At 36.4% G+C, this 69,992-nt stretch overlaps 7 protein-coding genes and 2 pseudogenes across 9 annotated transcripts; 6 read left to right on the top strand and 3 right to left on the bottom strand.

Annotated features, from left to right (window-relative positions):
* The first annotated feature begins 69 nt into the window (after positions 1-69).
* LOC137725541 (protein argonaute 2-like) lies at positions 70-4,370 on the top strand. Its single transcript, XM_068464267.1, has 3 exons — positions 70-554; positions 1,141-2,341; positions 2,750-4,370. The coding sequence occupies exons 1-3, from the start codon at positions 158-160 to the stop codon at positions 4,206-4,208; spliced, it is 3,057 nt and encodes a 1,018-aa protein (XP_068320368.1). The 5' UTR covers positions 70-157; the 3' UTR covers positions 4,209-4,370.
* Positions 4,371-8,158: 3,788 nt separating this feature from the next.
* Positions 8,159-9,830, bottom strand: LOC137724650 (putative E3 ubiquitin-protein ligase LIN-1). Its single transcript, XM_068463394.1, has 3 exons — positions 8,826-9,830; positions 8,605-8,752; positions 8,159-8,431 (listed from the first exon to the last, which is right to left on the bottom strand). The coding sequence occupies exons 1-3, from the start codon at positions 9,443-9,445 to the stop codon at positions 8,159-8,161; spliced, it is 1,041 nt and encodes a 346-aa protein (XP_068319495.1). The 5' UTR covers positions 9,446-9,830.
* A 7,462-nt stretch (positions 9,831-17,292) lies between these two features.
* LOC137725599 (BTB/POZ domain and ankyrin repeat-containing protein NPR1-like) lies at positions 17,293-20,531 on the top strand. Its single transcript, XM_068464339.1, has 4 exons — positions 17,293-18,566; positions 18,765-19,518; positions 19,769-19,966; positions 20,058-20,531. The coding sequence occupies exons 1-4, from the start codon at positions 18,021-18,023 to the stop codon at positions 20,321-20,323; spliced, it is 1,764 nt and encodes a 587-aa protein (XP_068320440.1). The 5' UTR covers positions 17,293-18,020; the 3' UTR covers positions 20,324-20,531.
* Positions 20,532-22,035: 1,504 nt separating this feature from the next.
* On the top strand, positions 22,036-25,072 carry LOC137725410 (BTB/POZ domain and ankyrin repeat-containing protein NPR1-like; annotated as a pseudogene). Its single transcript, XR_011067519.1, has 4 exons — positions 22,036-22,772; positions 23,187-23,940; positions 24,129-24,326; positions 24,669-25,072. The product of XR_011067519.1 is annotated as a BTB/POZ domain and ankyrin repeat-containing protein NPR1-like (transcript).
* Positions 25,073-28,407: 3,335 nt separating this feature from the next.
* LOC137726261 (uncharacterized) lies at positions 28,408-32,755 on the top strand. Of its 2 annotated transcripts, none has more exons than XM_068465161.1 (9): positions 28,408-28,670; positions 29,650-29,859; positions 29,951-30,039; positions 30,129-30,267; positions 30,598-30,672; positions 31,268-31,389; positions 31,463-31,538; positions 31,809-31,868; positions 32,333-32,755. In XM_068465161.1, the coding sequence occupies exons 2-9, from the start codon at positions 29,722-29,724 to the stop codon at positions 32,459-32,461; spliced, it is 828 nt and encodes a 275-aa protein (XP_068321262.1). In that variant the 5' UTR covers positions 28,408-28,670; positions 29,650-29,721; the 3' UTR covers positions 32,462-32,755. The 2 variants fall into 2 exon arrangements, with proteins under 2 accessions (XP_068321262.1, XP_068321263.1); XM_068465162.1 differs by having other exon boundaries at positions 28,408-28,675.
* Positions 32,756-36,692: 3,937 nt separating this feature from the next.
* LOC137724568 (probable aspartyl protease At4g16563) lies at positions 36,693-38,159 on the top strand (annotated as a pseudogene).
* A 1,848-nt stretch (positions 38,160-40,007) lies between these two features.
* Positions 40,008-43,285, bottom strand: LOC137726111 (ras-related protein RABF2b-like). The gene is made up of 7 exons (XM_068464981.1): positions 43,033-43,285; positions 42,041-42,118; positions 41,796-41,963; positions 41,512-41,560; positions 41,340-41,413; positions 40,481-40,574; positions 40,008-40,329 (listed from the first exon to the last, which is right to left on the bottom strand). Exons 1-7 carry the CDS (start codon positions 43,069-43,071, stop codon positions 40,229-40,231), a joined length of 603 nt encoding a protein of 200 aa, XP_068321082.1. The 5' UTR covers positions 43,072-43,285; the 3' UTR covers positions 40,008-40,228.
* A 5,662-nt stretch (positions 43,286-48,947) lies between these two features.
* LOC137724649 (uncharacterized) lies at positions 48,948-50,510 on the bottom strand. The gene is made up of 2 exons (XM_068463393.1): positions 49,718-50,510; positions 48,948-49,318 (listed from the first exon to the last, which is right to left on the bottom strand). Exons 1-2 carry the CDS (start codon positions 50,508-50,510, stop codon positions 48,948-48,950), a joined length of 1,164 nt encoding a protein of 387 aa, XP_068319494.1.
* A 3,837-nt stretch (positions 50,511-54,347) lies between these two features.
* LOC137725318 (protein ROOT HAIR DEFECTIVE 3 homolog 2-like) lies at positions 54,348-60,978 on the top strand. The gene is made up of 23 exons (XM_068463965.1): positions 54,348-54,642; positions 54,723-54,878; positions 54,967-55,033; positions 55,156-55,258; positions 55,393-55,463; positions 55,968-56,031; positions 56,118-56,183; positions 56,296-56,343; positions 56,425-56,487; positions 56,593-56,649; positions 56,853-57,011; positions 57,101-57,169; positions 57,264-57,355; positions 57,605-57,683; positions 58,207-58,372; positions 58,454-58,578; positions 58,686-58,948; positions 59,028-59,124; positions 59,217-59,387; positions 59,471-59,575; positions 60,047-60,141; positions 60,267-60,363; positions 60,562-60,978. Exons 2-23 carry the CDS (start codon positions 54,731-54,733, stop codon positions 60,853-60,855), a joined length of 2,499 nt encoding a protein of 832 aa, XP_068320066.1. The 5' UTR covers positions 54,348-54,642; positions 54,723-54,730; the 3' UTR covers positions 60,856-60,978.
* The last annotated feature ends 9,014 nt before the right edge of the window (positions 60,979-69,992 follow it).

Below are 69,992 nucleotides of genomic sequence, written 5' to 3'. Positions count from 1 at the left end.
TCATTTCGTACGCTCCCCCGGGCATATGAATGGGACCAACTGATCCGCCAAACAGAGGCCCTCATTTGTTGGTTTTTGTGGGTTTTTGAAGAAGAAAGCGAATAGGAAGTTGAGTCGAGTTCTCTCTTTGATTTGTGCGTTTGCTCCCGATTTTCCAATGGAACGAGGCGGCGGCGGTGGATTTAGGGGAAGGGGAAGAGGGAGAGGGAGAGGGAGTGATGGTGCTGGTGGTGGAAGAGGTGATCCTGGCGGCTATGGCAGAGGAACTGGAGGGAGACGTGGAGGAGGAGGAGGAGAGAGAGGAAGAGGCGGTCATGACGGCGGTGTTAATGTTGGCGGGCCACAGTACCACCACCATCATCCGCCGCAACAGCAGCCACAGCCGCCACTGCAACAGCAGCCACAGCAACAGCAACCGCCGAATCAGAATCCGAGTCAACAACCGAGGCCTAATCCATGGAATGCTCCCGCTTCTACCAGAGCATGGGGGCCCAGAGCGCCTGCTCCGCCTGCATCTCCGGTCGAATCGGCCCCGAACATCTCTCCTGATCCTGGTATGATTTTTTCTTTTTCTTTTTTTTTTTTTTTTTTTTTCCATTGTGGTCCTTTTTCAGATACAATTGTAATTAGTAATTGTGACGGTAGACTTGGAAGCATTTTTTTTTCTTTTTTTTTTTAAATGATTGCAAATATTTAATTTGTAGATTTAATTATTGCAATTCTTTCCCTAATTTTGATCTGATTTAGCTTTACTGTTTAGGGTTTCTGAGGTATGGATTATGTGTGTTATGACATATAATGATGTATGATAAATTGTGTGCTTTTTGCTTGATCTTCTTGGTTTCAACTGACCCAGCAGGAAGCGGTTTTGCGGTATGTTTGGTTCGAGCATTTGATTGATTTACTAAGAAATGTTACACGTTTGTTATAATTATTGGATATACAATTCGACTTGGAGTCCAGTTTTCGGAAACAAATTAATTTGTTTGTGTGAGAAAATTGTTTGTCGGAGTTAGACAGCTTTAGGTTTACTGACCTCTGTGTTTTGTTCTGTGGGTCGTTTACTACAGTTAGTCCGGTTATTTGAATTTGCTTAGATAATTGGGGTTGGTGATACCTTTTGCTCTTTCTTCTTCACAGGTACTCTTGTTCCTGCAATGCAATCAATTGCAATTTCAGGACAGACACCCCCTTCATCTTCTTTGGAAAAGGCGAGCAATCATGTGCCAGTGAAGCGGCCTGATCGTGGGGGGATGATAGCTATCCGAACTGCTAGGCTCCGCGCTAATCATTTTAATCTCAAGTTCAATCCTGAGAGTATTATAATGCACTATGATGTTGATGTTAAGCCAGAACACCCTGCTAAGAATGGCCGTCCGGTGAAGATGTCAAAGTCTGAACTTGCTGCAATCAGGAAGCAGTTATCCACGGATGATCCTTTGAATTTTCCGTTGTTAAGTACAGCATATGATGGTGAAAAGAACATATTCAGTGCAGTGTCGTTGCCCACTGGATCATTTAAGGTGGAAGTTCCTGAGGAAGAAGGCACGCGGTTCAGTTCGTACATTTTGACTATAAAGCTTGCGAAGGAGCTGCAGCTTTGCAAGTTGAAGGAGTACCTAAGTGGTCAGCTGTTGGATATCCCTCGTAACATATTGCAGAGTATGGACTTGGTGATGAAAGAGAATCCAACTAGGCGCATGATTGCTTTTGGGCGAAACTTTTACCCCACTGAATCTCATCCAAACGATGACCTTGGATATGGTGTTGCTGCCTTCAGAGGCTTTCAGCATGGCTTGAAGCTCACTTCTCAGGGTCCTACCTTGTGTCTGGATTACTCAGTCTTGGCATTTCATAAGCGCATGTCTGTTATTGATTTTCTCCAACAGCAAATAAGGGGATTTACTTTAAATAATTTCCAGAGTTATAGGAGAGATGTTGAGGATGTATTGAAGGGATTGCAAGTTAACGTTACTCACCGCAGAACCAAGCAGAAGTACCTCATTAAGGGGCTTACTGATAGGAATGCAGGAGATATTACATTTGATGCTGTAGACATGGATGGCCAGAGTCCACCTACGAAAGTTAGACTTCTTGATTATTTCAGGGACAAATACGAGGAGATTCGGTACAAAAACATTCCTTGCTTGGATTTGGGGAAAAATGGTAGAAGGAATGATACCCCAATGGAGTTCTGTGTCTTAGTTGAGGGGCAAAGGTATCCAAAGGAGTATTTGGGCAAAGAAGCAGCCATCATGCTGAAGAACATCTCATTGCCTTCACCAAGAGATAGACAGAATCGTATATACGACATGGTACGATCAAATGATGGACCTTGCGGGTAAGTGAATTTCTGTCCCTCCTTTTTCTAGTAAATTGAACTTCTACTGTTCATTTGAATTTCTTGAATTCAGTATTCTGCTTGCATGGAAAATTGTAAACTAGCGTATATGATTTTAGTTAGTAGGTAGTTGCTTTCTCTGAATTGAGAAGTGAGACCTCTTATTCTGTTATAACACTATTTACGAACATGCTGGTGATAGTGGACTCGTTTGCATATACTGGGCATTAAGATAACGGTTTACACATGAAAATGGGTTGTAGAAAAACATAGTGGTTTTAGGGAAATCTAAGCATTAGAATCATAAGCATACATGAACATGCTTATAATATGGAGATGGTTATTACCATTTGGAGTGACTTTATTCGGCCGTGATTAGCTTTGATCCTGATTTTTTGTTATTGGCAGTGGTGGTATCATTCAGAATTTTGGATTTGAAGTCAACCAGAATATGACACCAGTAACAGGGCGTGTGATAGGCCCTCCTGAGTTGAAGTTGGGTGCTTCTGATGGCAAGGTGGTGACTAAGGTGACTGTTGACAGAGAGAAATGCCAATGGAATCTGGTTGGGAAGAGAGTCGTGGAAGGAAAACCAATCATGCATTGGGCTGTACTAGACTTCAGCAGTCATGATCGTTATGGACTGGACCCTAACCAGTTCATCCCAAAGCTCATTGCTCGGTGCAACAAATTGGGAATCAGAATGGAAGAGCCTCTTTTGTATGAACCCACTTCTATGAGGCCATTCTCTAGTGTTCAGATGCTTCGTCAGCTGCTTGAAAAGGTTAATGAAAAGGCCAAAAAAGAAGGCAAAGGTTACTTGCAACTACTTGTTTGTGTAATGGCAAAGAGAGACCCTGGTTACAAGTATCTGAAGTGGATCGCTGAGACTCAAATTGGTATAGTGACACAGTGCTGCTTGTCAAATATGGCCAACAAAGCAAATGACCAGTACCTTGCTAATCTTGCACTCAAGATCAATGCCAAGCTTGGAGGCAGTAATGTAGAGCTAATTGATCGGCTCCCCCTCTTAGGGGGTGCAGGCCATGTTATGTTTGTGGGGGCTGATGTCAATCATCCTGCTGCGCGAAACACAACAAGTCCATCAATTGCAGCTGTTGTTGCCACTGTAAACTGGCCTGCTGCGAATCGTTATGCTGCACGAGTTCGACCCCAGTACCATCGTAAGGAGAAGATAATAAATTTTGGAGACATGTGTCTCGAGCTTGTTCAAACTTACGAGCGGTTGAATAAAGCCAAGCCAAACCAAATTGTTATCTTCCGTGATGGAGTCAGTGAGGGCCAGTTTGATATGGTTCTCAATGAAGAGTTACTAGATCTGAAGTTGGCTTTAGCAAGTATAAAATACAATCCAACCATCACACTTATTGTTGCCCAGAAGCGGCACCATACTCGTCTGTTTTTGGAGAATCCAAGGGATGGGGGTTCTACAGGCAATATATCACCGGGAACTGTTGTGGACAACACAATCGTGCACCCGTTTGAGTTTGACTTCTATCTCTGCAGTCATTATGGAGCCCTTGGGACAAGCAAACCCACGCACTACCATGTTCTCTGGGACGAGCACCGGTTTACTTCTGACCAATTGCAGAAGCTCATATATGACTTGTGCTTCACTTTTGCAAGGTGTACCAAACCTGTATCATTGGTCCCACCGGTTTACTATGCTGACCTTGTGGCATATAGGGGGCGATTATACTTTGAGAGTACGGAGGGACAGTCTCCAGCGTCAGTATCCTCCGCCTCCTCCTCATCCTCGACATATTCACGGCTGTCAGTGTCTTCTCTCGATGAAAGGTTTTGCAAGTTGCACGTTGAACTGGAGAACATAATGTTTTTCGTATGAAGGCCAAAGCATGATTCCACCGATTTCTTTTTGTGGAACAGGACGGAATTCCAACCTCCTGAAAAGGAGTTTGTGCGTGAATCTAATGGGTTGTTGTGTCGTAATGTTATGTAATAGTCAGTTCAATCTGAAACAGCAGTAAATCCTTTGTGGTTTTAGGTATCTCTGTGTTTCTTTCTTGTGTGTTGTATGAAATATTGTGGGTTTGATATGGGTTACAATGTTTATGAATGTAAGAATATTGAATGATATTTATGGGAATGGAACGTGAATCTGTTTGTTAACCTCCTGCTTTGGATAATTGAATTTCCTTCTAATCTGTGTTACTTTAATTTACATTAGTACTCTCTGATATTTTAATCTCGTGTTACTTTAACTACAAGATTGTTTTGTACAATGGTGAATTAAGGTACATAAACAAGTAGAGGAGAGTACGAGGAGAAAAAGGGTGTGAACGATGTTAATTTGAATGAAATGCAAGACTTCCTCCAACTAAAGTAAAAACGAGGAGCGTGCAAGGAGAGAAGGGGAGTGTGGATGATATTGATGTGAATGAAACACGAGACTTCTCCAACTAGAGTAAAAACGAGGAGAGAAAGGGAGTGTGAATGAAATTGATTTGAATGAAACACGAGATTTCTTCCCGCTAAAATAAAAACTGAGTGTTGCTAGATCACCTGGTCACCTAATGTAAGATTAATATAATATTGATATCACTGTGGTGATAGTAAATTGATACAATATTGACACTATTAATAAAATATTAAGTGTTTTCGTTGTCACTTAGCATTACAATCTAGTAGTATTTGTCTTCATTGCCTTAGGTTCTTAGATTTAATTCACGTCAAAGGTGAATTTGAACTAAATTATCATGACTTGGCTATTATGAGGTTCAACCCACTTTAGACCCCTTAGGTTAGATAATATATCAATTCCTCAAACCCTAAATTTCTTAATCCCAATCCTATATTTCAATTCTACCCCAATCTCATACCTCAATTTTGTTTTAAAATTCTCCACACCACCACAATTTGTTTCAAAGTTTAAGGAAGTTTTTTGGTGTTTTAAACTCAATTTGTCACCGGTCAGTTTGATTGCTTGTTGAATTGTTGATGATTAATTTGTTTTACAAAGTTCCATATACATATATATATATATATATATATATATATATATATATATGTTATATGTTAAAATATTTAAGTCTCGTAAGGTTTTGCTTCTCAAAATTTTTGCTCAAGTGGGGCTATCCAATAAACGCCATGCCTTCATTGTTTCCTTTTAAAATATTGGCGTTCTTTAGGAATGAGGATCCTCTTTGTGGGGATCCTGGAGATTCATAAATCGTGTCCGTTTATCGTACATCGTGTGATCAGAAATTATTTTAAATTATTTTATTTAAAATTAAATACAAATAGTACATGACGGAAAACTAACCGCATGATATACAATAAACGGATACGATTTATGAATCTCTGAGATCCTCACAAATCGTTTTGAGGACTTTGTGTTTGGTTCGTGTGGGTGATATTTGAATCGATTCGAAATGGTACAAAACATGGAAGGTTTAAATTAGAAGTAGGCTGCAGGCACTGTTGTCTTTACTGTCGTTCTTTGTGGTCAGAAAAACCGATTAGCTTGCTTGTTTCAGTTGCATTACCGATGCTACTCAGAAAATGAATGTTGCGAGTTCCAGGTTTGTGCAGAGTTTATAAATAGGAAAGACACTTTTTTAGGCCAATTTTTTTATTATTAATAATTTCCGTACATTCATGTTTATTTTTGTTTCTTAATTTTTCTTTAGTTAAAGGGCCATAAATGTACAGGATTGTGTAGAGAGAGGGAGAAAAAAGGTCTACGGAAATCATTTCTCTATATGTTTTGATTATTTTTGTTGGAAAATATTAGTATTTAGGTTTTACTTGATAGGTTAGGATTTGGGCGTAAGTCATCCGAGTTAAGGTTTCTTAGTTTAATTCTCTAGAAATAGAGCTTGTAGTTTGGTATGAAAAGCAAATTAGTCACGATGTAGCATCTTGAAATTTTGTAACCATCTCAACGTTCAAATTTATTTAATAATATTCTTATTGTTTTGTATTCTTATTTAGTTATTTTCATATTCAACTATTTTTGGATCTAATCATAATTTATCTAGAAGTTTTGGTTATTTTCATGGCTCTCCCCCTGTATTATTGCATGCATGTATGCTGGAAGTGTTTGACTTGTGGTCCTTACCCTAGATTCCAAAGAGCTGAAGGATCATCTCATTTGTGGTGCATATTTTTACTTGTTTTTTGTTAATAGACTAATCTAGGGGAGGCATGCGAGGGGTTGGCAAATGGGTGAATGTAAAGTCCTCTTGGGGCTCTACCGGGACCACAAAATGTGCAGGTTGTCTGCAGACGTACAAGCTTGAAAGGTTGGTTGTTTCTGCTGGAGATTCCCCTTTTCTGTAAGGACAATGGCAGAGAAACATGTCATGAATTCAGAGACTAAAGGTTGGATATATTTGTTGATTGGGTTGGTGCGGGTGGGGGGGGAGTTGCTGTCTGCAAACTTATCAAGAAGTGCAGAAGTGTGGGGGTTCTTTATTGGCGGGGTTGCCCTGTAAAATGGAGCAACTTGTTATTTGGATGGTGAGTGAAAAGCTTTTGGGTAAATGTGGAGATGGCAGGTTGAAACTTGAGATTGGGGTGTTAGTTGTTTTGGTACTTGCATTTGGTGATGATTGAGGAGAAATTCTTGGGTTTAGACGTTTGTATGTAAGTGGATTGATGGTGCATGCGTCTGGTGATGGTTTAGGAGAAATTCTTGCGTCCGGATGTCTGTATATAAGTGGATTGAACAAATTTCGCAACTTCACCACCTAGATTCATTAGGGTTAGGTCAGGTTTATGAAACTACTTTAATGTGATTTAGTTAATAGTGTTGTGAGAACAACTAACCATTGGATTTATATCTTTCAAACCTAACTGTTCATCTTAGGTAGTACTAACCACTACTTAGTATTGAAGCAAAATTGCAGGCTTTGATGTACCAAATAAAGTACTCATCACACTTTGGTTGGATAGATAATAATTTTACACTCTAATATTCTGCACTATACAAAAATAGCCATTGATGGAAGAAATAAAGGGAGCACATACTCAAAAAGGAATAAACAAAAAGACCCAACAGAGACACCCCAATCCCATCACCACTCGACTGCTTTCAAGGATCATAGGTATTTCATAAATTCGGAACAGCGTCTGGCGGTGGAGAAAGACTAGGGTGTCATTGTAAATATCCTGATACGCGCGAGTATAACACTCATCACGTAACCTCTGCTAACATGTAAGAAGCCTCTCCCTCACAGTGATGCCTTTAGTTGCTTGTGATGATTGAGATAAGTTCATTGGCTGTCCATGTCACAAAGGAGAGGTTCTGAAGTTTCCTGAGCAAATCTTTGTCCGCTGATGATAGCATGGGGACATATTCATGAGCTGAGAATTGTTCACAAACACAAAAATAATTAAAAAAATAAATAAATACTTGATTTTTCACAACACAAATAAACAAATAAATACCTGAACTTTTTGCTAATTTGAGCAGTGTGTATGAAGCAAGCACTCTTTCCTCCACATCTCTGTCATAATTCAGATATTCTAGCAGCTGAGGCACAAGAACTGACCATGTCATTGACCTCAAATCTTCACCTCCGACTGCATCGAGAAATCTACTCATCCATGACACCGTCACAAGGCTCGATCGTGCTAAACTTGGGATGCCATTCGCCATGGAATCCGAAAGGGCCACGAGTAGTTCCTTGTTGCCACTTTTGAACAAAACAGTGGCTGTTTTTCTTTGCCAATTTTCCGTTGCTGCTTCGTCTTCGTTCTGATTTTTCGGATCACATAAAAATGGTGTCATTATTTGCTTTTTTTTTTTTTTTTTTTTTAATCTCGGCCGTTTTAGGGTAATCGAAAGCTTACCGAGTGTGCAAAACCATCCACAATGTTTTCTTTAAAGAGAAAAGAATTTCCTGGCCAATGACTGTAACCTGCTTCTTGTAAAAGCCAATGTTCTGTTGTTGCCTCGCCGGCATCAGAAAACCGGCCTCCCAACATTGAGAGAGCTCTTGCTGATCGTTGCTGGACTTTTACGTGGCACGTTCGACAGTTTATAGCTTCTATGATTGCTTCAATGGCTTCTTCTCTGTATACACTTCTCCTGAAAGGGTCTCCCTGCAACAAAACTGCTACTCCATATGGGAACTATTCAAGATATATATCAAAAGTCTAGAGCAAATGTTGATTTTCTTTTCTGTGAACAGTTTGGTAGCCAGAAGTTGAAATAAGTTTAGAAAGATTTTACAATTTCTACCAGAAAGTTGCATAAACACGAACGATGGATTTACCATAAGATCAAGCTGTAGCAATACTGATGCAATTAACGGGCGTTCTTCAAGTGGAGCTCTCTGCAGATAGACCAATAAAATCTGCATTGTGTTAAAGCCGCCCGATCCTTCTTTCAGCCCATCTAGGATTTCAGTGATCTTTGTTCGTCTGCAAAGAATCATTTTGTTGAGCAGAAAAACATAAACGAAAGACTGAAAAGAGGTAAACAAGAATTTCTTACCTACTAAGGCAGAGCATTTCGATCAATAAGGTGAATGCGGAGCCAGTAGAGTTCTTGCCATTTCCAAGTACAACGAGTTCAAGAAGAGAAGCCTTGTTGAGAAAATCAGCCAAGTAGTTTCGACACCTACCATCAGCACGAACACAACACACAATGATCGAAGTAATGTTGTTCCTCTCATGAGTCTCCCCTCTCTCGATTTGTGCCACCAGAAGGCTCAGCCCTCCTAGAGAAATTACCTCTCCAGCATTCTCCAAGTTTCGATCTTCATCAAAACCGGTAAGAAGCTGATCTAAAAGGTACAATGCCGCCACTTGAGGACTGCAACGAACTGTGAATAGCATCTGCAACTGATCTCCAAACTCTAGTACTCGAAGGACTAGCGCTGCCCATTCGACTGATATCATCTGTTTTGCCTTTGGCTTCAACAAGTAAAGCAGAATTGCAGCTTTCAAAAATAGACCATTACTTCTTAGAAGTCTCATAAAAATTTCAAGCTGTGGATCTGAGTTCAGTATGATCTGTCTAATCATCTCGTTTCTCGTTGTGAGTTCAGCTAAAACTGAGATTACTAATTCCAAAATTTCTTCATCACTAGAAGCAAACAACACCTCCAACATTCCCTGAATAACGGGTGGCCTTGATAGCTCAGCCTCAACGACAGGATCACCATGTGAGTCCAACCAAGCCTTGGTAATCACACGAATTGCAGTTTCGCAATCACTTGGATTATCGGAGGAGCAGATAGTGCTAATAGCACGGCTTAAGTTGCTTGAAGGTCGAAGATGGGAGTTATCTTCTTTTCGGATTGAATTGTTCTTGACTATGAGATTCTTGCTCACCAAGCATACTGTTGGTGCATTCTGGCATCTAAAGAATCCAAAATGGTCTGACTTCTGTGTCTCTGACTCAGGCCATGGCGCAATTATCGGATTTCTATGACTTTCGCTTGATGACCTTCGCCAACTAGACCTTTCTCCCCTCTGCCAAAATTAGAAAATTGTGATTATGTGAATTCTCCACTGCAATATGTATTCAATCATTTACAAAATAAAATGAATTTAGTAAATAATTGAGATGAAGACAGATTCACCCACATGAACATAATCTGCACAAAGATTTTCCTCCTCTTCATCCAAACCCCAAGTATCATTTAAAACTCCTTTTTCATCATCGAGGTTCACAGATCTTCGCTCAAGCGTGGAGCCAAACACAGATCGGTATCTTCAGTGATTTTTGAAACCATCAAATAAGATACACGATGACAATACAAACTACAAGTCATATATACGTACTAAATATTTTGCTAAAAAATGAAATAATTCCATGTATTAATACTACTTACAAATTTTTGTTGAGTGAGGAATGTGAAGTGTAAGAATCTGATGATCTCCTTCTCGATGATCTGCAACTGCTTATCGAAGAAGGTAAAGGTATAGTAGGAGGAATGGGAGGAGCCTCAGCCCCAACTTGAAGCCACTCCTTGTAGTACAAAGCAAACTTTTTTGTTCCCATATCCATTTGTTCATCATACACTCTCGTCATGGCTTTCATTTTCTTCTCCTTCTCACCGTCCTCTGAGCTCGAAAGAGCATCCATTTCCTTGGCATACCAAACCTTCACATGTAAAAGATGTGGAAGAAACAAATGCTCCCAAAGATCAGGGAGCAAATGTGTGCGTGCCAAACCCGGTGAATCACAGAACACTTGAAGCAAGTGCCGTGACGAAAGCTGGTCATTTTTCTCAAGCTTGTGAACAATTGACAAGTAAAGCTGAGCACAAGCAGAAATATGAGAATTGCTAGAATTTGAGGAACCAACAACGTTAAAAACCTGAATCAAATTCTTCACTGTTTTCGCCCTAACTTCCTTCTTCGTCGACCATTGATCTTCCACCAACTTCTCAACACTTTCAATACCCGATTCCAAGTTTCCCAACATCCCATTATCCAAATCCTTTTTCTTCCTCACCAAGCAAGACCTGCACTTTTCGCGGATTGTTTCCTGAAAAGCCTCATCCTTCACGTACCTCCCTACGTAACCACTAAGTATAGAAACCACAGCTCCAGTGGCAACTTCATCAATGGCAGCAGGCTCACTAGTCCTCAAACTCTCCGAAACCAATGACTTGGAATTCGACCTCTCCGAAGTAGTACTAACCCTTCTCGACAACCCTTTTCGCGTCGGAGCCTTGTGGTCCGAAAAATCGCCACTTTTCCGATCATGGCAGATGTGTATAGGCAGCAAAAGAGCCATAGATTCATATATTTCTCTGTACTTGAGTGGTTTCTGGCCTTTCGGGTACCTTTTGCTTTCGAGTTCGAGTCTTTCTTCAGTGAGCATTTCCTTCAAGGAAGCCATTTTTCGGGGGATGATTGGATTCGGGATTGGAGGAAAGAAGTGCTTTTGAAAAGCTTCTCCTTCACTGACATTCCTTCAAGACCAGAAAATACAAAAAAGACAGCTATGTTCAGCAATTACAAGAGAAACAATTGAGAGATGGATACAGAAACGACGACAAAAACTGGACTCTAGTGTTGCCCGGTCCCTTTCTAACGTTTTAACCGTTTCTTGTAACGGTCGGGATCTGAACCGGTTTGGGTTTGGACCGGGGTTATTTTTAACTTTTTTCTTTTTAGGAAAATGAAAGAGTTTTTTTTTTGTTTTTTTTTTCACTTCGTTCTGCCCTGACGGCTATTAAAAAATTCAACAGCAAGTCCCTCGGAATAGCAAAAAAGTAAGAGTAACAAAGATGCAAACTATACAATAAAAATATTCTAATCTATTCGGATTGAGATTTAAACTTAGGTACAAAGAGGGGGTAGTGTTTTAACTAATTGACTTAACCCAAGAGGACAGTGTTTTAACTAACTGACTTAATCTACATTAACAATTTTTGATATTTTATTTTATTAACTTTGATATTAAACAAAAAAAAGTAGCATATCTTTTGGTATTCGGTTCAAGATGTGAGCTGCTAATTAAGAGCATTCATAATGGAAAATACATTTGTTTTTTACTGGAAAGCTCTCGAATGATGGAATGTAAATTTTTCATCTTTGCTGGAAGATGTAAATAAATGAGATCCGAAATTTGCATTTTTCTTTGTAGTTGACATTTTACATCTCCCAAAAATTTAAAGTGAGATGAAGTAAATTACCTTTTTATTAGTTATATTTTGTTGGCGTGAATGGGTCATATGTGTCTATGAGGAAAACTGTCTTAATTTTATTCATTATGAATCTCACATGCATCAACAATAAAATATCACTTGTGCATGTGTAGGTGACTTAGAATGAGGATCCTTACCTGATCTTCTAATCACATCCGTTCATCGTATATCGTGCGATCAGAAATCATTGTAAACTTTTTATTCAAAATTGAATAAAATCAATACCTAACAAAAACTGTCCTCACGATATATGAATGTAATTAGAGGATTCTCAGGATCCTCACAAAGAGAATCCTCTCTTGGCGACTTACTGCAGCATTCAAGAAATTGGAACTTATAATTGTCACGTCATCATTTAGCGATTAAATTGACAAAAAAATTTACGAAAACTTGACATTGTAATGAATTTATAAGTTGATGTATGATATTGAAATTAAAATGATGAAAAAAATGAGGTATGTCCTGAATAATAAGGTACGTCCACCTACCATCCTGTACACCTCCCCCTTTCCCTGCGTCACCCCCCTCACAATCCCAGCCACAGCCACGCCCTTGCTATACTTTCCGACAACCTCAGCCGCCGGAAATTCCCCGCCGTTTGCCTCTCCAGTGACCCAATTACCCGCCGAACAACTTATACCGCCAACTTCTTCCTTGTAGCCGCCCAAGCTTCATCGTCGAGCTTTTCTTCGACCATTAAAGCCTCCAAAAGCACGAAATCGAAGGACCAAACACCATCTGGGTAATCTTCGATTATGCAATTTTTTTATTGAAATTTGAAATCGAAGCAAAAGTATTAAATATGAATTGTGGGTTTTGGTTAGAACTGGAAATGCAGAAGGAGCCGCGGGGCTGTGGTTTTGGTGGTGAAGGAAGGGGAGAGGGTGGATTGATGGAGGTGGAAGAGGGAGGCAGATTGTCTGCCCTCCTTTTTATCTGCACTTCTCATCTCTTCTTATTTTGTGCGGTCATAGTTACGCTACATTAATATTTTATATTAATTTTTTTTATAAAGATAATAAGATAAAAAACAATGAAAATATAAAATATTAACGTAGTTTAACTGTGACTGCATAAATAGGAGGGGATGAAAAATGTACCCAAACAGAATAGCAGACAATCTTCGGGGAAGAGTGGTGAGATGGATGGTTGGTAGGGTGCGGGGCCCACTCTTTCTTATTTTACTACTTTTGGTGTAAAACAAGTTTTATCTTTTTGTATTTTTGGTAAAAAACCATTTTTGTTTATATGGCACAATTGAGTCATTGACAGTAAAACACGGTCTTTATATTTGTCACGTTATTACTTAACGATAAATTTGATGAATTGATTAGCATAGGTCTTTGTCATTGTAACTTGTAAGTTGATGTATGTCATTGTTATGTGACCTAAAATTAAGGTGATAAAATGTAATTTTTCTATTATTTAATAAGATAATATTATTCACACATTTCTTTTTACCTTCATAGATCTCTGTTAATTTTTATCTTTCAATCGTATTTAATTTATTCGGTAAGACAATCAAAAATTAAAAATTATTTGTATAAGATAAACAAGTCCTATTCAATATACATCCAAGCAACAATGCATGTTTGACCATTTGATCATTGTTACAAGTTAGACTGATTGATTGATCATGATGATAATGCATGATATATGTAACATGTTGCCTAGTGGTTAGAGAAAAATGGTTCATGTCACATGCAAAAGGAAAAGTAAGAAGAATACAACAGAAATATACAAACTAGTTAAGATAAAAACACAAAGGTAACATCCTCAAAAGCTCATGACTCGTATGAGTCATTGGCACCTTGTGGCTGTGTTAGTTGTCTCCTCCTCCACTCATTTCGCCATCTCTTTCTTGTCTTGTTCTTTGGTTTAGCCCCTTTCAGCACCTCTTGTTCTTTACTAAATTGACTAATGTTACCTTCCAAATTTTTACTTTTTATGAACCAGTTTAGCCCAACGTTTTCGTGTTCAGGCCGTTTAAGTTTTCGGTTCGGGCTGAAGGAAGAGTCGGTGTCCGGGCGGGTTTTTTGAAGGGAAGTTATGACATCAGCAGAATAAAGAATTTGCTGAACCTTGTTCATTAATTTGTTAAATAAAGATATGCCAACAAAGTTGGGGAAAAAAAAACACTATTCATCAAAGTCTTTCAATTTAGTCCAATATGGAGTTCTAATTTAGTCTTGGCAAAGGGTTTGAACATCATATATTAGTTTTTTTTTTGTTACAAATAATATTATTAATGCCAAAGAGATCATATTTTGTGTACTATATTTGTGTATTATCTGATGTGGCAAACTATGTGTTACAAAAACATTATTAGTATCACGTCAATTAATGAATTTATCTTTTTTTTTTTGTATATCATGTGTAATGCCACGTCACTTAATAAAGTTATCTCATTTTTTTTTTCTTTCAAATAATGAATTTATCACATTAAGGGCTGGTTTGGTATTGTTGTGCTTTGAAAAAAAAATTGATTCTGCTGTGCTGTGAGAATAAGCTCATTTTTGCTGTTTCACGTTTTCAACTTTTTTTCACCCAAAACTGTGAAAATAAGTTGTTTTAAAATGTTTACCAAACACCTTTTTGAGCTTTTTTTTTATACCCACTTTTTATAAAAGCACCTCAGTACCAAACTAATACTATGTGACCTGATTATCATTCGCCTATATTATTTGGTAGAAAGAATGCAGTCTTACAAACTGTATCTTTTTCTTCGTACCTCTCCTATATAGAAAGAAAAAAAAATGATGTGATCATTTGATCAACAAGATGTATGCAAGTCGACATTCGCTATATGCATGTTCTTTATAGTTGATTGGTACTCCATGAACTACTTTATGTAACATAATGTACATGTTTTATTATCGCATATTATATAGGAAATGTTCTTTCCCCATACAAACAATGAATTTGAAAAGAAAAATATTACCTACTACCAAGAAGGAACAAGAGAACCCATCCCATATTATGTTATATTTGACTGTGACTTGTGAGCACAGGACAGATATTTGCATACTCGATCACTAGGAAATTGCTAAATGTGTCGTATAAGGTTTTCTGGTCAAATAGTTTCGAAATTGATATAACTTCTTATTGGTACTTGACGATGAAAATCAATAGAAATGGTTCTTGAGTCTGTCCACTATAAGTCATTTTGGTTATTCTGTGAAAAATATGTCGTTAATTTGAAGGGTTGATTTGATAAAAATATTCTTAAAAAAATAGTCGGGAGACTACATATTTACACCAGATTTGTGTACATTGCATGTGCCAAGTGATTATTTACACCATTTTTTTATAAAAGCACATCAGTACCAAACCAGTACTAAATGTTGATTATATGTATCACTTGACACATGCGATTGTACACAAATCTGGTGTAAATATGTAGTCTCTCGACAATTTTTTTTTAAAAGTATTTTTGTCAAACCAACCCCTCAACTTAACGACAATTTTTTCACAAAATAACAAAAATGACTTATAGTGGACAAACTTAATAACCACTTCTATTGATTTTCATCGTCAAGTGCCAATAAGAAGTTATGTCAATTTCAAAACTATTTGACTAGAAAACCTTGTATATGACATTTAGCAATTTCCTAGTGATCGAGTATGCAAATATCGGTCATGTGCTCACAAGTCACAATCAAATATAACATAATATGGGATGGGTTCTCTTGTTCCTTCTTGGTAGTAGGTAATATTTTTCTTTTCAAATTCATTGTTTGTATGGGAAAAGAATATTTCTTATATAATATGCGACAATAAAACATGTACATTCTGTTGCATAACCAATCAATTATAGAGAACATGTATATAGCGAATGTCGACTTGCATACATCTTGTTGATCAAGTTATCACATCATTTTTTTTTTTCTATATAGGAGAGGTACGAGAAAAAGAGACAGTGATCATGTCGTAAGACTGTTCATTCTATCAAATAATAGAGGTGAATGATAATCAGATCACATATACTAGTGTCTATTCGATTACGAAAGATTTAAAAGTTCATTCAAATCTTGAAAAAAAAATTGAAAGGTTTTAGTTTTGGAGTAGATTAGGAATATGTAAAGTGTATTTTTTTTTTCTTCTAAATTTTTGTGAGAGGGAAGGAATATATGGAAGTGAAATAAGTAACGAATGAGTGAAAGTAGCATTATGACTAACCACTACGGGGTAGCTCAGTGGTTATGAACGAATTTTAGTCTCGTATTCCACATGGTACGTTCTGAATTCAATTTTTGGTGTTGGTGAATCACACAATGATGGTCAGAAAAGGCTAAAATGCCTATGTAAGATCCCCAAAAGAGAAATTGCAGTGGTGAAACCACCAACTAGTCTTTTTTTAGGAAAAGAAGTAGCATTATGACTAGTTTTTTTAACAATTTCCTTCACCCAATTGTTTGCCTATCACATTCAAAATATTTCACACAAATATAGCATACAGGGCTATGTACAAATATTAACAACTTACCATTTCCCTACTTAAAGCGCGGGTATCATCACTTATGTCAATTTTTATCAGAAATTTTATGAAAAAAAAGCATCACATGTTAAACACGTGGGTCATATTTAGAGACAAATTTTGGTCGCTTCTTAAGGCCTATGTGACTTGGAGTGAGAAATACACTGACTAATCTCTTCGTCTCGAAATAATTTTGTTGACTTTATTTGGTTTACTTAACTCACGAGCTTTTTAATTTTTTGTAAACGAAGTTTTTATCTTCAAATCATCTAAAATCTCAAAGTAACGAGAGGTTCGTAAGAACGACTGCGTTTGTAATACGTGATTCGTTTTGATGGAATTTTAGACAATAATTGACATGTAGTCCATTCCCACTGCAAGTAACTTTTGTTTGGTAAATTGTCAAAAGAACAAATGGTATATCAGCATAACTTCTCATGGAACCAGTCAAAAAAAAAATGCCAGATGCTTATCATCCTAGCCTTTAAAATAAAGAAAAAGTTGTCATCTTTGCCTTTGAATCACAAGGTATTGCAACTATGGCCGACACCAAAGCTCTCTCTCTCTCTCTCTCTCTCTCTCTATCTCCCAATTCACAAACGAAAGCGAAAGATAAACCAAAATAATAAACCACTGTGCCTACGATGGCTCTCCGTTTTTCCACACTGCAATTTGCAAACAAAAACAAAAAGCTCCCATTAATTTACACCGAATGGATGACGACACTGTGTGCGTCACCTCACCCCAGCTGGGATCGCTGATGCCATCTCAATCGTCACCAAAGCGACTTCACCTCCCCCTAACGAAATTTCTCACCTCTTTCTCACCTCTCTCTCTCTCTCTCTCCTCTTTCTCTCTCTACTTTCTGACTCTGTTTCTCTGAATTGATTCCTACCCTTTTGGCTTCCCCCCTCCCTGCCCTTTCTGCCAATCTTGGGATTTGATATCTGTGAGTGTTCTTCTGGTTGATATGGTCGAAGGCTTGATTCTTCTTGTTTTCGGGCTTTGTGTTTGCTGCAATTTTTCTAAGATTGATCCTTTTGATACTGTTTTACTTTGTTTATGTTGTTCTGGGTTTTGAAATTCAGGTGGGATTTGATAGGAAAACCATAAAAGTTTCTGTTTTGTGCAGTGTAAAAATTACAGCATAGAATATCGTTGATGCAAAAACTGGTTTGTATTGTTCTAATTAGATCTTGAGCATCAAGATTTTAGTTTTGTGTTTTAGATTTTACCTTTCAAAATTGAAGAGCGAAAGCACAGTTTATGACAGGTTTGGATTTTGTGTTAAGGTTGTAAACTTCAATTCTGTGATCGTATTGGATCATCCCCTTCTGTTCAGTAATCGGCTTATCTCGCTTTTCGTTTCTGGAAAGCACTTTTGCTTGGAGATTTTCTTGACCATATCAGTCGGAAGAATCATAATATTTTGAGAGCCGTAGCTTGTGATCGAAGAATTAGTTGGGGCTCTTATTCTTCGAGCAATATGTGATTACGCTTGACGTCGATACGTCCTTAGGCTATACTTTTGGTCTGAAGTTGATCAATGGCTTATTCAGCTGAACCATCATCCTCTTTGAGCTTTACGTCCTCACCCCCTTTGTCAAATGGTTCGATAAGCCTCAACGTATCGTGTTCGGGCTCCGAATCGGTGCCAAATCTTGAAGTAATCAGTTTGTCCAAGCTTAGTTCCAGTTTGGAGCAGCTGTTGGTTGATCCTGGATGCGATTTTAGTGATGCTGATATCGTCGTTGAGGGGATTCCTGTTGGTGTTCACCGATGTATATTGGCTTCGCGGAGTAGGTTTTTTCGCGAGCTATTCAAGCGAGAAAAGGGGTCTTCTGGGAAGGAAGGCAGGCCAAAGTACTCTATGAGCGATTTGCTGCCTTACGGGGATGTTGGATACGAAGCCTTCTTGGTTTTCTTAAGCTATGTGTATACCGGAAAGCTTAAGCCTTCTCCGATGGAGGTGTCAACGTGCGTTCACAATGGATGTGCCCATGACGCGTGTAGACCTGCTATTAATTTCGTTGTGGAATTGATGTACGCCGCTTCCGTTTTCCAAATGCCCGATCTGGTTTCGATATTCGAGGTTGGTCTTCTGTTGTTTTGAATTTCTGAGCAGATTTTTGTTAGTCAAGTCTATGAGTACATGGATTCGTAAATCAATATATTTTTTTTTTTGGGGGATTTTCTATCCAACTTAGTTATGAATGTTGTGATAGATTACTCATTCTTTTGGTAATATATATGGAAAATAGTTCTGATTTGATTGTCTGTGCATTGGCAGCGGCGCCTTCTTAATTTTGTTGGGAAAGCTCTGCCGGACAATGTTATCCCGATTCTCGTGGTTGCTTTCCATTGTCAGTTGAATCAGCTCATCGCTGAGGGTATAGAGAGAGTGGCACGATCGGATATTGATGATATATCTATTGAGAAGGGACTTCCTGATGAGGTTGTGAAGAAAATCAAAGTTCTTCGCTGCAAAGCTCAGCGGGATTGTGTCTCAAACTTGCCACCTGTGGATCCCTTGCGTGAAAAGAGAATCCGGAGAATACATAAGGCTTTGGACTCGGATGATGTTGAACTTGTGAAACTTCTTTTAACGGAGTCTAATATAACCCTCGACGAAGCAAATGCTCTTCATTATGCTGCAGCTTACTGCGATCCTAAGGTTGTGACTGAAGTGCTTGATCTGGGTCTCGCTGATGTTAACCTCCGGAATTCTCGTGGTTATACAGTGCTTCACATTGCTGTCATGCGCAAAGAGCCATCAATTATCGTATTGCTTCTCACTAAAGGGGCTCGTGCGTCGGAGCTAACATCAGATGGTCAGAATGCTGTTAGTATTTGCCGGAGGTTGACAAGACCAAAGGATTACGATTCAAAAACAGAGCAGGGGCAAGAAGCAAACAAAGACCGAATATGCATTGATGTTCTAGAGAGGGAAATGCGGCGGAATCCGATGGCTGGAGATACATCTATATCTTCCCAAATAATGCCTGATGATCTGCACATGGAGTTGCTGAACCTGGAGAACAGAGGTAAGTGTTGCAAAACAAATAGCATTTTATCAACGATGGTCGACATATCTTGCAAAACAAAAGGGATTATCCAGTATTATATCCTTCCAGTTTTATTTTGCGAGGTTCTCTTGGTAAAATGTTGGTTGTGGATATGTGGTCTTCTTATTTTAACACCTGAATTTCAACCTTTTGCCTTCATATTTCTTCTTTCGATTGGTTTAGTGTGTCTCTGATTCTCTGGCGCGACATCTTGCACTTGTGATTGCAGTGGCAATTGCCCGATTGTTATTTCCTGCGGAGGCCAAGCTAGCCATGGTCATTGCCCATACAGAGACAACGCCCGAGTTTCCTAAGCCATCGTCATCGAAAGGCTCAAGTGGGAATCTGATGGAGGTTGATTTAAATGAGACCCCCACAGTGCAGAACAAAAGACTCCACTCTAGGTTGGAAGCCCTTATGAAAACCGGTAAATCATAAACGCATGCTTTTATCCGTTGCTGCGGTTTCAATTACATAATATTTAGTCATTTGTTCTAAGCTTTTTTGTATTGTGGCAGTCCGTTTGGGTAGATGCTATTTCCCTCATTGCTCGGAAGTCCTGGATAAGTTCATCGAGGACGACCTTCCTGAATTGTTTTTCCTCGAGTCCGGCTCCTCTGATGAGCAGAGGGTAAAGAGGAGGCGTTTCATGGAGCTAAAGGAGGAAGTACAAAAGGCATTTACCAAAGACAAGGCTGAGTTGAGCCTCTCCGGGTTGTCTTCATCATCCTCCTCGTCATCTCCGAGAAAATTTGGCGCAAATCAGAAGGTTAGGAAATTGTGAAGGCGTGTAAATTTGTACCTAATAAGCCTTCGAAATACGAACAATTTTTTTCGAGGTTACTGACGAGAGTGTAGGGAAGTGTTGGCCATCGGATCGGTAAAATCTGGGCAGCTTTGAATTGCTCTGTTAACTTCACAAACTAGCAAGTATCTTAGTTTTGTACTTCTGTAAAGGATGGTTTTGATCAATGACATTTACCTTTTTATCTTTTCTTATAAAGCTCTCTTATGGAGTTTACGGACTCGAAACTTTGGGTTCAAGGAAGAATGCTCTTGACGAATTAGTAAGTATTCAATTTCGATACGTTGAGCGTGGGGGCATAGGAACTCCTATTTAAGAGAAACAAGATGACATTTTTACCAACAAAATAGTGAGCATAGAAAAGTTGGTAGGATGTATGATTCGTTCGAAAATACTCATAAAATAATTGAAAGAGTTTTCGGAATCAATCGTTAATAAAATGACAATTGATTACTAGAAAATCACTTTATTGATTCGTACAAGAAACACATAGTTGATGTTTTTTACAGGAAGCATTCTGAATATTTTTGGAACTTAAATTTTTTTCTTCTTCTAAAAACACTTTTAGTCATTATAATACAGTTCCAAACATGTCTCTAATTTTTTACTGTACAGACTTAGACGACGTCATGTCTTTTGGCCATCTGCATGTGTGCTCGAACATTTCTTTGAGTAAAACCATTTTTTTCCCCTAATAGTACAATGGATCATCTTATTTATCTAGACTTTGACCGTTAAAATTTAATTAAAAATTTAATGGTCAAGATTTTACGCTAAAAGGTTTTAGTATCTTATTTTGTTTTCTCAACGTACGTAATATTAAAAATTCCAAATTCTCATAATGCCTCAGTCCTAATTAATAAACAATTATTTAATTATTTATCATTTTTCGTTTCTTCTTCAAAAAAAAATTTTCATAATTTTTAAATTGCAAAAGTGAGGCATATACTGCGCATGTGCTCTGCACACGGGTCCTCGGTTACACACTTAGACTAACCTATTCTTATTGAAAATGATGGATTATCGTGATGGTTAAAGTATTGGGTTTAAATTAATTTTAAACTATCACTTAATACTATAGTCTAGTAATATTCTTTTTTATTTGAAGATAAGAGGTTTTAGGTTCGAATTTTATGGATGGCGAATTCGATACCAAATTAGACTGCTCATTGTGTGGCTTTGCCGAACTCCCTTCCTCTTAGTGTGAAAATATCGATGTACTAAAAAAAAAAATTATAAAGGAATAGATCCGTGAAAATACTTTTCTATATAATTTTGGGCACATGATTTTATGAGACCCTTTTTGTAATGTTTTTAATGATCTGAACGTCTATTATTTAAGTTATATCTCAAGATCATGTCTACTAAAATCAACCAAATTTGAAACCATATAACTATTGGATTAAGGGTTTAGAATTTTTGTTGTAGAACAGTATTCGTTAATTTCCTTCACTACAAATGAATGTTTTGATAGTTTGAGATTTGTCTAATTTTTTGCAAAGATGATCTATAAATTCTATGGTAGAAAATAAATCGTTTGTTGAAACACATTACATAATAACCCCTACGAAAAAATGTCAAAAATTTTGAAAAAAAATGGTGTCGCAAATACGCACTATATATATAAGTTGTATTCAATAGACCTATTCTAATTCAAACATGTTTCCTCACTAATATGAGTTAAATTTAGAAATATCAGTATATCACTGCTTAGGCTTTAAATCCTGGAGCTAATAAACGTGGAAGCCAACGTTCAAGCATCGTCACTCAAAACTACGTTGACTATTTGCGCAGTAGCATCTTCAACCTCCTCCTGGATTGTTTTATCCCATCAATCATCATGCTTTGATCCATCTCGTTAATCTCCATGTTTGAATCTAGCCCAGATTAACTAATGGCTAATTCATCCGACCCATCTTCCTGCTTGAGCTTCACCTCCTCTCCCCACATATCCAGCGCCTCCATAACCCCCAACTCCTCCGCCTCCGACCCGCTGCCCACCCCCGAGTTACTCACCAACCTCAGCTCCAATTTGGGCCGGCTACTGGCCGACTCCGGCGGCGACTACAGCGACGCCGAAATCACCGTCGAGGGCGTTCCGGTTGCTGTCCACCGTTGCATTTTGGCTTCGAGGAGCGAGTTTTTCGCGGAGTTATTCAGGCGGGAAAATGGGGATTCCGAAAAAGAAGGAAAGCCCAAGTATTGTATGAGTGATTTGCTGCCTTTTGGGCATGTGGGTTATGAAGCGTTTCTGGTTTTCTTAAGCTTTGTGTATACTGCAAAGGTGAGGGATTTTCCGGTCGAGGTTTCGAGCTGCGTTCACAATGTGTGCGGCCATGAAGCTTGTCGACCCGCCATTGAATTTGCTTTGGAGTTGATGTGTGCTTCTTCGGTTTTCGGAATGCCGGATCTGGTTTCCATATTGCAGGTTGGTTGGTGTTGTTTGCTTTCTGAAATTCTGATCAAACATTTTAATCACATCGAGGAATTAGTCAACTTTAGCAATTAGTGTTCTTTTTTACTTTAGAAACCATGAGCATGCAATGCACAGAAAGTACATGAACACCTTATGAGTCATCAACGACATTGAAATTGTCTACTATGTAAAAAGACTTGGTTGTCTGCATTTTTTGGAACCTTTTACGCTTTTAAATTTCGCCCCTCCTCCGACAATTCCTGTTTCGTCACTGGTTTCGGCCACCTTAGTTGTGTATCTGTATTATGTTTTTCGTTTTTGGTCAACTTCTATCCAACTCGTTTTATAGAATGCAAAGATAGATTACTAATTCATTTGGAAAGAAAAATGCAAGGTTGTTCTGATTTGGTTCTGTGTATTTGGCAGCGACAGCTTATCGATTTTGTAGTGAAAGCTCTGACGGATGATGTTATCCCAATCCTCGTGGTTGCGTTTCATTGTCAGTTAAGTCAGCTCATTGATCAGTGTATAGAGAGAGTGGCACACTCAGATCTTGATAGTATATCTCTAGAGAAAACACTTCCTGACGAGGTTGTGGAGAAGATTAAAATTCTTCGCCGCAATTCTCAGCACTGCTGCGACCCAAACATGCCAGCCGTGGACCCCTTGCGTGAGAAGAGAATCAGGAGAATACATAAGGCACTGGACTCAGATGATGTTGAACTTATGAAACTTCTTTTAACCGAGTCTGATGTAACCTTAGACGAAGCCAATGCGCTCCATTATGCTGCTGCTTACTGCGATCCTAAGGTTGTGGCTGAAGTGCTTGGCCTGGGTCTGGCTGATGTTAACCTCCGGGATTCCCGGGGTTATACAGTGCTTCACATTGCTATGATGCGGAAAGAGCCATCAATTATAATATTGCTTTTGTCTAATGGCGCTCGTGCATCAGAGCCGACTTTGGAAGGTGAGAGTGCTGTTAGTATTTGCCGGAGGTTGACAAGGCCAAAGGATTATCATACAAAAACAGAGCGGGGGCAAGAAGCAAACAAAGACCGGATTTGCATTGATGTTCTTGAGAGAGAAATGCAGAGGAATCCAATGGCTGGAGAGGCATCTATATCTTCCCAAATAACGCCCAATGATCTGCACATGAGATTGCTGAAACTGGAGAATCGAGGTAACATTTCTACACTCTCAATTTGATTTGTGAAGGCATTGTGGTGGCAGATCATAGTCAGTATCCTTTTTCTCCTTGAATCTCAACCTTTCACGTTTGATGTTTCATCTTTTGACTGGTTTAATATGAGTTGAGTCTCCTTCACTTGTTAGATAAGGCCTGAATCTGAAGTGCATTGTTTATTCCAGTGGCATTCGCCAGATTGCTATTCCCTGCTGAAGCCAAGCTAGCCATGGCCATTTCACAGGCAGACACAACGCCTGAGTTTGCCGGGATCTCTTCGTTGAAAGGATCTAGTGGGAATTTGATGGAGGTTGATTTGAACGAGACTCCCACTGTGCAGAACAAAAGACTCCTTTCTAGGTTGGAATCCCTTGTGAAAACAGGTAACATGCTATTATTGTGGTTGCATTGCAGAGTTTTGGTTGATCCTTTTTTTCGGCTTATTTGTTTGTACGCCTTGACGAAAATCTGTGTGACTTTGCCCCCTATGCTTCAGTTGTCTTCTGTTACCCCATTCCGTCACGGTGGTTAGAAAACCAAGAAACCAATGATCTTAGATCTTATGCCACATCAGCCAAGTTAAGCAATTTTCCTAACCTACTGGACTGAATGGGGGTAACATGAGGCACGGAATGAAAGTATTTGTATGTAGAATTTGCTGGATAAAAGTACTTGTTTCGTCCTTTTTATTCTCTATTTGAAGCCTTCGTGTTCTATTGTGGCAGTCAGTATGGGTAGACACTATTTTCCACATTGCTCGGAAGTCCTCGACAAGTTCCTTCAGGTCGACCTACCTGATTTGTGTGTCCTTGAGACGGGCACCACTGATGAGCAGAAAATAAAGAGGCGGCGTTTCTTGGAGCTTAAGGAGGAAGTACAAAAGGCATTTGACAAGGACAAAGCTGATAAGAACCTATCCGGGCTGTCTTCGTCATCCTCCTCACTTCCTCCGAAAAAAGTTGGGCGCAAGTCCAAAGGTTAGGAAATTGTGAAGGCATGTAAATTGTATCTAACTGTAGGCCTCCCAGTTACTTGTAAAATGGATTCTGTTATTTCCAGTACTTCAATCAACAGATGAATTCTCTGATCAATGAAACAGTGTAATTCTTTACATTTCTCTCGGGTGCGAAACCAAAGTTACGCTGCAAGATAAACCGCATATTGAGCACCATACGAACCAAAAGATTATAACCAAATAACGCAGAAGTTGAACTGAAAATCAAATGAATGAATGTATATAGAACTGTTTGATACACTTGAGTATGAATGGATTAGCAAGGCGTTCAGGCCGAAAAGAAAAACTCAAATCAGCAACGCCTATTTGGTATACAAGACGGGGTTTGTTGCGAAAATGCTGAACGTACAAGAACAGAAGGATACAATTCTTAGCTTTTTTGCAATTTTAAACTTGAATAGATGAAAACTGGAAGTTGCAGGGTGTGAAGATTGAAAAAAAAATGCAGACAGGTGAGAGGAGAGGTTACCGTGGATGAAATCTTATCGGGGTTTAAGTCCCCATTGCTCCTTTCGTTGTATCCTCTCTGGGTTTTCCAGAGAATCGAAGATGGGAGTGTGCCTCTATTTCTGCCATTAGCCACCTCTTCTTTCTTTTTCTTTCTTTTTTCTTTTTCAAATATTTCTACTTATTTGTCCATCACCATTTCTTTCCTTTCTTTTTCTCTCCACTCTCTGCAAACTACAAAAGGGAAGAAACAAACACTCCTAAGTCCTAATCTACTTGCATACTAAAAAATTCTTACTAGTTTCATACGTCAAGACTAAATTAGAGTTTTTTAAACTTCTTAATCGTCATTTTGTAATAACGAGGAAATTGATTTTCATATACATTTTTCTCCTTGAATTGAATAAACCAAATGAAGATCAACAGACAAACATATACATAATTTGTGCGAGAAAGAAAAAATGGTATATGCGAAAATCATTTCCAATGTGCTCAAAACCTTGAAATATTATAATCTTCATTTCACACTAGTTCATCCTGTTTAAAAAAAAAAAAAAAAAAAAAGAAAAAGAAAAAGGAAATTGAAGAAAAGGATAGACCCCGAGCTTTAGCCTAGACTGAAGCTAAACAATCTGGGCATCGTCTCATATGTTGAGAATGAATTTTATATTAATGAGAGGATAGGCTTTGCATAGGCTTATAAGTAAATTGGATTACTCCTCAAAAGTAGGTTCCGTGACTCTAAATAACTACCATATTCACTACATCTAGGCATCTAAAGTTCGAAACACTCTGATGTAACCGAAAAAAATGAATGAAGAAAAAAGTCTTAAGTACTCAAACACTTGCTGCAACAACCCTTATGAGTCATAACCACCATACTTGCTCTCTCTTACACGCCAAAAACACCATACCCTAATCCCACCACGCAACTCTTGTCCTCTTTCTTTCAGTTATGAATCCAAATTAAGAGGAAAGAAGTTCGCAGGGCAACCAAGTTGTTGAAAAAGTATCAACTTGAACCAGAAGCCAAGTTTTACTCGAAACTGCTATCTGTTGCTGCCCCATGCATGCATGATGCACCAGCATGGCCTTAACGGCCAAGTTTCCAACCATGCATGGATGATCTCCTTTCTAACTTTTTTTTTTCTTAACTAACGTCCACTCCTAGTAATGATTACCATGCGATTTGATCCCATCTATGATATTGAGGAAGTATTTACCCTTGCAAACTTGGTGTAGTGAGTTTGCTAGAGCATGCAGTATGCTTTTCCGACCTTATAACTAAGTTCAAATCTCTCTTTTTATACTTTTTATCGTTCTGAAATGTCGCTCGACTAAAATATGAAACACTTATTCCTAGTTTGTCTAAATTTGCATGTGAGACACTTATAACGAATTGCCTAATTTAATTATTTTAAGTTGAAAATAACATAAGTGTTGTGACACTGTAAAATATTATGAGAAAATTGTAGTAATGGTCTTTTAACTTTAACCTTATTGTATCAATGGTCACTCAACTAAAAATTTATGACAATTGATTCCTTAACTCATCAAAACGTGTAACTATGACTCTTTTCATCAACTCCGTCAGAACATTCGTTAAAACGAGTCATGCTAGAAGAACCATTGCTACAATTGAGTTAAAGTTAAGAGATCTTGCTCCAATTGAGTTAAATTCGAGAGACCATTTCTCCAATTAGGTTAAAGTTGAGGGACCATTGCTACAATTTGGCTTTCATATTTGCTCTTTTATTCAGCGTCATGTGCATGACACATGACTGATTTTGACAGAAGTTCTAACGGAATCGACGAAAAACATCGTAGCTGCACGTTTTGATAAATTAAGAAATAATAATCACAATTTTTAATTAAAAGACCATTATTTTAATTGAATTAAAGTTGAGTGAGAGTGTACTATTACAGTAAGTAGTCATGATACAAAATATAGCTAGGAAATGGTAAATGATGCAAACAACCATAATCATTGAGGTCTGATGGGGTTGGTGAGGGAATGTTAGGAACTGTAGCAGCAGCAACATGTTAGTATACAATGACATACCTCAGATTAAAATAAACAAAAATAGTATAACATAACTTAGAAAAAAATCAAGTAAAATATACATTATAAAACGAAAATAAATTTAAAATATTAAGACATGGCATCCGAATTGTATCATCATCAACGTATCATTTTAACCATAACTGACTAATAAGAGCAATAGTCAAAAGTCCACTACACACAAAGTAAAATACTTATTTTGTCCTTTGTATATATCTTGCATTTCTCCTAATAAACACAAAAGTTTAAAATATACTATTAGTTTACTGGTATTTCCCTTTATAATTTTGAAATTACATACGCATTGTCCTTATTATTAATAAAAAAATTAAAATATTAGCAAAAATAATTATAACAAAAGGAGTGGTGCTATTCACACCTATATTTACTTCTCACACACTATTCTCAAGTTTTGACCGTTGGATCAAATTAATTGAAGATCAATGAATAAAAATTAACAAAAATGTATATGATGTAACAAGGAATGTGAGGATAGTACTATCCTAAAAAAAAAACCCTAGAATCCAAATAGCTCATGAGCCAACCACATTATTTTCATTTCTCACTTCCCTATCCCATTTGGATAACAAGAAAAATGCGATCCACACTACACTAGATCATGGAATCCAAGCACAAACTCGCACGTATCCACCCAAAAATTCACTTGTCATTTTTCAAGTTCCTTCCATTTTTTTTTCTTGTGAAAAATGTTAAGGACGTTATTTTAAAAGTAAAACTCTTTATATATTCTTTATAATTTCATGTATTTAGCATAATATTTTATAATATTAATATGAAAATTAATATTAAACTACGGCGATCTAATGTGACATAGAATTTATAGTTTTCTCAGCTTTTTTTTTTTTTTTTTTAACTAATAACCACTCCTCTTCTTACTTTATTATGTGTTCGGTTGGATATTCCAAGCACTCACATTTTTCATTGATTTCACCCCCTCCCTCTGCTTCCTTTTCCCTCCTTCACGGGTTCTTGCCTTCCCATTTCTCCATTGCTGGTCACAGATCATCAAACCCATTTTGTTTTCTCGATTACCCATCTGCAATCTGCGCCTCAAGTTTTCATCTTTCCTTCTGATTTCTGGATTTTGGCATTGATTAGCTTCTGTGTTCCTGTGTTTTCCCAAATGCTCATCTGATTTGGAGGGGTTTTTGGTTGTTAACTTTTATGGACTTCATGCTCATTGTAAGGTCTCCTCCTTCTGATTTCTGAGCTTCTCAGCTTGCATCCTCTGTTTTTGCTTTATGGGTTTTGTTTGAAACTTCATCTGCCTTTGGTTATATTATGATTTCTGATCTCAGGATGGAGGTGGTTTTTAATTTTGAATACCACATTTGATTTCTCATGTGTTTGTGGTTGCCTTTGGATCCGAGTTTGTTTTTCTCTTTTGATTTCATTTCTTGTTTCTTCTGGGTACTGCTTGATTTTGTTAATTTTTTCTAACGGTGTTTTTAAATCTCCTGCTTAGAGCTTGTATTGGTATTGTTCTGCAACCATATGGAAGTATTGATGGAGTACCTTCATTTTACACTGACTTCTTTTCAAATGGCCACTTGGTTTTTGTGGTTGAGTCATTTGGTTTTCTTTTCAATGAAGAAACTGTTTGTGGGCAGTCATGAGATCAAATTTAGGGTCTTGGTGCTTGACCAATGCATGACCACACTATCTAATCCGGTCGGCAAGTTTTGCTTAATGTACATTCATACATTTGTATTTGGAAAGTACTAAATTGGAGTTTGAGAGCTGCTCAGTTTCTCTCTTCTGTCTTCTGGGTGTTACTTGGATCTCATCTGTTTCTAATTCTGATTTTAGCCTTTTCGTTTGCGTATGTTGTTTTTATACATAGGTTTTTGTTGCTCAAATCTATTTAAGTTAGTTTTAAATTTTAACAAATTTAGATTCATTTGTGCCGATGTTTCTTATCGTTGGGCTGTGTAGCTTGTTTGTGGATTATGTTTGTAAGTATAAGCACATAAGCTATCACATTGCTTGCAGTTTACCCATCTGCTAATATAAGCTACTCTGGTTAAATGTCATCCTCAGATGCTCACAGCAGTAACCAAAGAAAAATGATACTGATAAAGACGTGCATGTTTTGTGATTATAAATTACTATCCTGGTGGCTTCCTTGCTCTTTGAGTGTGCTAATGGAAAGATGAAACAGGAAAATGAAGCGGGGAAGCTAGTACGAGAAAGTAAAGAAGGGAAATAAGAACCACCAATCTAGCATTTTGCAATGGAAATGTCTACAAAGACAGTTATGACGATCAAATCTTACCAAAATCAGGCCGGAGTTCTTGTTAAAAACTACTTACTAGCGGATCCCGTCATACCATATACTTCTATTATTGGAGGCATAATTTTGTGCAAAATGGTATACTCTTAATAAAGATGTGCTGTAGGGTGCCTCATTTAAGTTGTAGATTTGGTTTTCTGTTTTGTTATTAACTCATTATTTTCTGCAGGTATATGATCTTACCCATTTAATTAGCACCTTTTACATTAAGGCTTATGGTAGTCTTACAAAAATCCAACGAATTGAGTGGAACAGTCGGTAAGGATACCCACTTTCCTTTTGCGTCGTATACTTCCCATCTGGAACGCTACTTGTAAATTTATTAATTTGAAAGTTAACTTTTGCAGTGGTATCTCCAGTATTCATGCCATTTTTATAACAGCTCTGTCCTTGTACTTTGTGTTCTGGTCCGATCTCTTTTCTGATCAACAGCACCTTGGCCTTATTACATTTCGAAGCTCACCGTTGTCTGTTTTTGGATTAGGGGTATGTGCTTCCAATTATTATTTTTACATGAATTGTTAGCCACTCAATTATTGTGAAAGTATTTACATGCATATTATTCAAGTGTAAATATCATGTTGGTTTCAATTTGACCTTAAGCTGTAAGGACGTAATGAACAGATCCCAACATTATCTTATTTGCTTCGTTATCATCTGACCATGCCTAGACTAGCAGCTAGAAATTAATATCACGGATTGATGAGTGATCTGGACCTTTTGTTTTGTTGGGTTTTTTCATCTATCTGCACTTTCTTTTGTTTGGTTATCTCCTGACATTTTTTTGTGGGACATAATTAAGATCATTTGTGACAGGTCTCTGTTGGGTACTTCTGTTCGGATCTGGGAATGCTATTATGGCTATATCCCTGTTTAGGGGGAATGGAGTATGTAAGTAAATTCTTCGTGGAAGACAATTTGTATATTAGTCTGGAAGCACAGCATATGCGTTTCTGTTTATAATTTATTGGTCTCTGCTTTAACGATCTTGACATTTGGGTCAGAAGCATCATTTACCTAGGTTCTAATAAGTCCATTAAGGTGACTGCTTAATTGCACAAACAGGTAACTAGAAAGTAGAGAAGAGGAGGTTAAGTGGACGGAAAAAGAAATCACATTTGCATATAAACTAAGTCACTTTTGATTAGACTGTGGCGTTTTCTATGGGATCAGTTTAATTGAAAATTTAGGGCTTTTTATTTTCGTTATTCTTTATGATTGCAGAGGTGGCTGTAGTTAAAATTTGATATACGTTCGGCTTATCTTTGTAGTGGTTGGCACTTGGCAGATATGCTGTTAGAGTTTAATGGTTCAACTTTTATTGGTGGACTTTTTGGTAGTAAAATAAATTTGTTTCTTTCCAAAAGAATATACAACAATAAATAAACACTACTCAGCTTGTACACAAATCTATTATTAGAAACGAGTAACGTTCACCACATGTTTACGGCTGTATAACTCTTGATATGGTGGCATTCAATTACAGGTTTTCCATCACTCACTTGCTGGAATTGCAGTAGCATACTCCATGTTTTCTGGGGAGGGGCAACTTTATACATACATGATCCTCATCTCTGAGATCACTACTCCAGAGATCAATATGAGATGGTGAGCTTTACACATAAGAAAGTGTTTAGTTTATAGTTTTCCATCTTTAATATAAGCTTTCGTTTTCATGAAGGTATCTTGATACAGCTGGTCTGAAGAGGTCCAGCGCATATCTCCTAAACGGCATTGTGATATTTTTATCATGGCTGGTCAGTTGAATTCCTTCTGTATTATTATCTTATGATCATTGAACGTGGTGGCTTGAGGCCCAACATGTACTCATTTCATATAATAGATCGAGTGTTGCAACAACACTGCCCTGATACTTTCATAAACTGACTCATTTCTTAGCCATCTGGCTTGATGTGAGCAGCATCGTGAGCATACATCGTTGTTTTCAAAGATGCTGGATTTTCCATTTGGTCGCATAACTTCCATCATTGTTAGACATGCTTTCTAAAGGAATTTATGGAATGCAGGCGGCAAGAATTCTGCTGTTTGGCTACATGTTTTACCATGTTTACTTACACTATGATATGGTAAGCTGCCATTCCCTTAGGATATGTACCGCTTACACTTTGGATTTTTCTTGCCGTATACTTTCACTTTCTTCAAAAGTTGAGTTATGCTGTATACATGGTTTGGATAGTTCTCTGAGAAGGGGTAAAAAGTTTGGATCTTTATATTTTCAACACCCTCCTCTTTTGGTGTGATTTTCTTTGGGAACAGGATGAAATCTTGAATGTTGCGTATGTAGTGCAATATTCTACATTTGTGAACCATTCCTGAAGATTTTAAATTTCGCATGTTCTACTTTAAACAAAAAAAAAAAGGAACAAACTAATGCGAGCCAAAACATCTCTCCTTTTCCAGTTCCCTTATCTTTATGAATTTTTTACAAATCCATCTTTTATTTTTATTTTTTTTATATGAATTATCAAGTGCTCTAGAACTGTAAAGTTACTAAAGATTTTGGAGTGTCATTTGTTTAATTGGATTGCAGATCATCCAGATGCACACCTACGGATATCTGTTGGTGTTTGTTGTGCCATCCGTTCTAGCTGTTATGAACTTGATGTGGTTTGGAAAGATTATCAAGGGATTGATGAAGCAATTGGCCAAGATGCAATGATGGATATACATTGTGTGTGGAAATGAGTCGAAAGGCTTCCGCTTTAAGATGGATCGGATCTTGTGCATTCGTCTATATTGTTCACTGTATAAATGATAGAGGCCCAGATGTGAGGGTTACAAGGCAGTCAAAACTGGAGGCATTTTGGTGGCCGAAATTGTTGTAAATGATTCCAAGTTTGTTGTTAAATTACGAGGGGAGTCGAATCTAAGATCTCTACTATTTCTTGACTCAAGTCTCCACCGTATGTCGTTAGAGTTAAATGGTTCAAAGTTGTATGCATTGTTTCAGCAACTAACTAGTTTTGCAACAATGATTAGCTTCTTTGGATGTGCACCGATTTCTATTAACACAAAGGAGGAGTGGATGGGAGGATAGAGATTCTTCCTCCTTTATAAAGTAATGGAAAGAGGGAAAAGTTAGTGGGTACAAGGACCCGAAGCATTTTTCTCATGGGAAAGTAAATCAAATGAGAGTTAAGGGACAAACAAATGGAGAGTACGAAAAAAAAAAAATGGAAGTGTGTTCTTTATTTTTGATTTGGCTATCATTTGGTGATTTACTATGAATTGAAGACAAAAGTAGGAAAAATATTGAGGGTCATCCTAGTCTGCGCATGCGATGCATTGGAAAAGCGTACAACAACAAAGTCTTATTTTATTAAGTATGATCGGCTGTATGAATTTTAGAACGTTATTACGCTTTGTTTTGTGATAAGTCTTCCTTTAGCTTCAAGTACTCTGTCTTTTCTTAAAGTTTCTTTCTCAGTCTTCCTAGGTCTTTCTCTACCCCTTTTGCACTGAGCCTTTATCTCACAATCGTATTTTCTAACCAGAGCATCTGTAGGTCTTCAGTTCACATATTCAAACCACCTTAATTGATTTTCTATCATCTTATTTTCAATTGAAGGCACTCCTGCTTTACCCCAGACATCCTCATTCTTAATCCTATCTTTTCTAGTGTGCCCACATATCCAACGAAATATTCTCATCTCCGTTACACTCATTTTTTGCACGTGCTGATGCTTGACCCGCAACATTTTGTGCCATAAAGCATTGCTAGCCTTAGTGCCGTCTTATAAAATTCTCCCTTGAGCATAAGAGGATCGCACAATATACCTAATGCATTCTTCCAATTTATCTATCCAACTTGTATTCTATGGTTGAGATCTTCAACCAATTGTCCGTTGTTTTACAAGATGGATTGCATGAGCATCCATGTACTGTTTTTCCCACTATATAAAACAGAAAAGCTACTACCTATCAATCAATCGGGCTCATATTATCTACTTTCTAGTGCACAAGTTAAATATCTCAACACTTTGCATAACCAGTTTTTTTCTGGTACGCTCAACAGCATTTTTTTTTTTTTTTTTTTTTTTTTAAGTTTAGAAGATGAGTATTTGGGTTTTAATTTTTGTCATCAATTCCGAATGGTTTGTTAAACTTTCTGTAATTGAAAAATTCTAAGGAAAACTTCTTACCAATGTTCTTAGATTATAAACTTCCTTGCTTGTTGATAAATATAAGGGGATGAATTGTTTGATTTGTTGCTTATGCACATCAGTAGAAAGACAAAAGGCAAATGTCTGAGTTTGGTAGCAGAAAAAAAAAAAAAAAAAAAAAAAAAAGTATCCACGAAAATGCTAGTGGGAAGAGGGGGTGGGGCAAGGACGCCTTTTTAAAAAAAAAAAAAAAAAATCAATTACAGATGTTATTTTATGAAGGGAATGGGTGTAAAGATAACTTAACATTTTGAATTGGGTTTGAGAGAGTAGTTTAGGTAATAAATTTGGATTTAAAGAGAGATTAATTCTTTAATAAAAAACAATATGGGTGAAAATAGTAAATTGGGTGTAGAAAGATGTTACATGGGTTCAAATAAAATTTACCTTACCAAAATCCGTTCGATATGGTTGTTTATAAATCAACCTCAAGGAAGGACTGGATGCATAACAAATTAGCAAGTGATAACCGTTTACATGGAACAAGAGGAAGGTAGAAATCACAGATGTATATGATACGACAGAAGAAGAAAAAATAAACACACACACACACTAACGTGCTTAATAAAACTGAACCACCAAACACAGGTATCCATAGTGTTGAGTGAGTAGTGTAGCCGCACAGGGCAGATCATAGATTCATAACTGAATTAGTTTGGCGAAAGCTAATGTGACAAAAAACTTTTTGAAGCTGATAATATAATGCGTTACTTTTTATAATTAATTCACCAAAAGTTAAATAGAACCATATATCAAGCAATTAAACAATTAAAAAGTGCAAGTACCTAAGATTCAATCGACCAGCAGCCAATTTCAGCACTTAATTGCAGAAAAGATGGTGAAAGTAGATACTTATAATCCGTTAAATTATGAAGTAAAGTACAGTTACAGCTAGGGTTTAAGGTTTAGTGGCAGGTCATTATGTCCTAAGCAAGTACAGATACAATTGTATTAGTACACTTATACAAGTAATCTTCCTCAAATGGTAGTCAAACCATGTGAGATTACGGAAATGGCAAGCAAGAGTTGATCGGTCCTCGTCAGTATTATCCTGTGATTTGAGGATGTTGCGTCATCTCCAGCTGAGAAGGTTCCATGTCTGGCGTGCTCCAAATTCTATATTCCTTGTTTTCAATAGTGTTAATATACCCATAAAATCCGAGTTTTTGAAGCTTACCCTATTTGCAGGACATGATCGTGAGTGCCACTATCTAGCGGAGTTTATCATGATGCATGAGCACAGAACTGTGATTACTCTGCTGGGCGGTTTATGAACTTTGTTACCAATTATTTTTGCAACAAATATGAGTACACCCTTTGGAATTCAATTTTCTTTAATTAAAATCCATCATGGTAAATTTCTCTAATAACACTTACTTTCGGTCTCTCACTTATTATCTACATTTATTTTACATTATTTCATTCAATTAAATGTCTTCAAATACCTTATGGTGATTTGGAAAAAAATTTAATAACAAAAATTTACATGATACCAATGTTCCTTATATAGATGTTTTCATATGATACTAACAGGTAAATTAGTATATCCTACAAATATAAAAAATTATTTTATTCAAAATTATTAATATTTTAAATATAACATAGGTGAATTATTTTGCACAACATATATATAATAACAATATAAGTTCCTAGTGAATTATGTAATGATACATGCAAAATAATTTACCTACAAAATAAATAAATATTTTTTATTCAAAATTAATTAAATACCAATGTTTTGCAAAAAAAAAATATAAAACAATTTACCTACATGCAAAATAAAGAATGTCGATTGATTGCACACTCTATATAATAATAACAAAATATGGCTAGTATATATGTAATATCACATGAAAAATAATTTACCTACAAAATAAATAAATGTTTTTAGCCAATTGATTCAAAATTAATTAATTACATATTATTTTACATAAAAATATAGATAAATTATTTGCATGCATAAATATAATTTTAACAAAATATGCCTAATATATACATGCAAAATAATTTACATACAATGATCGTCAAACAAATAAAAGAAATGAAACATATGATGGTAAGAGAAGTATAAAGTAGATAATTTTATAATAATAAGGCACTTATTTCCCACAATTATGGTGGATAACTAAATTCATTAACATAATTAGAGTGTTGTAGCATAATTGTAAATAGTTTGAAAATAATAGGTATTTATTTGTTTACATGGCAGTTTACTTTAAATTTAAGTTTTATTTAGATCTTTAAAATGAGATAGGTTTTTGTCAAGAAAATAAATATTGCATGAGCTTATATTTAAAGAACCCTTATTTTTAATAAAAGTTCACATTTTGGCAACCGCAAAGAAATTACAACCCAATGAAATATTAATTATCATCGTCTCATCGGGTGTTCGAATTTACTTAACCAAAAATTGTATAATATATAAAGCATGGCAGTATTTTAATGATTTCTGGTGTGTGTGTGTGGTGTGCAAGTGTTTACGTTTGTGTGCGGGTGTGAATTATCAGAGCATGCATGCATGCTATACATCCCTTCATGTGCCTGCGTAGTTGTAGCAAACACTCGCAATATTAATTCAGAACCTCTCGATCATAAACATCTGTTACCCCATATAATAAACCCCGATGCATCAGATGGTTAATCTACCTTTTAACTCATTCAATGGCCTCTATATATAGGTATTATGCATGCTATGGAGTTCACTTGTCTCTATACCTATTGATCCCAATGGAAACACCCTTCACCAATACCACCCTCCTTTTCCTTCTAGCCATAGCAACATTCTTGAATTTCACCCAAACCCTAGCCAGCCATCGCTCCATTTCTACTTCCCTGGTGCTTGGACTAACACATTCTCGGGTTTCCCTCCCAAGTCCGAAAGCATCTTCTTACTGGAAAAAGATGCCATCACAAGTGTCAGACATGATCGAGCCACTGAGGGAAGTGAGAGATGGGTATCTGATACCTCTTAGTTTAGGGACTCCCCCACAAGTCATCGAAGTATATATGGATACTGGGAGTGACCTAACTTGGGTTCCTTGTGGCAATCTTTCTTTTGTTTGCATGGATTGTGATGACTATAGGAACAACAAACTAATGGCCATTTTCTCTCCTTCAGCTTCTTCTTCATCTCTTAGAGACCTTTGTGGTAGCTCATTTTGCATTGACATCCATAGCTCGGATAACTCCATCGATCCGTGCACCATAGTCGGATGTTCACTTGCTACCCTTCTTAAAGGCACATGTCCTAGACCATGCCCTTCATTTGCTTACACTTATGGCGCAGGGGGGGTTGTCCAAGGGGCACTTAGCAGAGACACATTAAGGGTTCATGGAATTAGTAGCACCCCTAATAATGTCGTCACTAGGGAAATTCCAAAGTTTTGTTTTGGGTGCATTTGGGCTAGTTATAGAGAGCCTATTGGGATTGCAGGGTTTGGTAGGGGAGCACTTTCCTTCCCATTCCAATTAGGGTTTCTACAGAAGGGCTTCTCTCATTGCTTCTTGGCCTTCAAGTATGCAAACAACCCTAATATTTCAAGTCCTCTAGTCATAGGAGATGTTGCTATTGCTTCAAAAGAAAACTTGCAATTCACTCCAATGTTGAAGAGTCCCATGTACCCTAGCAACTACTACATTGGTCTAGAGGCAATCACAATAGGTAATACTAGTACAGTTAAACAAGTGCCCTCAAGCTTGAGAGAGTTTGATTAGCAAGGCAATGGGGGCATGCTCATTGACTCAGGAACCACTTACACTCATTTGCCTGAGCCATTTTACTCCAACCTTCTCTCTGTTATCGAGTCGGTGATTTGGTATCCTAGAGCCAAGGAAATGGAGACAAAGACCTCTTTTGATCTTTGTTATTTAGTCCCACACACAATGAATAATACTCTCATAGACCAGGATGACCTACTCCTTCCTCCAATCACTTTCCATTTCTTGAATAATGTGACTCTTGTTTTGCCCCAAGGAAATCACTTCTATGCCATGGGAGCTCCAGCAAACTCCAGTGTGGTGAAATGCTTGTTGTTCCAAGTAATGGATGATGGAGATTATGGACCAGCTGGGGTGTTTGGGAGCTTCCAACAACAAAATGTGGAGGTTGTGTATGACTTGGAGAAAGAGAGAATTGGGTTTCAGCCAATGGATTGTGCTTCTGCTGCAGCCTCTCAAGGACTTCACAAAAAATAAGCAACCCCATGCTGTGTGGGAGTTGATGGTATGGTGCTTCTTGCTGTTATGCAGTTGTGCTTTGCAGCAGACAAAATAAATCAGGGCTTGGCAGTTTTGATATTTGCATAATGTATTTCTTTAATACTTCCTTTTGTTTGAAGATCAATTAAACTAGCCAGATTGTTACGGATTTGGTGCTTTTGGTCATTATTATTCTCAATCTTGTATCTGTTGGATAATTTTTCTACTTCTGTCCTTTCTAAGGTTAAATTTGACATGTATGGTTTTAAGATCCGTCGATTTCTTCATTGTAATTTATTTCCAAGTTGTTAAAAAAAAAAAAAAATAGATTGTGGTACTTTTTAAATTATTATTAAATTTATTTTCTTACAAGATAATTTAAGAAGAGAAATTCGAACTTGAATGTAAAGAGTAGAGTGCATCTGCAAATCCTTGTTAAATTGATCCTTCCATATATTTGCCCTTTAGATTGGTCAAGAAAATGAGCTGGTTATATTCCAATTGCTTGGTAACAAGGGAACAACTTGAAGTGGAGTAACATTAATTAGCAGTATTCTCTATAACCGATGGGTGAAATTTAGTTTATGTGGCCACAGAAAATCAAGGAATCTCTGGCTTCGAAGATAATTATGTAAATTTTCTCAAGGCTTCGAAGATATTTAGTTAGTTGGTTGGGATTGAACCTGCACAAGGATACATATACATGATTATTTTCCACTACTGCAATAAAGCGTCATTTACAATTTTGAAGATTTTTTATTTTATTTTTATGAATGATAAGCTTTAGTGTGTTAAATTGTTAAATGTTAAGAGGGAGGGGGATTGAACCCGTCCCATGGTGCATAAACATTATTACTTCTCGCAACTGCTGTAAAGCACCCTTTGCTGCTTCAAAGATATTTAATTGTAAGCATATTGGTGCCACTCCGTACTACAGTCTAGTGATATTCCTCTTCACTTGCAAGTGAGAGATCTTGGGTTCGAATCTCGTGGATAGCGAATTCGATACCAAATTAGGTTGTCTATTGTGTGGCTTTACCCCCTCCCCTTAGTGTAAAAATATCAATGTACTCAAAATTGTAAGCATGTTGGTGGCTATGCTATTATGTTCTACAAATAATAGAATTAAAATCTGGGAAAAGTTTATGCTGTTTTGAGAAGCCATTTCAATAAGCAATACACGAAAAACATATTTTTTCACATTGTGTAAGGAAATGAACGAATTTGAAGTAATTAGGAACAAAATAGAGCATTAAGCATGGTGTGATTAGACTTGGCTTTTGGCCTGCAAATGGTCGAATAAAAGATGCAAATGTTGATTAGGCAAGTTGGACAAGAAGAGAAGGTTCTTTCACAACATTGATAGAAGTTCTAACTGAGAAAAGATCTCTCTATTATATTGAAAAGAGAACCGTTGAAACCGTACCATGGCACTCAAATTTGAATTCTTCTCTCCGTACTCAAGTTTGAATCCTTCTCTCCGTAGATTCAAACCATTTTAGAATATCTTGCAAAAGAAAAGGTTAAATAAAGGATGTGCTTTCCGTCGCAGACTGGGGAAGATAGTACACAACTTCCCTGTATGCGAGTCCCACACGCGAACCAAATTTTTACAGCGTACCTCTTCCCGACAAATGCTTGGCAACATGGAAGGATTGCTTCATTAAACCGCAATAGAATTTTCAAGTGAATTATACAGCATACCATGCGTGGTTGCTGAAAATTGACACCATCCTAGCACTTCAGAAATCTTGCACCATGTCTGGAAACGAGGACCGAGCTTATAGTTTTCGCTAAAATTTTAAGGAATCGGCATTCTTATTATTCGCTACCAAACCTGAGTAATTTCAAACTGAGAGTAACCATTTCATTACATGAAAAGACCAATCTCCATATGCTTCTCACACTTTGTTCAATGTAACTAAACAAAAACATCCATATACAAATCTGAATAAATGTACACATACATGGGTAACTCAGTAGCTGATTCATCATTTTCCACTGTCAGTTACGCAAACTATTATGGAAATACCAAGCAGGCAGTGACCGAAAGCACCACAGAAGCTCTATGAGCAACAGGACGAGCCTGCCACCCTTTCAGAAGGTCTGTCCATGAGAACCATTCCTGCAGGGTTCTGCACAGGCTGCACTCGAGGTAATCTCTTTGCTGTTACCCCAAAAACAGACGGAAACCATAATCAGATCACTAAATTACATTATAACATAAACCAAACAAGCAAAAAGACTTGCGTAAATCCATTTTTAACAGTAAATTCATTGCGCTGAAAGGGGTACACGCTAAGACCCCATAAAAGTACCTATCTCGTAGAAAATGTCATTGACATTGTCTGCAGTTTTTGCAGAGGTTTCCAGGAAGAAAAGGCCATTCTCTTGAGCATATGATTGTGCATCCTGCAACAGCAGCAGTTATAGAGCAGAACATAGAATGAATGAATATGTAAGTTATGACAAACAGATTCTAGTCAAGTTAGCTCCCCTAATCGCCATACTTTATTATACAGTTTCTTCGGTTTGTTCATTTTCTCAAAAAGTGACCTCTTCGAAGGAACAAATATAAACATCAGTTTCACTTTATTTATATCTTCTTCCCACATATTGTCATACGTCTGAAACACTAGTTTGGGAAAAATGGAGTCCAGTACCGCAAATTGGGAAACACAACCTGGATTACATGGACTACAGTCCACAGAAGTGTACGGAAATAGGTTTGTTGCTTCAAACTTTCAAAACTAAAAATCAACATCGGAAAGAGGGGACCCTTGCTTCCAACTTTCTAGGATTCCTACAGCCAACCCCACTTAGTGGGATAAGGAGTGGTGGTGATTGTTGTTGGAAAAAGGAAAGGAGACAGAAAAAGACAGCTTGTAGTTAACTATATCATATGATAAGTGCAGAATAGAGAACTGGAAGATATTGCTATAAGAATGGAACTGTAATATGTTGACCAAAGGTAATATAAGCATATTTTATATACGAAGAACGAAGGATTTCCAGAATATATTCATTTGTTCTTTAAATTTCAAATTCAAATAATCTTGAAAAGCTATTTCATTTTTCAAAAACGAAGGCTTTGGACGGAAAAATCAAGCGATATAAAGTTCAACCAATGTATAAAAAAAAATAAAAAAAAAAGGAAAGCACAAAATAATGAATTACCTCTGCTGCCACTTTCCTGGCCTCTACCAGATCCGCTTTATTACCAGCTAGTGCCATAACCATGTTTGGGTTACCTTGTCATACGGGAATAAATAAAATTATTAAAAATTAAAGTCACATAGACAAAACCAAGGAAGCCAGTACCAAAATTTAGCATACATAAGTTACTAACCTTGTGACTTGAGTTCAAGAACCCATTTTTTTGCTCGCTCAAATGAAGCCTACAAGAGAAGGAAAGTTAAAACTTCTGTTTAAGATGTATTCGATATGGGTAACTAGGTGGCAGCTGGTAATAAATGAAAAGCTGTCAAAGAGAAAACAAACTTCAACTAGTGAAGACTAAAGATCCTTCAACTCTAGTGAATGAATGCAAATCCGCCACCAACAAAGAAATAAATTTCATAAAAATCTAAAATTTCAAACAATGTAAAAAATGGGCTGTCAGAATATACTCACTTGATTTGTTAAATCATACACGATAATTGCAGCAGCAGCTCCTCTGTAATACATTGGTGCCAAACTATGGTACCTCTCTTGACCTGCTGTATCCCAAATCTCAAATTTTACGGTTGCGTCATTTACAGCCAATGTTTGTGAGAAGAAGGCAGCACCTATTGTTGATTCCTGTAATAACATACTATAAAAGTAAAGGTATGGATAAAAAAAAAGAAAATGCTTCCTTTGAAAGATATAGAACAAACCTGAAATTCAACGAATTGTCCTTTTACAAAGCGCAACACCAGACTTGATTTCCCAGCTCCAACATCCCCAAGAAGCACCTGAAGAAGAATATCAAACATCACTGTGGTGATCACGACATGCAATACCCAAAGAAAAATAATTTAAGCAAAAATAAACCTATTCACCACATAATGCTAAAATACATATGCCTACATATCCATAATTCCTGTGTTAACGGAACATCTTTCGATAAATCACAACCTTCATTGTAACATGGGCTTTTGTATTTGTATTTTGCTTGTGAGTATGGTCTTGGTTAAAATTTAGCATTCAGGCATTTACTTACATGATATCATATATCAAGAAAGCTATGAGACCTAAGTCAGAGTATGTTGTATTCTCGGAGACCCTCAAAATATCAGAGCTAGACCGAGATAAACAACACCACAAAAGAGTAAAACTTCTGGTCGAAACAACTAGAAATCCTAATAAGCTTTCAGTCCCATTTTTCTCATTGCAGTCGGAATTCAAATACGAAAAACAAAATCAAAATCTCCGTGTTCAAAGATATTGTATTTGTTTGACTTCCATTTCCAGGGTTTAAAAGCAAAAATAAAAAAATTGTAAATCCACATCCTTTATGTTAATTAAAGCAATCAAATCAACAAATAACAAAACATAAACCCCAATATGAACTGGCCTAAAAATACGCAATCGACTGAAAATTATCACAGCTGAAAATCAAATAAGACCCAAATCAGAATATCCAGAAACTACAGCAGTAATTGATCATCACAACAAATTCTCCGAAAAACAAACCAAACCCACATCATAATTATCATTGAATCACACAAAACCCGATCAAATTCACAAAATTTCCTAAAACCCAATTGAAATTACAGGGACCCAGTACAGGACAGCATCAAAGACCAATCAGAATCGCAAAGTTTGACGAAATTGAACAGAAAGCAAGCTCAAGAAAAGGGCTTTTTTCAGAAGCAGAAACACATACCAATTTGGCATTGATGTTCTTGTTCCCAGTGGTGGCCATGAGTGCGATGGATTGAAAATTGGAGATCAAAAGAATTGAATCTGGAGCAGAAGAACGCAGACGTTGACGAAGAAGGAAAGATGGGGTCTGATGCAAGCAGAAGCAGAAGCAGAAGCAGAAGAAGAAGAAGGCAAATCGAGAAAGGATCCTAAAAGCCAAGCCAAGTATACCAACAACCCTCTCTCTCTCTCTCTCTCTCTCTCTCCTCGAATACGAAGACCTCTACTGAAGCAAATGTATTTTACGAAAAATTCCGCGTGGCAAAGCGTAAGAGACGAAATAATCTTCTTTCATCTTTCCGGTCCAACCAGGGCGACCAGCCTGTCTGCTCAGCTTCCACTTGGGCACATTTTGTTTAGGGTATATTATCAATTTCTCCCCTGAACTTGTGATCATTGGCCAATTTCCCCCCTAAACTTTAATTTTGGCCAATTTCCCCTCTCAACTCTCATAATTAGTCAATTCCCCCCTGAACTTTAATTTGGCCAATTTCCCCCCTCAACTCTCAAAATTAGTCAATTTGCACCCTACTGTTAATTTTTTTTTTTTTTTTTAATTTTCCATCTATTCTTTTCTTAATTTTCAATCTTTCTAATAGCTTCCAACAAAGTACTAAAATTAACATAAACTCACCTGCATAATATAGGGTAAAATGTACAAAAACATAATACAATTAGTATGTGACATGGGTTGATTATAAGAAAAAGTTATGAATCGGGTTTAAAGCATGTAGAAGAAGAAATAATAATCCTAAACTCATGGATCAAACTTATTTCAATAAAATGGGTTATTCTTAATAAGGAGTCGAAAATTATGAATAGACTAACCATTTTTTTACTAAAGCTCGATTCTCCGCAATTTACTTGAACTTAGCTTTCACTTTTATAAAGAAAATTGTATTCACATACAAAAATTTACACATCAATCCTTTTTGTTATCAATTTTGTATAGTCAAAAATCAAATAAAATTACTCCATACTGATTTATTATGACTAATAATACTATCTATGATAAATTGTAAAATTCTAAATTTTAATCTATTTGTAATAGGATAAAGATATAGGAACATGATTAACATACATCTTATTTAGTTTCTTACACACACTTGTTTAATTATGATCAAATTAAAAATTTAACAGTAGGGTGCAAATTGACAAATTATAAGAGTTGAGGGGGGAAATTGGCTAAATTAAAGTTGAGGGGGGAAATTGACTAATCATGAGAGTTCAGGGGAGGAAATTGGTCAAAATTAAAGTTGAGGGGAGAAATTGGCTAATGGTCACAAGTTCAGGGGGGAAATTGATAATATACCCTTTTGTTTAAGATAATGGGTTCCTTGGACGGGCTTGGACTACAAGTTTAGGCCCAACAAATTCATGGACCGGCCTGTATCTTAAACAATTGTGTAAAGTTGTTATTTAGTACTACGGTCTACTGATATTTCTCTTCATTTGTAAGTGAGAGGTCTTAGGTTCGATTCTCGCCAAAGGTGAATTTGAACCACGTTATTGCTAGCCCATTATAAGGCTTAGCTCACCTCTCTCCGTTTTAGTATAAATAATATCGTTTGTTAAAAAAAAAAAAACATCATATAAAGTTTTGATGTTAAGAGTTGAATTATTTTAATGGTCTGGAATCTTCCTCTTCAACTTTCTGTATTCTTATTCAAACTATTTTTCTTTCCTTAATGTATATCAGAGGGTGCCTATAAAACAATAAGAATGAAGAGTCAAGGAACGTAGGGGTGAAGTCTATGGAATTCAGAGAGGAATAGAGTTTTTTCAATAGGTGATATGACTTACTTAAAAAGGCATGCGACGTGTATGAATTAGGCGTTGAGAACTCAGGCCCCGTCCGGTAATGTTTTGCATAACGATATTTTAAAATTGTTTTATAAACGGAAACAACAAATAGAATTTTACATTTTTATGATTTGAGAATGTATTTGGTAGTTTAATAAGAGTGATTTTTAATAATGAAAGGCTTGAAAACACGTTTGGTACCTATATTTGAGAATGTATTTTCAAAATTCTTGTTTGATAGTAAAGATGTTGGTAAAGATGTTGGTTGAGATGAGAGTAATTTTGGTAGATATGGTGGTTGTAGCAATGGTAGTAGTGAGGGTAAGGTGGTGGAGATGGTGGAGGTGGTGGTGGCCCTGACGAGGGCAATGGGGGTGAAGAATGTGAAGATGGTGATGGGAGCAAGATGGGATGTGGTAGCGGTGACAATGACAATGATGGTGGTTGCAGTAGTGAGACGATAGAGATAATGATGATCATGGTTAAAAGGTGATGACAGTTAATAATATGATAATGATGATGGTAGAAATAACACGTTTTTGAAAATCAGAAGAAATGCGTTGATATAAACTCGATCAAATGTGCAAATCATGCATACGAAACCATGAAACATATCGTAGTACCAGACTGGCCAGAGCTCATATTTAATTTCTCCATACTAACAATATTGGAGAAGGAATAAAGCTCTAGCAATATATAATTAGGAAAAAGTTGACTTGAAAAAGAAATGGTACTGTAAATTAATGTAGGTGTTTTTATATGAAAAGGTGAAAAGGCTGAAAAGAAACACAATATAATCGAGGAGGTTAGCTAGCTCCTTCCTGTGGCTGTGAATGGGATGCTCTCCAAGGCAAAAAAGTTGAACTTTTAGTACACTCCTTTTGTCAGAGACTCAGAGGCACACAGAGAGGTAGGACTGCCAATTAGCCAAAGATAACGATAAATGATTAAATTTAAAGATAAAATTTTTAAAATTAAAGAAAATAAAAGTTGATAACTAATTTATTATCTAAACATTAATAAACGTGTTTATTTTTATTGGTAATACAAATTTAATTTTTAAATTTAATCTTTATAATATTATTCATTAGACAATAATAAGCTAATAACAACCACTGCCGCTGCCGTCTCCGCCGTGGGTCTCACACCACAGACACACACACACACACCTGAAATCTTACTTTTGGAGCTTGCACCAACACCCCGAAGAACAACCCTCTCTTTTCTATCTTCAGTCACACACGCACAGAGGACAGGAGGAGAAAGACATGAAAAGAAACATCTCCTCCTTTGATTCAACCACCAATAATACCAACAAAATATGACAGATGAAGGATCGATGGATGGTATATTGGTAATTGCACTGCAATGTCCAAAGGGCATCCTTCCTCTCTCTCTCTAGTCTACCCCCTCACAGGGATCATTGACTGGTCGCCTTTGACCAGTCTTTTGGGAAGGACTTGTCTCTCTCTGTGTTTATGCAGTACTACTGCTAACTGATCAGTACTCTCTTCTCTCTCTCTCTCACATCTGTACCTCATAAATGATACGTGAAAAATGCTCAATCCCCACTTCGATTTTCACCACGTGACATACACTATGCAATCATATTATATATAATTTTATATTAAATATTGTGGTTAACTTCTCTCCTATATTGAGTTGATTTTATATGTACGATAGAGTGCATGGGAAAAAATTGCATAATATTGTGTGTCTAATTTCCATGTATAATATGAATTTAAACAATCTGCATTATGCTTTTTCAAAGCTTTAAGAAATTAACTTGTATGACTATAGGAGATAAAAGATGTGGCACAGTTACATGTTAAAGTTCATCTGTCCCATATCGGCCAGAAGATTTGAGAACAAGCCATTTAAATAGAATTACCCCACTTTAACTAACACCAATGCATTTTGTATTAAAACCTCACACCTGATGGATTAAGTAGGTGGCCAAGTAGGGACAATATCGATGTTGTTGGAGTGGGCCCATGGCCCATCTACCTGAAACTTAATATGGTATCAGAGCCAGGGGAAGGGCCCGTACTACCACGTGAACGGTTGGGTCCCATTTGACCTCGAGCAAATGGGTGAGCCTTGACTTGGCTCCACGTAGGCCAAGAGATGCCACATAAATAGGTGGGTCCCCATTGCCTTGACTTGGCTCCGGTCCCCATTGCCTTGACTTGGCTCCCGTTTGGCTCTACTTAGTTGCCGATGTATGGAACTTCACGTGTGACCCATAAAATAGGGTCTCAAGTGCGGGGGAGTGTTAAAATTCCTATGTCCCACATCGGCCAGAAGGCTTGAGAACAAGCCATTTAAATAGAATTACCTCACTCTAACTAACACCGAGGCTTTTTGTATTAAAACCCCACACTTGACGAATTGAGCAGGTAGCCATAGGGGTGGTTCGGTATGGGATACCATACCGAAACTAGTATCCCGAATCCCAAACCAAAATTTTTCGGGACGGGAATTTGAAGATCAATCCCAAACCAAATTTTAGGGAATCCCAAATTTCGGGAATCCCAAAATATTTTCGGGATTTTGGGACAAATCGGGAATCCCAAATTGAAATATGAAATTATGAATTGTTCTTCAAATATATAATTCAAGAACACATTCATGAACTAGGAATTTCATTTCATTCACACTACCATTTAATTGAACACTGGCATGCCTGACTATTTTTATCATAGTCAAAATTCAAATTAATTAAACCCTTTTTGCAATATGTTGAGAGACAAAAGAATCAAGCCTTCTAAAATCATCAGTCATGGCAGCAACAATAATAAAATCCACATGAATATCAAACAAAACATGAAAAATATGCAAGGTGTAGGGCATTCCAGGTTGCAGAGCATGAATTAGAAACTACTAGCATCAATTATAAAAGAATAATATATATAATAATTAATATTATATATTTTCGGTTCGGTATGGGATTCCCGAAATATCGAGAAGCCAATCCCGAATCCCATACCGAAATTTTGGGATCGGTTCGGGATAGCATCCCGAAAATTTCGGGAATTTCGGTTTGGGAAATTTTTGGTTTGGGATCGGGATTTTTTCGGTTCGGTTCGGGATTTTTGGGAATTTTTTCCACCCCTAGGTAGCCAAGTGGGGACAGTATCGGTGTTGTTGGAGTGGGCCCATGGCCCATCTACCTGAAATTTAAGATGGTATCAAAGCCAGGAAACAGACCCATACTGCCACGTGAACGGGTGGATCCCTTTTGACCCGCGCGAATGGGTGAGTCCGACTTGGCTCCATGTAGGCCAAAAGATGTCACGTGAATGGGTGGGTCCCCATTGGCCCCGCGTGAATAGGTGAGCCCCGGCTTGTTTCCATGTGGTTGCCGATGTGTGGAACTTCACGTGTGACCCATACAATATGTGGTTGCCGATTTGTGAAATTAACTTCACGTGTGACCTATAAAATGGGGTCTCATGTGCGGGGAAGTGTTAGAATTCCTTTGTCCTACGGCCAGAAGGCTTGAGAACAAGGCCTTTAAATAGAATTACCCCACTCTAACTAACCCCAAGGCCTTTTTGTATTAAAACCCCACACCTGATGCATTGAGCAGGTGGCCAAGTGGGGACAGTATCGGTGTTGTTGGAGTGGGCCTATGGCCCGACTACTTGAAATTTAAGATTACATCGCTATTGTGTATCATTAGTTTAGGATATCACAATAATAGTGTACTTGTATCATGCAAGTTACTCTCGTAAGTTAAATGATGTGATGAGTATTAAAACCATTCCAAATTGTATTGGAAAGTCCATGGTGATCAAGTAAAATCACTTGGTAATTACTAGAAGTGTGAGCTAGACATTGTGTATTTGAGTGAGAGAAGTTAGTAAGAAAAACAACAACATATGATTAGAATCATTAGTAAGTGAATCCAAAACTTGAACTCAAAACACAAATGGGTTTATAAATTATGTACATTAATCAACCAAATGTGATCAATGAGATCTCTACCTCTCTCTTTTCTATCTTATGATCATATAAATAAATAGAAATTATTAAAGCATCTTAATTAGGATTATAATGATAATCTAATTATCAATTTGGAGGTGGCTGCTGGTTCTTGTTGGAAGCCAAGGCATGGATGGAATTTGCAAGCTTGTTAATGGCATCAGTGAGGCCATTAATGCCTTGCCTGTTGATCTCAGTCTTAGTTTCCTCGATCTGTAGCCTTCTCTCATGCAAATTCAACATCTCTCTGTGCCTCCTTTCTTCTCTCTCCTCACAGCCCTGAAGTGCTTCTGCAATCATGGAAGCACCTCTGGCGATGGCAGTTCCCACTTCACTTGAGATGCTTGCACTCACAGTTCCACTGGTTCCTCCTTGATCTTCACCACCACCGCCACCTCTTCCACTTGCCCTCCTCCTCCTTTTAGCTGGCGAGTCTGAATGCTCACTTGTATCGGAATCTGATATCATTTCACACGCTCCCAAAAGTAAAAATGTTGTTGCACTAATTCAACAAATCTGATATTATTAATCATTACCATTCAATGCACACAATGATTATCAATAGTACCCTACCCTTTTTTTCTTTTCCATGACATAATAAAGTACAAATAATTCTTTTACTAGTGGAGAAATTCCTAAAATTTAACAGAAAATGTGGTTTGATTGGAATATATAATTCCAAAGATTAGTTGCTTAATTAAGCTTTTGCTTCATAGGCAAGAGTAATTAAACATATTAACGTTAAGGAGCTGCTATTGACCCTCCAAATAACTCTTCCTGTAAAGCTAATTGTTAATAACTTGTGCATTTTCTTCACAAGTTTGGTCGAGAGAGAGAGAAAGTGTGTGTGTGTGTACCTACTGTGGGCATAACCTGTGCGTATGGGAGAGCAGGTGGTGGTTGGGCTGCCAGTGGAGCAGTTGGAAGAAGTGGCAATGCCGCAATTGTTGGAACTGAGATTTGATGATGATGATGATGATGTTGCAAAACTGGAGGAGAAGGCAGTGAAGAAGAAGGCTGCTGATGAACATTAGTTGTATTAATTATAGGCCTCTCCAAACCATACCCAATATTTGGATTAATCCCAACATTTGGACCAGAAACAGAGGCTCCTCCCACCACCTCATGACCTCTAATCTGATAACCACGAGCAGCAGCAGCAGCAGCAGCTTCTCTCCTCTCCACCACATCCACCAAAGCCTCATAAATCTGAGGCACCATATTTGTAGGCAAGTTCCTCTCCTTCCTCTCATTCTTCTCAAGCTTCCAATACGATGCACTACCTTCTTCTCCTTTCCCTTCTCCCACATTAGTAATCTTCCTCTCATATTCTCTCACTTTCTTGTAATCCCTCATGAGATTGTCCCACTTGTCGTTGCACTGGTTTTGGTTTCTCAAACAACCTTTTTTCCAACAGTAGTCCTCCACCCATTTCCACCTCAGCTCAGCTGGTTTGCTCATTGATCTTGTTGTTTGATCAGTTCCTCCACCACTACTACCACCTTCCCCACCACCAGTTCTCTTCATTCTTCTCTCATCATCCATCTTCTTTGCCTCTATCAAAATCATTGTCTCCCCCACTGTCCAGTTCCCTTTCCTGTAGTCCCTCATGATCACACGGTTAGTACCATTTCCTCCTTGTTCAGCCATCACCAAAATGCATGCAGCATTCCCCTAAACCTAGAGAGAGAGAGAGAGAGAGAGAGAGAGAGAAGGGAAAAAATGGTGGAATGGGTTCTTTATGGAGGGTGGATTTGATTTGGTGGAGTGTTACTGTGGTGTTCAAAACCAGTCAAATCTCAATGAGATTATAGCTAATTTAGGAAAAGGGTAATTAATGAATGGGGTTACCTTAAAAAGGATCTAGGGCTTTTAAGTGGTATTTGATATTGTTGGCATATATTTTTGTGGTTTTGTAGGAGGAGAGGGTTTTTGTATCATGAGGGGTTTTTGCATCAAGAGGGGAAGAAGAAAAATAGAAGGTAAAGATGGAGGTACCTGTTTACCCTATAACTATAGCTATGATGTATTATTTTGTATTGTTTCTTTTTGTCTTAAAATTTTCAACCTTTTTGAGAGGTTAAGGATTGATTTTGCACCATCTAAAATCTTCAAAGATTAAGTTCAAATCTGAGTCTACTTATTCAAACCACTACTGCTCCCCAGAGAGAGAGAGAGAGAGAGAGAGAGAGAGAGAGAGACTGTGAGGGTAGAGAGAGGGAGAGACTCTGTGACGGTAGAGAGAGAGAGAGAGAGAGACTGTGAGGGTAGAGAGAGGGAGAGACTCTGTGACGGTAGAGAGAGAGAGAGAGACTGTGACGGTAGAGAGAGAGAGAGAGAGACTGTGTAAGGGTAGAGTACCATTATAAGAAAAGGCCAAGCACCATTCAAACTGACATCAAACTGCTCGCATTAGAGAGGGTCAATACATGACTACCACTCACCCCTACACGTGGTGTAGCCTCTCAACTCTCATCATCATCCCCGTACAAATTGTAGATTTTCTGTATTTTCGTTTTAACCCTAATCGCAGCTAAAAGCCTAAAAGTAAAGAGAATACTAGAATAGGATCCCTAACCCTAATGGAAGTGATTTCCAATTTCCACACTTTAACTTTTTCTGAAGTCTTGCATTTCCTCTTTTAACTATTATAATGGAGAAAATAAAAAAAATGACGATCCGAAATCAACACGACTCTCTGCTTCGTGAAAATCGATGGAATAGCGTCTTATAACAATGAGATCATATGATAATTAAACCTCTTACAACATGTGAGATGAATATTATTAGATTAAGAGTTAATTAATAATGACTATCAGTTATAAAATAATGAGAAGAACGCTCAATTTAGTTTTAGGGCCTTGTTTCAGTGCTGATTAATTGTATTCACTGAAACATAATTACATCTTGATTTCTTTATTCGATAATTGACTTTAAATGTGCTTTAGGGAGTTAAGAACTAATTTCTTGCAATGATGGGTTGAGCATGGTTGTGAATGGTAATGCACAGGACGAGCATTATATTTTTCTTTCCATGGGAAGAAGAAGAAGATATATATAGCAGGATAAATCTACATCAAAAGCCTAAAAAATGACTAAGAATCTACCCTAATCAATTAGATTTAGTTTAATTAGTCCCTTAATCCCATGCTATGCCATGCATGAAAAGAATGTTAAAATAATAATTGCCCATGTCGCATGAAAACCCTATAAAACTTTACTAATTTACCACACAACCCCAAAACTTGGAGCTTTCATAGAGCACATCCACCCATGTTAAGTTGTCATGGCTCAATCTCAAATTCAACCCAAAACATAACTTCACCCATTTTTTGGTTTGTAAGGCTCATCAACCATGACTGATATCATGTCGATTCTGAGTTCAAGCCTAAATCCTTGGCATTGACGTCAACAAGTCCTTTCAATTTTTTGCACCAGGCGTGTGCTCCACACGCCTAGCTGGAGAGTGCTCGCCACGATGGCTACTTAGCACGTGGTCATATCTCAGACGTTTATTTCAAATTCTCACCTTAATTTAATGATTTTTAATTATATTTTTGTAATAATATTTTTAAGATAATCTAAAAAATTAAAGAAAAAAATCAAATAACAAAAATTCCAACGGTTACTTGTAATTTTTTCTATAAATACTAATTAAATCATTGTTTCTCTTTCCACCAAAACTCTATACAATCTTTCATTTTCTACATTTCTAATTTGTTTATGCGTACAAAAATGGCATCTTCAACGGAGTCGAAGTCGGAATCAAATGATAGACCGCCGAAAATGTTTTCATGTGTGAGCGTTGAGTTGCCGTTACCGATTGGCACAACGAGTAGGAAGGTAATTGATTATTATTTATAAATGTTGAAGACGTAATTGAATTCCAACAAGAAAAAAGAGGTAGAGGTTTTTTTTTTTTTTTTTTTTTTTTTTTCGTCAAAGAGGAAGAGGTAATTAAGGCATGAGTCCTCAAATTGTATCCGTTCATTGTATATCCTGCGGTTATAAATTAATTTAAATACTTTTATTTTAAATTAAATATAAATACTACCTGATAAATATTGAACGCACGATATATAATAAACGGATACGATTTGAGAATCTTTAGGATCCTCATAAAAAGGATCCGGAGAGGATCCTCCTGGGTAATTGAGAAGATACATCCGCAAAAACCTCAATTTTCTAGGGTACTTTAACGAAAATCTCATATACTGTTCACTTTAACGAAAAACCACATTTTTACACTAAAAAGTCAATCATGATAATATTCACATTACCTTTTATTTTATCCTTATCATTAAAATTCAAAGTTTTCAAGTCATTTTCATTAGTTTTCCTAATTTTCTATCCAAAATAAATTGGGACTTGAGAATCCGGAGCCCGACCCATTACCCATAAGATCAGATACTAAGCCCACCTCTATCTTTTTTGTTTTCTTCGGTCCAAGAGCCCACTTCTCCCTACTGCATACTTATAACAAGGCCCAGTGCCCAAGGCAGAACATACTTAAATCTGGGCCTTGATACTTTTATTATTATTTTATATCCTTTCAGTCTTCGTTTTTGGTATAAATTCTTTGTTTTTAGGGACATTTTTGGCTTTTTACTAACTTGTATATATATTTTAAATTTGAAACAAAAGTAACAAAGAAGATTTTCTGTGGATACAAACCAAAATTTAATCTAGAAAAAACTACATTATGAAATTATAAATTGTTATAAGGGAGTTTTTATGGCACTCTCAAAAAATTATTGTTCATTCCTCGTGTTGTATTTCTCTTTAAGTTATTCACGCAACAAGTATATACTAAAATTTATTCAAGGAATGTGTGAATATCACATTACTTTACTAATAAGGAATTAAAGTAGTACATTCCTTAAATTTTGTAATTCAATATATTCAAAATTTGGTGTTGAAAAACATGCACGTCTTAATCCAGTGCCCTCAAAATACGCAAGTCTTGTCTTAAAATTTGTAATCTAATTTTCTCTACTTTTAAATATTTTTCAATTTGTATTTTTATGATCATAGCAGTATTGAAAGAGAATTATTATTGACACTCCAAATTTTTTATATTTAGAAGGAAAATACATTTGTGAGGAGTGTAGAATGTGATTTTATGTCAACAACACTTCCCTATTGAAATAGGGGGAGAGGAAACAAAACTTGAAATCTTCGAGAATAAAAACGAATTCTTTTAACAAATTGAGGTACAAATCGATTGTGTTACTCCCAAATTTACAATATTTAAACATGTTTACATAAAATTTTCCCAAGTAATTAATTTAATTTTGAGATGTGATATCTACACACCTTTTTTTTACTTTTCACATATTTTTTTAATTTTCGACCGTCGGATTGAATGAATTAAATAAAATCAAATGACATAAATAATAAGAGTTGTGTGAGAAATAAAAAAAAGATGTGTGATAGCACACCTTAATTTTTTACAAGTGACCGATAAACACGAAGGCGTTTCACTGTACGGGGAAGTGGTAGGTGGCGAATCCGCCGCTTCCGACCCCAACGATAATCGAAACGAGTTCAACGACAAGTTGCCCATATTTCTTGAATCCAGTAAAATTAAAAAATTAAAAAAAAAAAAAAAAAGAAGAAGGAGAGATCTCGATACTCCACAAAAAAATTGAACCCTCTCTCTCTCTTTATTCTCTTACTTGCTCTGCCTCCCCTACCAGCAAAGAGCTTATGATTCGTACTTAATTCAGAAGCCTTGAGGTCGAAGGAAGCATATAGAATCTTGGGTCATCTTCCTCTTCAAGTATAAGTGTGTGTGTGTGTGTGTGTGTGTGTGTGTGTGTGTACAAGTCGGTGGCTGAAAGAAAGTTGCAAACTTTGAAGGTTTTGGGATGGATGAAGATTGCTGCGCCACACAACTTATCTATGGTGATGGAGAATTTAACGCAGATGGGCTCGACAGGTTCGTGAAGGAGGTGAAGCTTACCGAGTGCGGACTCTCCTATGCGGTTGTTGCAATCATGGGTCCGCAGAGCAGCGGTAAAAGTTTGAAACTTTGTTCGATTTGGTTGAGTTTTGAGGTTTTTGGTGAATTTGGTTTTGGTGCTTATGGCTTTTGATTTTACAGGGAAAAGCACTTTATTAAATCATTTGTTTCGGACTAAGTTTAGGGAGATGGATGCTTACAGTGGAAGGTTAGTTTCTGAGTTTGGAATTGATTGTGTTGTCAATTTTGGTTGTTTTTTTTTTTTTTTTTGCTTTTGGAATAAGTGCTTTTTGGGAGAGAGGACTATCTGATTTTGTGGATTTGTTTTAGGAGCCAAACTACAAAGGGTATTTGGATTGCCAAGTGTGTTGGCATTGAGCCGTGCACGATTGCCATGGATTTGGAGGGGACTGATGGGAGGGAGAGGGGCGAGGTAATCAGATTTTCATTAGAATTCCATTGTGTTTTTCTAGGGAGGATTTAGTAAGAGCTGCAAAATGTTATATAGTTACACTTCCCGGATTTATTAACTGTTCGTGCTTCCTGTGTAACTCTATTATTTTCCAGGATGATACTACATTCGAGAAACAAAGCGCCCTATTTGCCTTGGCAGTTTCAGACATCGTGCTGATAAATATGTAAGCTTGTGTTTTTTTATTTGCCTTGGAGTCACCTGGCTGATAGTCTACATTACTTGCATAGTTAGTGACTATATATATGTAGTCGTCGATCCAATTTGTTGGTGGTTGTATGTTAAACTTGTTCCCGTAAGTGTTATATCAAATTAGTAGAGGTGTCTAGTTCAATTTTAAGATTGTCATATGTATTGGTATCTAGTTCAGTTGGCTTTTAGAAAGGCAAAGCCGGTGTGAGTTTGGTTTATCAATCATCTATATACTTAGGAAAGAAGCTTCTGATACCATCTCATTGATTGTTCAACTAGGGTTTTACCTTTCACGAAAACATGGGCTATTCTAGTTATGAACTTTTAGTTCAGAATCCTAATGTTAATTGACATTTTAATTTCCAGGATATATAGAATACATGTAGGCTCAATTTAATTTACAGAATATACGTCGTTTTTACCTGTAATTTGAAATTACTTTTAGATATATCAAGTGGAGATTGGATTTTGTATACAGGTGGTGTCATGATATTGGTCGGGAGCAAGCTGCCAATAAACCTTTACTAAAAACAGTTTTTCAGGTACTCTAGAACCATGCCTACATCTCTACCATCTACTCACCATTTACTGTCGAAGTTATGAAGTTCTGGTTTTTGAATGTGTATAGGTCATGATGCGCCTATTCAGCCCCCGTAAAACGACATTACTTTTTGTTATACGTGATAAAACAAAGGTATGAGCGTACTGCGTGTGCATATTAACAGGATCTGTCTAATTATGTTGTCCTCATGAAATGATTTTCTTGTTGCATATTAATACTTTCTTGTTTGTGGCTGCTCGTTTAGACTCCTTTTGAATACCTGGAACCTATGCTAAGGGAAGATATACAGAAGGTACTTTTGTCTTCAGCTCTATTTGGCTTTTATACTTTATTCCTTTTCCCCATACATCTCTAAGTATTGTAAATTCTGCAGATATGGGATGGAGTACCGAAGCCCCAAGCCCATAAAAGCACCCCATTGAGTGAATTTTTTATTGTGAGATCTCTTATACTCTTCTCTATTCTCTGGTCATCTTTGCTCTGTATAATGTTCTCATCAGTCAAGTTTGTTGTCTCTGATACGTCATTCTTCGATGTGAAGGTAGAAGTAGTTGCTTTGTCCAGTTATGAAGAGAAGGAGGAGAAGTTTAAGGAGGAGGTAACCCCTCTACTATCAGAAGCAATTATCATGTCCAATAATCCTATATGTCATCACATTTCTATTTTATAATTTTGATTCCTGGGGTGTGTCATGCCATCCACTGAAGAATTGTGTATTTATGTATACATGATTGTTTGATGTCCTTCATTCATTGTAAAAGTTTACAGTGGTACCTTACGGGTATGGCTATTATGATGCAGGTTGCTCAACTGAGGCAGCGCTTTTTCCATTCTATTTCTCCAGGAGGGCTTGCTGGCGATAGAAGGGGTGTTGTCCCTGCGTCAGGATTTTCTTTTAGTGCACAACAGATTTGGAAAGTAATCAAAGAGAACAAGGACTTGGATCTTCCCGCTCACAAGGTTTGTTAGTTTATTTTCTTCCCATTGATAATTTGTGGTCTTCACTTCTCATATGCATATAATATATACGCATAGTGTGATTTAATTAGGTTATGGTTGCTACGGTTCGGTGTGAAGAGATTGCCAACCAGAAATTCAAACAGTTGGTCCATGATGAGGTATGTGGTCATTTATCTCCATTTTTGAGATGCTTATACTTCTAGCATATTCAAGAAAATTTTATTGGTCATTACTTGGGTGAACACGATTTAGGGTTGGTTAGCACTGCAAGAAGCTGTTGAAACTGGTCCCGTACAAGGCTTTGGTAAAAGGCTCAGTTCCATTCTAGTCACCTATCTTTCCAAGTAAGTTTGACTCTGGTTTAATTATGTTTTTATTCAATCATATAACTTGAATGCATTTTTCACATGTTACACTGTCCACCTTTTTTTTTTGGGTTTTAATTTTGCCACTAAAACTAAATGTTTATATGTATTCTTACCTGTTGTGTGTTTTCTATTCGTTGGAAGGTTTATTGTTACTGTTCTATGGGCTTGTACTGTTTCTAGTTCTGACTTTATTTTGTATGTCTTGATCTCGCTTATGCATCATAGGTATGACATGGAGGCCATCTACTTTGATGAAGGTGTAAGGAACTCAAAACGACAACTGTTGGAGTCAAAAGCATTGGATGTATGTCTACTCTCTCTGTCTCTCTAATTTAACAGAGGGTATAGTTAAGTTTTCAGTTTCTTAGACAATTTTTGCAACATAAGGAAGTTGTGATTAGTAGTGGTTTTAGTTGGGTTGTCAGTTTCATATACCGTGTTATTGTTGGCCTCAATCTCAGAATGAACACCATGATAATGAAGTGGTTTGGCAACATAAACTTTATCCTTCAAGTATTGCTATCAAAGAATTATGCTTAAATCAACAGCTAAACATCATTACCGGAGCATAACTCCATCGAATTACATTACCAGAAGCTTAAAGTCCCTAATCTCACACTGAGAAACTGAGAGGACAAATAGAGCTTGCTTGTTATGTAATACACGAAAAGTAACATAGCCTTATACTTCAGATTATCTTCAAATTTCAAAATAAAACTGGTTAAAGGGTCTGTTCGACTTGGTGTGGTCAACTTTGTAAATTCGTTGCTGCCACTAATGTGAGTTATTATTTTTGTTTAAATCTTGCTTTCCTCTGAATTTTCCAGTTTGTTTACCCTGCGTACTTGGCCATGCTCGGACACCTACGTTCTAAAGCCCTTGAAGATTTTCAAGTGAGGCTGGAGCAGTCATTGAACAAAGGAGAAGGATTTGCTTCATCTGTTCATACCTGTGCTCAGTCTTCTATGCTTGAGTTTGAGAAAGGATGTGCAGGTAATAGATTTGTTTAGCTAATCAACATGTTTGTCAACCAAAATATTTCTTTCATTACTTTTAACATGTTTCTCCCTTCAGATGCTGCCATACAACAAGCTAATTGGGATGCTTCAAAAGTCCGGGAAAAGCTTCGACGTGATATAGATGCACATGCATCATCGGTTTGTAGTGCAAAACTGGCAGAATTGAATTCCAACTATGAGGTAGTGCTCTGATAATTATCAAAGTCTTGGTTATTCTAGGAGTATACTTATAACGTTAGGCTCATAGTTATTCAAATTTCTTAATGCAAATACCCTTTATTTTTCAGAAAAAACTTTCTTCGTCTTTAAGCGGTCCTGTAGAGGCTCTACTGGAAACTGGTGCAAATGACACCTGGGCTTCGATACGAAAACTACTTAATCGTGAGACCAAAGTTGCAGTTTCGGAGTTCTCAACTGCAGTTGCCAATTTTGAGTTGGACAATGAAACGGTTGTCAAAATGAAGCAGCATTTGAAGGATTATGCGAGAAATGTGGTGGAGACAAAAGCAAGAGAAGAGGCTGGGAAAATTATAATCCACATGAAGGATCGGTAGGAACTTGTTAAAAATCTTCTTTTCTTTTTTACGTTGTTATTTTGGTTGCTGATCACTTCTGTTGTCATTTCTCAGGTTTGCCGCAGTGTTCAATTATGACAGCGATTCAATGCCTAGGGTTTGGACTGGGAACGAAGACATTAGAAGTATTACCAAGGATGCACGAACTGCGGTAATCATTGGGAACTTTTGTGGAAGTACATGTTATCTATCTTTGTGACTTAAAAGTGATGTTTTAGTTGTTTGATCATCTCTTTCTTACAGTCTCTGAAGCTTTTGTCGACCATGGCTGCCATTCGCTTGGATGAGAAGCCTGATAATATTGAAAATGTCCTCGTTTCTTCTCTGGTGGACGGGACTGTTACTGTTTCATCTTCACAAAATAGGACACTAGGACCTTCTACAGATCCTCTTGCCTCAAGCTCTTGGGAAGAGGTACCATTAATTTATGGGTTTGGTTTTTATGTAAAATTTTTCTATGATGAAATCCTTACTTATTAAGGTTAACTCTGAACTAGGTTTCTTCAAAGGATACCTTAATTACCCCAGTACAGTGCAAGTCATTGTGGAGGCAGTTCAAAGCAGAGACTGAATATAGCGTCACTCAAGCTATTGCGGCACAGGTATACTTAAGTTTAACTTCAGTAGTCTATTTTGTTTATATCGTTTATCAGAGTTGCATCCCGAATAAATGGATTGTCTTTTATAAAATGTTCTTTAAAGATTTGGATTATGAAAATATGAATATTGGAACATGTTCCTGCAAAAGTAATGAACAACTGGTGGGAGGAACGTGGAAATAGGACACATGCATTGTCCTCGGATGACATTTTGGGTGGGAGTTCTTATGTAAATTTGATTTAGTTTAGTAGTGAAACCAAAAATATGGAAACACTTCATATTGAAAATCGCGCTGATTCTTGACTTGGGAACGGTTTAGTCAGATAGGACCAACTTATAATCAAGTCCAGTGTATTCTTGTTTTTTCTACAAAGAAAAATCCTAGCATCCTAATACTATTTTTGCAACGAGCTCCCTATCTTTATGCTTATAGCTCTGCTCTATCATGATGTTGTTTGCTTTTGTACTTTCAGGAGGCTCACAAGCAGAGTAACAACTGGTTACCTCCTCCATGGGCTATAATGGCGATGATCGTTCTTGGTTTTAACGAATTTATGATGCTTTTAAAGTAATTACTTTCGTTCTTTTTTGTTTCCTTTTGCGAGTTTTAGGTTTTGGACATTTTCAAGTGTCCAGACCCTAATGTCTTGCACATCTGTTAATCACTGTGCCTTTTTTCTTCAAATGAAACAGGAACCCTCTCTACCTCATGGTTCTATTTGTTGCATTTTTACTTTCAAAGGCCTTATGGGTACAGATGGACATTACGGGACAGTTCCAGCATGGCGCTGTAAGTATAAAACTGAGTTTTTTTTTTTGTCTCGGTAGAGTGTAAAATTGGGATTGAACGTGGAATACAACAGCTGGTGGTCTTCATTTGATAGAGACTTCACTCGGGGCTGGCCTTTTTGTTTAGTCTCTCATCACATTGTAATTTTCTTGATTGAAGCAGTTTCTAATTTTAGTTTCCGTTGTTTGTTTTTACCAGCTGTCAGGAATACTGTCTATCTCATCAAGGTTTCTTCCAACCGTCATGAATCTTCTAAGAAAACTCGCAGAAGAAGCTCAGGGCAATCAAACACCGGAAGCACAAAGGCGGCCAGTTTCTCTTTCTTCTCAGAGTTATAGAAATGAAACACCTCAGCCAAATCCAGCAACAAGCTCATTCCCGGAGTCCTCAGTGTCATCCAATATCTCGTCATCAGATACCGGCATGGAATACTCAAGCCCTCCTTTAAGACAAAGGCGAACGGCAAACGTTGAGGAAGTTGAATCTTCATGATGTATGATCTCCGTTGTTTGTACCATGTGCAGCAGATTAAGGTCGCTACTCATTTGTGCGATAGTTTTCTTTCTTGTTTGTAGTTACTGAAAATTTGAAATTAAAATAAACGGGGTTTGCTCAGTGCCTGCTTTTACAAATTATAGGTTAGTTGTTTTGTTTCGAGGAATTAGATTGTAAAATCTGCGCGTTCTAACATTGACTCTTTTTCTTGACAACTTTTTCTTCATATTAGTATTGTCAGTAAAACAAATGAAAAAAAACTTGTGCGGGGTTCAGCTTGCCAATGGACTTTGCTGAGTGGTGCTACAATCCACTTTTTATCATTCTTTTATTTTAAATATAATACTATTTTTTCATTCTTCTGTTTTAATTTTTCATAATTATCTGTTCTACTAATTAAGGGTAAATTAATTAGGATCATCTATTACTGATTCATATACACAACGACATTCATATCAGATTGGTAAATCGAGCCCCAGAAAACATAAATTTAATTAGAGCTTTGCATGGTCTTGAAAATCATGTAGTATCTTACACAGGAAAATTAGGAAAAAAAAAATGAAATCAAAATATAAAATATAGCACTTAAATCCTACCACAATGATTTTCTCGTGTTCAGCAAAAGAGCAATGGTTGTGCAAGTATGCTTCTTTCCTTTCTTCATAAGAATATGAATGGTCAACAAAAAGCATTGCGGATGCTAATATTTTATCAATAAAAATGAATTATAGTATCTACTTTGACTAACAACAAAATTGAATATCACAAAAATATATTAAATTGTCTGTATGTTTGCTTTCTTTTTCTTTTCTTCTACCTCGACAAGCAGTAGCCTGACATTTAGATCGTGGGTGGATTTTCTCAATTAAGATGCAGTTGGGGATCAATATGATTTTAACTATGTTTTTGAAGTAGAATTTTTTTTTTTCTTTTCATTCCATGATAGTTGGAAAAGATTGGTTTTTTTTTTTTTTTTTTCTTCTTCTTCTTCTCGTGTCCTTATGAAGAAAGTAAAGAAACTGGGAAGAAGACTGCAATGGCAGAGAAAATGGGTTTGCTCAGCGTCTGGTTTTACAAAGTATAGGTTGGTTATGTTTCGATGAATTAGATTGTAAAATCTGCGCATTTTATAACATATGAATTTAATACCGTCTTGTCTTTTAGCCTCTATATTGGTATCTGTGGGAAAAAAATGGGTACCTCCATGAGAAAATTTTGTAGATCGATGAATATTTTCAATCTAGATATTTATTAGATACGAGAAATTATAAGTCTTATTCGCGAAAGTCTAAGTCAACGCCACGTACAATATTTGTTAAGACATATTTAGGGAAATGTTATTAGCACTAAAAAAATTTCATTCTACACTTTGCACAAGTGTATTTTTCTTTCTAATTATAGAAAGTTTGGAGTGCCAAATGAGATTTTTGGAATGCTAATAACAATTTTCTATATTTATATACATTTTATTTTAGTTTGGAAGTCGACTTCCTTTTTTTTTCTTTCTTTATCAAGTTGGAAGTATCACTAAGTGTGACCTTGTGCAACTAGTTGTTGATTCGTTTTGAATAATTAACATTATTTCTTACAATGTGGCATATGAATAACAGAAAGAAAACAATCATGATACAAGTTGAATGGTAGTAATACTAATTAGTAAACAACTTGTGCATGTTGTTTGCTTATAACCAAGTGGCATGAAGGGATAAATATGTAGGTTTCATGCATGACTTGGAATAGTATTAGTAAATTCATGATGTTTGCTTATAACCAAGTGTCATAACGAGTAACAGAAAGAAAACAGTCATGATACAAGTTGAATGGTAGTAATACTAATTAGTAAACAACTTGTGCATGTTGTTTGCTTATAACCAAGTGGCATGAAGGGATAAATATGTAGGTTTCATGCATGACTTGGAATAGTATTAGTAAATTCATGATGTTTGCTTATAACCAAGTGTCATAAAGGGACAAATGTGTATGTTTCATGCATAACTTGGAATAGTATTAGTCGTCGGGAGATTTTGCATGAATTTGTTTTTATTTTTAATACGTATATATTAAGTTATATTTTAATGGGATTGATCACCACCCCCTAAGTTGTGATAATGTCTTTATTTATTGTTATGTGAGTTTAATTAAATTTTGAGATTGTGTTTATCCACTACATACATTTCGATTTTTTTTTTTTTTTAAGTCAAGCTATATCAGTAGTAAGTTAGATGTTAGATTAGTCACTAACAGAATTCGAACCCAGACCGTCATGCAAGAGCACAACACTTTTTCACCACTGTGGTAGGTGCCAACAAGTTGATTGTCATGTGTGACTTTACTAATACTATTCCAAGTCATGCATGAAACATAAACATTTGTCCCTTCATACCACTTGGTTATAAGCAAACATCATGCACATGTTGTTTACTAATTAGTACTACTCTTATTTAGCTTGTATCATGACCATTTTCTTTCTATTATTCATATACCCAAGACATTGTAAGAAATAATGTTGATTATTCAAAACGAATCAACAACTAGTTGCATAGGGTCACGGTCACTGATACTCCCAACTTGATAAAGGAAAAAAGAAAAAAAAAAGAAAAGGAAGTCGACTTTCGAACTAAAATAAAATGTATATAAATATAGAAAATTAGGAAAAAAAATGAAATCAAAATATAAAATATAGCACTTAAATCCTACCACAATGATTTTCTCGTGTTCAGCAAAATACGAATGGTTGTGGATGGATGCTTCTTTCCTTTCTTCATAAGAATATGAATGGTAAACAAAAAAACATTGTGGATGCTAATATTTTAGCAATAAAAATGAATTATAGTATCTACTTTGACTAACAACAAAATTGAATATCACAAAAATATATTAAATTGTCTGTATGTTTGCTTTCTTTTTCTCTTCTTCTACCTTGACAAGCAGTAGCCTGACATTTAGATCGTGGGTGGATTTTCTCAATTAAGATGCAGTTAGGGATCAATATGATTTTAACTATGTTTTTGAAATTAGAATTTTTTTTTTTTTTCTTTTCATTCCATGATAGTTGGAAAAGATTGGTTTTTTTTTTTTTTCTTCTTCTCGTGTCCTTATGAAGAAAGTAAAGAAACTGGGAAGAAGACTGCAATGGCAGAGAAAATGGGTTAGCTCAGCGCCTGGTTTTACAAATTATAGGTTGGTTATGTTTCGAGGAATTAGATTGTAAAATCTGCGCATTTTATAACATATGAATTTAATATCGTATTGTCTTTTAGCCTCTATATTGGCATCTGTGGCAAAAAAATGGGTACCTCTATGAGAAAATTTTGTAGATCGATGAATATTTTCAATCTAGATATTTATTAGATACGAGAAATTATAAGTCTTATTTGCGAAAGTCTAAGTCAATGCCACGTACAATATTTGTTAAGACATATTTAGGGAACTGTTATTAGCACTCCAAATGAGAAAGTTTGGAATGCCAAATGAGATTTTTGGAATGCTAATAACAATTTTCTATATTTATATACATTTTATTTTAGTTTGGAAGTCGACTTCCTTTTTTTTTTTTTTTCTTTATCAAGTTGGAAGTATCACTAAGTGTAACCTTGTGCAACTAGTTGTTGATTCGTTTTAAATAATCAACATTATTTCTTACGATGTCTTGGGCATATGAATAACAGAAAGAAAATGGTCATGATACAAGCTGAATGGTAGTAATACTAATTAGTAAACAACTTGTGCATGTTGTTTGCTTATAACCAAGTGGCATGAAGGGACAAATGTGTAGGTTTCATGCATGACTTGGAACAGTATTAGTAAATTCATGCTGTTTGCTTATAACCAAGTGGCATAACGGAACAAATGTGTATGTTTCATGCATAACTTGGAATAGTATTAGTCGTCGGGAGATTTTGCATGAATTTTCGTCGGGAGATTTTGCATGAATTTGTTTTTATTTTCAATACGTATATATTAAGTTATATTTTAATGGGATTGCTCACCACCCCTAAGTTGTGATAATGTCTTTATTTATTGTTATGTGAGTTTAATTAAATTTTGAGATTGTGTTTATCCACTACATACATTTCTATTTTTTTTTTTTTAAGTCAAGCTATAGCTTAGATTAGTTACTAACAGAATTCGAACCCAGACCGTCATGCAAGAGCACAACACTTTCACCACTGTGGTAGGTGCCAACAAGTTGATTGTCATGTGTGACTTTACTAATACTATTCCAAGTCATGCATGAAACATACACATTTGTCCCTTCATACCACTTGGTTATAAGCAAACATCATGCACATGTTGTTTACTAATTAGTACTACTCTTATTTAGCTTGTATCATGACCATTTTCTTTCTGTTATTCATATGCCCAAGACATTGTAAGAAATAATGTTGATTATTCAAAATGAATCAACAACTAGTTGCATAGGGTCATAGTCACTGATACTCCCAACTTGATAAAGAAAAAAGAAAGAAAAAAAAGGAAGTCGACTTCCAAACTAAAATAAAATGTATATAAATATAGAAAATTGTTATTAGCACTCCAAAAATCTCTTTTGACACTCCAAACTTTCTATAATTAGAAAAAAAAATACAGTTGCGCAAAGTGTAGAATGAGATTTTTGGAGTGCTAATAACAGTTCCCTAAATATATCTTAACAAATATTGTATGTGGCATTGACTTAGACTTTCGCGAATAGACTTATAATTTATGGTATCAAATAAATATTCAGATTGAAAATATTTATCGATCTACAAAATTTTCTCATGGACGTACCCATTTTTTAGCCATAGATACCAATATATAGGCTAAAAGACACTACAATATTAAATTCATATGCGAGCAAGATATTTATGAATTTAATCATTAAAATGTATAAACTCAATTATACATTTAAGTTAGATCAATTCCCGAAGTTTTGGTCAACAATAAAAACTGCTTACCTATGAGTTTACCCATAAAACGTGCAAAGGCAATATACCTTTTTACCACAATTCTATGTATTGTGAATTTTTGTCCACAACTTTTGTGGCATATAGAGGCTAAAAGATACTACGATATTAAATCCATATGTGGTTGAAATATTTATCAGTTTAATCATTAAAATGCATAAACTCAGTTACACATCCAGGTTAGATCAATTACCGAAGTTTTGTTCCACAATAAAAACTGCTTAGCTATGAGTTCGCCTTTAAAACGTGCAAAGGCGATATACTTTTTATCCACAGTTCAATGTAATGGGAATTATTGTCTGCAATTTTTGTATCTAATAAATATCCACGGTTAAAAATGTTCATTGATCTATCAAAACTTATCATGGACGCACCCATTTTTCTACCACATATAGGAATATAGAGTCTAGAAGATTCTCATTTACTTGAAACCTACCAAACTCATTAAACACTCTAACCAGAAGCTCATTTAATTGAATTGAAAAAGGAATCAATACGTAAAAATCGAACCAATCCGTTGAACACATACCAATTATTAAGCTAATTAGTGCTCTAGAAATTTAGAGATGTCAAATGATGAAGAAAAGGAAGAGGAAGAGGTTTGGATGACTACGAAGGAGTAGATGGGGGTGCAAAATGACAACCATGGGAGATGGAAGGATTTTTTCAAAGAAAGATAGAGAAGGGGCTTTGCTCCATGGAGATGATGGACTGGTTAGGGTTCTATTTTTTTTATTATTGTTATGTAGATTGAGTTATGTGTAAAAAGAAGCTTGATTGAGTTGAGTTTTGATAAATAAGGGCGCTTTCGGAAATAACGTTGGGCGTAAATAGATAATGATAGATAAATTAAATACAATGTGGGTACAAAAAGTAAGCTGGATATTGAGATACAAAATATAGGTTCAAATAAAATTTCCCTTTAAATAATATGTCTATGATTTTAAGTCAAATTGAAAAATATTATATAGGGTATTCAGTATTCTAGTGAGTACAAAGTATTATCCTAGAATTTTTGCTAACTGAGAAAATGGCAGACTTTCATGGGATAAATTACCAAGTTTGACCTCATTCTTGGTGAGTATCTGCTGCTTTGCCATTTGTTGCAAGGTCTATGGATGCTAGAGATTTTTTTATGTCCCAGAACACATTTCGATACATAAAGTGTAATAATACAATTGATTGAAAACTTAAAAAAAAAAAAAATCACCTAATTATATTATGGCACTTTGTATACTAAACTGTATTTTCAGCTACATTATCCCTTCCCCTGCACTGCACACCATTGTACACCTCACGGGTCCATATGTCAATGGATGCATGGTGTAAATAATGTCTCACTCGTTGGTTGGCTCTTTACAAGTTTACGAACATCACCATCTTCCAATCTCAAACCCGAGAACAATGATGCTCACAGTTTGATGAAACATAGATTATGAGTTTGGATATTGGCTTTTCAATTTTTACCATTAATCTAGTTATTCGTTCAGTCTACAATTCGTTTGGGGTTGCCAAAGATTCTTTGCACAAATTTTAAATTTAATTGGATCCCTCAGTAAAAAGAGGGCTTCGAACATAAAAAGTTTTGAGAGTTTTTGAACAGTGAAGATAATAAAGTCCATGATTTTGTACTGGTTGTTTGTTTATTCTTTTTGAACGAATGAAAACTGTTGGCTTTGAGATCTACAGTTTTATGCCTCACAGTTAAAAACATTAGAATATATGTCGGATTCAGCTTTAAAATTCGGAGATTTTGGACCTTGAAGCTTTTCTTAAGGAATAAAATAAATATCGGAATCTTTCTTTTCCTATTTAAATGCTAATTGTTTTATTGTGATTTTGTATGTTTTCTTCGACGTCTGTTATTCTTAAATTAAGGTAGTGTTTTTTTGTTAGGGAGTGAAGATGAATTTTAGAGACAGAAAAACAAAATCAGTAACATATAAACCTAAAATTGAAAATTAATCCAAAAATAACAAATAATTAGATAAAAAGTTATAGCCATATACATTTCTATATAATTTTTGAAAAAAAAAGTGAAAAATTATGTAATACGAATTTGTCTGTCAGAACATTATAATTGATACTATTAGTCAAGACTCAAAAGTTGGATCTTAATTCGTTGACTGGTATGGTATGCAACTACGAATTTTTCTAGATGCGAACAAATACATAGACCGAGAGAAAGCAAAGTCGTTTACATACATACAAAATATTAAAGTCCCAATTAAGATGTTATGCTAGCAAATATATAGATAGAGAGAAAGTAAGTTGTTACATATGTACAAAATTATCTTAGTCATCCCGATTAAGACGTTACTAGCGAATATATAGATCGAGAGAAAACAAGTCAAAATTACCTAAGTCGTCCTAATTAAGACGTTACTAGCAAATATATAGACTAAGAGAAAGCAAGTTGTCTACGTACAAAAGTATGTCAATCTCAATTAAGACGTTTCCAGTAAACATATTAATTGAGAGAAATCGAGTTGTTTACCTACAAACAAAAGTATCTTAGTCCCAATTAAGATGTTATTGGCAAATATATGGACTAAGAGAAAGCAAGTTTATATACATACAAAAGTACTTTAGCCATCCCAATTAAGACGTTGGTAGCAAATATATGGACCGAAATAAAGCAAGTTGTTTATATACATACAAAATTATCTTAGTCCCAATTAAGACGTAAGAAATTTCGTAACAACTGGCTGTATAGATGAGAAAATTATGTAGTACGCTATTGATAATTACTTATTTCAATGTACATTTCCATGTTTTTGTTAAAGAAAGAAAAAAGTGACTATTAATTTTAAAACAATAAAATATTATATTGGCACTTTAAAATTTTCATTTTCCACTCTAATTACAGTAATTGACCAACTGAGCAAGAATGTTAATCCATATGTCAATCCCTTGATTTTTAAACCAGAAAAAATATTAACAATCTAGAATTGTACATAAATATTTCAACACTAAAGCAGCTCAACGTGTAATATTACAGTATACAATTCAACTAACATGATCAAAGTCTTGGCCAACTCCGGGTGCGAAATTAAAAAAGTGGCCGCCATATGATCATGCAACTTGGACAAAATATATTATAGGGTAAATTACATAAAATTACAGTAACTATCAATCGAACCACAATTTCATACTTCATGTTTTAAACATTGTAATGTTATATCTCAACATATGAATTTGTTGCAATGTCAGACATCCGTTAAATTTTCTGTCAATTTAGCTGTTAAATGATGACATGATAGGAGTGGGGCCCACTCATTTGCCATCTTGAATAAATAAATAAATAATTAATAATAAATTACTAATTCTTATTTAACAATTAAACTTTATTAAAAAAAAGAAAAAAAAGCTCTGTTCATTTCCTCCCCCTCCTCCCTCCTCCCTCCTCCCTCCTCCCTCTTCCTCATTCGTCCCCTTCACTCCCTCATCCGTCCCCCTTCTTCCTCGTCCTCCTTCGTCCCCCTTCTTCCTCGTCCATCCGCCGCTTTCGAGTCCACCGATTCGGACCAGCGAGTTCGTCATATCAGATCGGCACATATTCAATCTGTTCGAGGGGAAAGATCCGGTGTTTTGACTCCCTCCCTGGTTCTTGTGGAGGTTGCAACGAAATGACCTGGCTACGACGACGGCGAGCACATACATGTCTTGTTCGGCATCAAAATCGGTCCGGTTTTCTTTGAAACGGCAGTGGGTCGATTCGAATGATGGTTGGTAGAAATCGAATGGTGGTTGATGGAGAACCGAACGGACGGAGACGGAAATGAGAAGGTGTAGAGGTTGACACACATCGGGGAAGCGAATCTGTAGAAGTGGTGGTAACCCAGAAAATGGGAAAAAAAAGGGGAAGGAAAAAGAAAAAAATTTGACTGTAATGAACTTCCATTCTTCAATTAATATTATGGAGGATTTCGAAAATCCGGAGTTCTGGGCGAATTTTCAAATGGCCACTTCTTGAATTTTTGAAAATTTAATTTCTCTAATTTAAAAAAAAAAAAAAAATTCTCTAATTTCTTGAATTTTCTGGGTTTGTATTTGTGTTTTTCGTTTTGGGTTTTGTTTTTGTGGGGTTCTTCTTTTTGGCTTCCGGGAACTCTCCCTTTGCAATTTTATTTGGTGGTTTTTCTTAGAAAAATGGTGAAGAAGAAGAAATTGAAGAAATGGCAGTGG

Source organism: Pyrus communis, chromosome 2 (genome assembly GCF_963583255.1).
Source record: "Pyrus communis chromosome 2, drPyrComm1.1, whole genome shotgun sequence".
Taxonomy (NCBI): Eukaryota; Viridiplantae; Streptophyta; class Magnoliopsida; order Rosales; family Rosaceae; genus Pyrus; species Pyrus communis.
Note: the sequence above shows the minus strand (reverse complement) of the source record. Positions and strands in the feature narration are given on the sequence as shown.

Excerpts from the sequence above, each read along its gene's own strand:
- LOC137725541 (XM_068464267.1), top strand. The coding sequence starts at position 158 with ATGGAACGAGGCGGCGGCGGTGGATTTAGGGGAAGGGGAAGAGGGAGA. Across the intron at positions 555-1,140 it reads GAACATCTCTCCTGATCCTG|GTACTCTTGTTCCTGCAATG; the intron begins GTATGATTTTTT and ends TCTTCTTCACAG. Across the intron at positions 2,342-2,749 it reads TCAAATGATGGACCTTGCGG|TGGTGGTATCATTCAGAATT; the intron begins GTAAGTGAATTT and ends TGTTATTGGCAG.
- LOC137724650 (XM_068463394.1), bottom strand. The coding sequence starts at position 9,445 with ATGTTGGAGGTGTTGTTTGCTTCTAGTGATGAAGAAATTTTGGAATTA. Across the intron at positions 8,753-8,825 it reads GAAATGCTCTGCCTTAGTAG|ACGAACAAAGATCACTGAAA; the intron begins GTAAGAAATTCT and ends GATTCTTTGCAG. Across the intron at positions 8,432-8,604 it reads TGCTACAGCTTGATCTTATG|GGAGACCCTTTCAGGAGAAG; the intron begins GTAAATCCATCG and ends GTTTTGTTGCAG.
- LOC137725599 (XM_068464339.1), top strand. The coding sequence starts at position 18,021 with ATGGCTTATTCAGCTGAACCATCATCCTCTTTGAGCTTTACGTCCTCA. Across the intron at positions 18,567-18,764 it reads ATCTGGTTTCGATATTCGAG|CGGCGCCTTCTTAATTTTGT; the intron begins GTTGGTCTTCTG and ends GTGCATTGGCAG. Across the intron at positions 19,967-20,057 it reads GGAAGCCCTTATGAAAACCG|TCCGTTTGGGTAGATGCTAT; the intron begins GTAAATCATAAA and ends GTATTGTGGCAG.
- LOC137726261 (XM_068465161.1), top strand. The coding sequence starts at position 29,722 with ATGGAAATGTCTACAAAGACAGTTATGACGATCAAATCTTACCAAAAT. Across the intron at positions 31,390-31,462 it reads CCAGAGATCAATATGAGATG|GTATCTTGATACAGCTGGTC; the intron begins GTGAGCTTTACA and ends GTTTTCATGAAG. Across the intron at positions 31,869-32,332 it reads TTTACTTACACTATGATATG|ATCATCCAGATGCACACCTA; the intron begins GTAAGCTGCCAT and ends ATTGGATTGCAG.
- LOC137726111 (XM_068464981.1), bottom strand. The coding sequence starts at position 43,071 with ATGGCCACCACTGGGAACAAGAACATCAATGCCAAATTG. Across the intron at positions 41,561-41,795 it reads TGTATGATTTAACAAATCAA|GCTTCATTTGAGCGAGCAAA; the intron begins GTGAGTATATTC and ends CTTCTCTTGTAG. Across the intron at positions 41,414-41,511 it reads TCTTGAACTCAAGTCACAAG|GTAACCCAAACATGGTTATG; the intron begins GTTAGTAACTTA and ends CCGTATGACAAG.
- LOC137724649 (XM_068463393.1), bottom strand. The coding sequence starts at position 50,510 with ATGGCTGAACAAGGAGGAAATGGTACTAACCGTGTGATCATGAGGGAC. Across the intron at positions 49,319-49,717 it reads ACAGGTTATGCCCACAGTAG|ATTCCGATACAAGTGAGCAT; the intron begins GTACACACACAC and ends AAATGATATCAG.
- LOC137725318 (XM_068463965.1), top strand. The coding sequence starts at position 54,731 with ATGGATGAAGATTGCTGCGCCACACAACTTATCTATGGTGATGGAGAA. Across the intron at positions 59,125-59,216 it reads CCAAGGATGCACGAACTGCG|TCTCTGAAGCTTTTGTCGAC; the intron begins GTAATCATTGGG and ends TCTTTCTTACAG. Across the intron at positions 60,364-60,561 it reads GACAGTTCCAGCATGGCGCT|CTGTCAGGAATACTGTCTAT; the intron begins GTAAGTATAAAA and ends TGTTTTTACCAG.